This window comes from Dasypus novemcinctus, chromosome X (genome assembly GCF_030445035.2).
Source record: "Dasypus novemcinctus isolate mDasNov1 chromosome X, mDasNov1.1.hap2, whole genome shotgun sequence".
In the NCBI taxonomy this organism is placed as follows: domain Eukaryota; kingdom Metazoa; phylum Chordata; class Mammalia; order Cingulata; family Dasypodidae; genus Dasypus; species Dasypus novemcinctus.
In genome coordinates this window covers 142,563,859-142,635,947 of record NC_080704.1, presented here as the reverse complement: position 1 = coordinate 142,635,947, position 72,089 = coordinate 142,563,859, and the positions used below count along the sequence as shown (strand labels likewise).

At 37.2% G+C, this 72,089-nt stretch overlaps 1 non-coding gene across 1 annotated transcript; it reads right to left on the bottom strand.

Annotated features, from left to right (window-relative positions):
• Positions 1-26,723: 26,723 nt before the first annotated feature.
• LOC111766353 (U6 spliceosomal RNA) lies at positions 26,724-26,830 on the bottom strand. Its single transcript, XR_002798427.1, has one exon. It is a non-coding gene; the product is annotated as a U6 spliceosomal RNA (small nuclear RNA).
• Positions 26,831-72,089: the final 45,259 nt, after the last annotated feature.

Below are 72,089 nucleotides of genomic sequence, written 5' to 3'. Positions count from 1 at the left end.
TGTAAGTGGCATGTGGGATACTGTATTAGTTAGCCAAAGGGGTGTTGATGCAAAGTACCATAAAGTGGTTTTTATAAAGGGTATTTTTTTGGGTTAGGAACTTAGAGATACCAGGCCATAAAGCATAAGTTACTTCCCTTACCAAAGTCTATTTTCACATGTTGAAGCAAGATGGCTGCCAACATCTGCAAGGTTTGAGGCTTCCTGGGTTTCTCTCTTCCCAGGGCTTGCTTCTTTCCAGGCTTAGTGTTCCTCTCTTCCTGGGGCTCCAGCTAAAGGCTTCAGGATCAAACTCCAACATCAAAACCAAACATGGGCGAATGGGGACCTCATATTTTTTTTAATGTAATATCTTTAAAAAAAATGAATAAATTGAGTAGAACTTGGGAGAAAAAAAAAACTCAAACATGAAAAAAACCTACAACTCTGTCATTTGCCATGCCTTTTATCTGTGAGTCACCACCCACCAGGGCACAAGAGGTTTATGTGATTACTTAATCAAATAAAGCTCTGAATTCAATATAATCTAATATGCCCAGAGGAAAGATCAGTTTAAAACATAATCCAATATTTCTCTTTGGAATTCATCAATAATATCAAACTGCTACAAATACTATATGGAAAACAATCCAAAGCCAACAGTTTTTTTTGAACAAGTCTATTGAAGTCCACTACTTATAAATAATTCTGTTTAATTATTATATGCTAAGCATTGTAGTAGGCACTGCAAGGGATATAAGTGAAGAATAACATGGTCTGTCATTGGTAAAAGGAAACTCTTTGGAAAAAAGCTTACACCTATATGCTATGTATTTTTTTTTAATTTTTAAAATATTTTATTTAATTCTGTTTTTGAAAGATTCATAGATCATAAAAAATGTTACATTAAATAATATAAGAGTTTCCCTTATACCATACACCCTATCTTCCCACCTCTCCCACATCAACAACCTCTTTAATTATTGTGGCACATTCATTGCATTTGGTGAATTCAGTTTGGAGCACTGCTACACCACATGGATTATAGTTTATATTGTAGTTTACACTCTCCCCCAATCCATTCAGTGGGTAACGGCAGGATATATAATGTCCTGCATCTGTCCCTGCAATAAAATTCAGGACAACTTCAAGTCCCAAAAATGCCCCCACATCACATCTCTTCTCTCTTTCTGCCCTCAGCAACTCCTATGGCTACTATCTCCACATCAATGATACAATTTCTTCCATTTCTAGAGTCATAATAGTTCTATAGTAGAATGTCAGTAAGTTCACAGTAATTTGTATTTTATTCCTCAGTCCTGTGAACCCTAGGAAGATGATGACCATGACACCTTTAAATACAAAGGGGGCTTAGATACCACATACCTAATGGATGTGATTCTCCTGCTTGCAGTATTAGACACTCAGTTTTCTGGTGTGATGATTGGCTGACTTCGCCTCCCTGTTAACTGACTTGGGTAAGTCCAATGAACCAGAGTGTAGGTTTTACAATTCTGCTGAGGCTCAGAGCCCAGCTTGCAGATGTCCAGTCTAAAGATTCAAGACTCCTGAGTGTGCACCAACAACAGTGCCAATGACAGTTTCAGTAAAAATGACAGAAGAGGCCAATGTAGAAAGGTCATATCTGAACCACAAAACACTCAGGAGCAAAAATTCCAAAGCAAGACCAACTGGCAAGGCACTGAATTCTAGATCCATCTGCCATGACCATAGAACCTATGTGACTCTATAGCCCTCATAAGCACTTGTACCTTAAGTTGTATCTACTTTGGCTGTCTCTGCGATCCTGCTGAGATGTGTATAAGCGGAACTCCACTGCTGACCTCCCAATTCATTTTGAAGTCTCATTGCCATATAAACTTATTTGTCTTTACCCTTTTACCTTTTTATTCAAAGTCTTTTTCTATTTGCATCACCAGCTGGTGATTGGTAGTAATCCATTGATGCCTGGAAGGCTTATCCTCGGGAGTTATGTCCCACACAGGGTGGAAGGTAATGCATTTACATCTGAGTTTGACTTAGAGAGTGGCCACATTTGAGCAACATGGAGGCCCTCAGGAGGTAACAGTTAAGCACCCTGCAGCTCTAGGCCTAAATGAAACTTCAGGGACACAGGCTCATATGCATAGTCATCAGTATCAAGGGCCCATCATTGGACCATGCTTCACTGGTTTTTGCCCTTGCACTTGGGGGATTGTTGCTGTCCTATTGGGGAATGTGACAGAGCTCTGTCAGCTAGGAACTTAGCACTCCCTCAGTTGTCATGTGTAACTCTCCCTAGTATGACAATACATATCAAATATCTGAACATTTTTATATACCCTATATACCCTATATACGTGCCCTGGAGATTCCCTCCCAACTGCATGTTCCCCATCAATGACCACAACCGTGCTCCTTTCCCCTGCCATAGTAGAACCCCTCTGTGATCGCAAAAGCTTTGTGAAGAATACTGCCAGAAGTGACCCTGACTGGAATGAGGAAAGTGAAATTGAGGACTCTGATGTTTCTCACAAATCTGCAGGAATCTCCATTAAAACACTAACTGAAAAAGCTAAAAACCTTTTAAATCACAGAAATGTTAACAAACTAGTTTGTGGTATTAAATGCGACAGAGGATTTCATCAAAAAAGAAGAAATACAAGAAATAAAGTGTGCAGATGTGTATAAAAATGATTGGAACATATCATCCTTAGAGGAGGAAACATATTTAAGAAAAAAATGGGAAGAAACAGAAGTTATATCCACTGGTGAAGATTGAATCAAAATCTATGCATGTTCCAATTGCCTAGGGTGCATCTAATCCTAGAGGGCCAAAAAGAGAAGCAATTCAAGAAAATGAATCAAGCACAAGGAAAAGCAGGTTATTAACTGTGACTGATTGGAGTACTCTTCAGTTACCTACTAATTCAAAATGCCATAAGGTTCTTCCAGAACTCTGCAGTATTTCAGTATCACAGAAATTTAGCCACCTGACTACACGATTCTAATGCTCATGCCTTATAATATTTCTCAAAATAACAAGAAAAATATTTTTAAAAAAGATTCTCATTAATGGCTTTTAATGCAGTATTGAAAAAACAGGTTGTCAACAGTATTTTATAAAAATTTCTAATCATAAAATAAATTTCTAGATATTTCATTCCTTAAATTTTTAAAATGGATTTTCTACTCAGATTTCCTATTGTTAGTGTATAGAAACATTAGGAATTTTTTGTGTTGATCTTGTATCCCCAAACCTTGCTTAACTTATTAGCTGCAGAATGTTTAGTTTATTTGGGACTTTTAAAAAAAAAGGATCATGTCATCTGCAAATAGTGATATTTTTACTTTCTTTCCTATTTGGATGCTTTTATTTTGTTTTCTTGCCTAACTACCTTGGCTAGAATTTCTAGCACAATGTTGAATACCAAGAATGATACTGAAGATCCTTGTCTTGTTCCAGATCATAGAGTGAAAGCTTTCAGTCTTTCACTCATGAGTAAAATGTTAGCTGTTGGTTTTTGATGTATGTCCCTTATTATGCTTGGAAATTATCTTCCATTTTTTATTTTTCTAAATGTTTTTATTAAGAAAAGATGTTGGAGTTTGTCAAATGCCTTTTCTCCATCAATCAAAATTATCATGTGATTTTACACTTCAGTTTGCTAGGGTGCATATTACATTAATTGAATGTCATGTTTTGAACTATCCTTAAATACCTGGAATAAAACACACGTGATCTGGGTGTATAATTATTTTATTGCAATGTGCATTATATGTGTTAGTATTTTTGAGAAGTTTTTACATTTTTGTCAAAAGTGGAATTGGTCTGTAATTTACTGTTCTTGTTCTATTCTTATCTGGCTCTAGTATAAGGTGATATTCATCTCACAGTATAAGGTATTTCCCCCTCCTCTTTGATTTTTTGGAAGAGCTTGACCAGCAATTGTATTATGTTAGAACTATATTTTATGTGACCTCAACACACGTGAGTTCAGGAATACTCAATTGGCAGTTAGAAACAATAAAGGCAGAAAGAGAGAGAGAGAGAGAGTTAAAATCCTATGATAAATTTTGCTTAATTATTGTTTTTAGACTGTTTATATGCCTTACTTTTAAGAAGACATGATAGGTATGTTCACATAGGAAATACTTATTAAATAATGGAGTCTGCTCTGGTGTGTTCCCTATATAGAAAAGGGAGTGCAACAGCATAGGGCTGAATGGGCAGACCTCACTCAAAATAGGACTCTAGGTAATTGCACCAACCCTCTTAAACAAACCAGGCAATTTCCCAGCCATCCATTGGCTGCTGGTAATTGTGATCTTCTGCGGGAGAGGAGGAAAAACTTGGGACAGGACAGGCTGCTGTAGAGAGAGAAAAAGAGAGAGAGAAAGAAAGAGAGAACTAAAACTTTTAAAAAATTATTTCTAGGATTGTGTTTCCTTATATTTACTTGAGTGTTTATTTGACTTATTTCCAAAAAAAAAATGTGTCAGAGGTATGAACTTACTAGAAAAACTTAGAAAATAATGCAGTTCACTATTTTCTGTGCTTATAAACTTATTTGAAGGGTCTTGGAATGAGCTGTTTGCATAAAATGAGTTACTGTATTTCTTGTTAGAAAGATTGGTAAAATTCCTTTACCAATTTGTGAAGCTGTCTGATCCTGGGCCTTACATTTTTAGGAATTTTCTGATGATTGTTTCAATCTCTTTGTTACTGAATTTTATTTAGGTTCTTGGCTATGCTGCAGAAATGAATTTCAAAAGCATGCCAGGTGAGTTAGGCCAGTAATTTATTCAGGCATGGAGGGAAGAGAAATGGGAGAAAATAACAGATCAGGGGTTCCAGGTAGAGAGGGAGGGGTTGAAAAGTGATAAAGAGGGCTGATTTACAGGCTTCAATTCTCCCCTTATAGGTTATAAATGCCCAGGTTTTACATGCATGGACATTTGGCAGGGGGAAAATGGCAAGAGTGACACGCAGAAGGCAGGTACAGGTACAGAGACAAGATAGTGGGAGAGCAAACGTATGCTGAGGCCTGTGCTTGGCTTTTAAACTTTTAATTATTCCAAACCTTTGCTAATGGCAGGGAAGGGTTCCAGCTGTTTGCTCTTTTAATTGATTATCCCACCCATCAATCCTTTATGAGAGCCCAATTATAAAGTCCTTGGGGAATATCCAGGGCTTCTCCTTGCTTCCAGAAGAAGTCTTTGTTCTGAATAGTAGAATCTTGAGGGTGGAGTTCTTCCAGCAGTCATCGTGAGGGTTATTGATGTTCACATGGACTCTCTACCAGGTTGCAGATCTATGTATTGTTTCCCTATCTTGCTAGACTGCTTCTTTCCCTCTTCAGAGAGTTTACACCATTAATCTTAAAGGAGTGGTACAAGGAGATAATCTTTCTTCTGTAGCTACTTCCTGTTGGTTAAGGGCAGTAGGCCCTACCTAAAAAGGTATAAAACCCTCCTGCTATTCTATTTTGGTGGGCAGAAGATGGATCTGGCATACTGGATGAAGTCCCCGTATGGCTAACTTGATGTTGATTCTGGAGGTAATAAACTTATTTAGAATATTGAGACTATATGGTCCCACTAAGAGGAAACAAGACCACAGAAATAGAAAAGGCCAGGTGCTTGTAATGGTTGCATTTTCCCAAAGTTGGTGTGAAACTGTATTCCCTCGAGTTATTTTATGCTATCGGTTAACTCTAAAGAGAAATCATAATAGACAATGGGGTTAGGTATAAATTTCCAAATTCAGTTCTTATGGAAGGAGAGAAGAATGGGCAGAGGAATTTCCTTTTTCAGTTACACTAAAGGTGATGCAGAGGCAAGGTTTCTTAAAGGGCTGTTTGGTTTTCTCTCCCCCTTGCACTAGGCATTTGGGCTAGAGTTAGAGGGAAGAGCTTTGACATAGACACTACTTAGTTTTGTATCTTGAAGAGATATTTCAGGCCAACCAATGACAGGCATTCATATATCCCATCAGGAGCTTCTAGTGAGCTGGCACTTTCTTCAGTAGCTGACTTCACTCAGGATTAGTGCACCAAGCTGTAAATTCCTTTAAATTTAAATAGCTGTGGGAGTGATCAGAACTACAGAATAAAGTTTCTTATATTTTGGCTCTAATTAAGCAACTCCTTGTAATTTCTTTGACTGTCTTTACCACACTTTGTCTTTTGGAAACTCATATGGCTAAGCTGGTTAGGGCATTTTTTCCCAAATGAGTGGTTTGTTGAAGCCCATGAAGGACTTTCTACTGCACTGCTCCTGGCAGGTAGACTGGAGTATCCATAAAAGCCACCCATCATTCTCCAGGGTGAACTCCAGGCTAGTGCCTTGCTTGGTTCATCCTGGGTATACTGTGGAACTTTAATTACTGGTACATATGTGGGAATATGGGGTAGGAAGGAAACCTGGGGTTGTGCTGTTGCTTTAGTAGTTGTATTAGCTTGAACATTTTTCTTTGCTATAGCAGTGTCTGTTTTCTGATGCCCTGGACAATGCATAACTGTTTTTTCTTAAGGTAGGAGCAGTTTCTAGGAAATCAAGTATTTCTTACCTGTGCTTAATAGATGACCCACTGTTAGTAAGCAAGCCTTATTCTAGCCATACAGCAGAGTAAGCATGAAGGACAAGGAAAACATATTTAGAGTCTGTGTCAATATTAGCCTGTTTCCCAGATGCCAGAATTAAACTTCAGCTAAGGGCAATCAGCTCGGCCTTCTGCGCTGAAGTTCCAGGGGGATGAGCTTTGGCCTCTATGGTTTCAAATTGAGAAATCACTGCATAGCCTGGCTTTTTAATTCCTTCCTCAATAAAACTGATTTTATCTGTGAACAATTAAATGTTTGGTTTCACAAGAGGCTCCTCTTTTAAATATGGCCTGCTTGAGTAGTTTTTGTTGAGTTTAAAGGCAGAAGTGGAGAAGGAGCCAGTTAGAATCTGACTTTGGGCCATCTACTCTATGGTGGCTGGGTTGAGAGTCTGAAACACCCTTAACTGCACCCTTATCTAGTAATTGAGCTTAGTATTAATTAACTGGATACCTGTAAGCCACTGGTGGCCCCTGGTTTCAAGCACATCCTTCACCTGGTGAGGGGTGAAGACTGGAATAGGTTGCCCCCAAGTTAATTTGATGGAATTCTCAATTAAAAGAGCCGTTGTCCCCGCTGCTCTCATGCAAGATGACCATTCTTTTATCTTATAGACATGTTTAAACAATACTCAGAAAATGAAGTTTACCAGGACTTTTAACATGTTCAGTGTCCTTCTGTATATAGTTTAGAATAGAAAAGATAGCACCATAATTATTAGTCATATATCTAAAATAGGATATAGGTAGAATACTTAATACTAATTAATGTATGACCCAATGCATAAGTTTCTCTTTGAGCTACAATTAATAGATTCAAGTTCCAGGTTTGCAATACCATACATGTTTTATCTCCATGGGAGCAGGCCATAATTCCAATTATGATGTTTTACTTAGAGTACTCTGGTGATAATTGCTCCACTTGATATTTTCTTTACAGAAGCTGCAGCACTGTTGACCTTAGAGAGAAGCTAGGAAGGTAGGTTCCATTATCCCACCAGCCTGGTGCATAGAACCCTTTGACACTGTGAAACAGTACAAATCTGGAGGTGATGTCCATTGTACATCTGGCTATATTGAGCCACTGTTAGCTGCTGCAGGAGTTTTAAACTGCAGCATACTCTCCATCAACTTCAGAAGTACAACCAGAGATGTAGTAGGCACTTTTATTGTTTTAGGGGTCATTGACCAGCATAGTAAATAACTCATATAGAGAGGGAACCTACAGTGTATTGAAGGCCTGGTTTGAATGCACAAGATAGTTTGACAATGCTAAAGTCTATTTCTTGATATTTATACACCTTTTAAACACTTCCAATGCAATGTGTTATGTATCAAATAACTTTTTAGGACTTTGCTTCTTACTTTTACACTTATAACATGAAGATGTTAATTAGCAGGTGTTTCCCTTTACACTAGAGGAAAATATAGTTTTTCCAATTTTAAAATGAAAACTGAAAATTCCCAATGGAATTAACATAACTTTTTATTACTACCACTTGAATATGCACATTGAGGTGACCTCCTGCCAAGTTTTTAGTTAATAATGACTTCTTAGAGCTTGCCATATAAAAGATACATTTCCAAACTGTTTATAATTAACCACAGCCACATAGACTAGTTACTTTACATTAAGATAAGCTATTGCAGTTAGCAACCAAAGAAATTTACTTTATTTAAGAGAGGGCAGAGCTACCTTTCCTTTTTAGCTTAATTTCATTAAACATGAATTTACAAGAACAGATTCTTAATTCTTTCTGCTTAGAAGAATTCTAATTTGTTACTTCTAGCCCATCCCTTAGAGCTTTTGCAAAGAGAAGGCCCTGGGGGCTGGGCAGATTAAAGAGGGAAAACTTTTTTCCTTTTTTCAATAGTTGTTTTAATTAGATTTCTATATGACTTTTCTGACATTCTTGGACTAATTTGGGCTCTAGGAATATTCATTGAATATATAACTGCATGGTTAATTTTTAAATTTTTGAATAGATCCCTTTTAAGAATTATTTGTTAATTTGATATTATCGTCATGATGTGTGAAGATATGCACTGAGCAAATAGGCAGATATTAAGAGTTTGACATGGAAACATAACTTAGTTACTTAAAACTTTCATTCTTTTACAAAATAAGTTCAACTGTAAAAAAAATAAAAATAAAAAAAAACATTTGAAAGATCTCCCTGAAGGCTTTTTTCTAATTTGCACTATGACCATATAATTTTGCACAAGAATTTTGTTTCTTAATTAATGGCTTATAACCAAATTTTCCCAATGATTTAATACAATTTTCCTTTGCTTCAGAACTTTATATTTTACTATGATTTTAGCAGACTTTGGATGAGCAAGACTGATTATTTGTATATTGACTGAACCTATCAAATCCTCAGGGAAACTGGTTTTTCTCATGATTTGCCACTTTCAGGAACGCCAACAGTCAAGGCAGGAGGCCTCCTTCACTTTCCAGTCCTCAGAGATAACAGTATTCTGCAGCTTTTGGACTGAAAGAGTGGATCTTCAACCACAAGGGTCAAGAATTCCACCAGGGAGCAATGTAGACAACACTTGGAGCCATGAGAGAAAGAAAGGTCACTAATACCAGGAGACAGGGATGTCTCAAGTTTGCTTTCCCCTGAGCCATAGGGGCAGAAGCTGTTATGAAATAACCATAAGCAATGGCAGGGGTGATGCTAAGCTTGAAGTGACCATAAACAAAGATAAGATCAGTTTAGAACTTACACTTACAATAATAGGTTTAGCCTAAATCCACCCAAATAGAATTTCAGGTATTATCCTTCTGCTGTTTATAATATAAAGGCATCTATAAATGATCTTAACTCTTAATTACAGTTTCTAATATGTTTTTAACTTAAGGTGAGCTGGGTACTTCTATTAACTAAACCACAAGAATTTTATTAGTAAGAACTTTGAGAAATGTCTCAGCTTTTTCAGCAATTAAATAAAATCCACTTGCGATTTATGCATTAAATACACTAGTAAGGCATTATTCACATTCAAATACTCATTTTAGGTTACTTTTCACCACTATCCAATTTGTACAGGTGAGTCCCAAATCTGATTTCAGAGGTACATGCAAACTAACAAAATTAAACAGATTTTGAAGTTGAACACAAAATTAAGCAAGATTAAAGCAGGGAAATTTTGTACCTTTAGCAATTCTAGGAACTCTTTGACTTTATTTGATGGCACATGAGGTTTCTTTATTTTTATCACTATTCCCAACTTTTATAGACTTGACTGAGTTTAAGCTAAGAAATTTGAGATTTATTTTCTCATTTCTTTAAGGAGACATGACATGAGTTTTCTGGGTCTCATATTTTTCTGTTTTCTTTTCTTATACTGGTTTAACTGGAATTCAGGGTCCTATTCAGGGGCTGGTCTTGACGATACTGTGACCATCATGGGAATTTCAATTTTCAGAGCTAAACTGGCCCACAAGCATTCTTATGGGTGATCCGGGTCTTGGGGGTATCTGATTCTGGATATCAGATCAATGAGCCCAAGATGAATTGATGAGAGACTGAGCAGTGGCCCCAAATCAAAGTACCCAAAACATCTATCTGAGGGGATATTAGGCTGCTCTCTGAACAGCTGGGCCCAAGGAATGGGAGCCATTCATTTTCCTGCTTTGGTTATCAGCACACCTATATTTCAGGGTTTGAGACTGACTGCATTCTGCATTGAAGCTGCCAAGCCAAATAGTGCTGTTTCCTCCTATCCTTCCAGAAGTCCTAGATGCAGTCTTAATTCTATGAATTTACTGTCTGATATTTTTCTAATTAAACCAGCCACCAAAAGGCCATTAGGTGAAGAGTGGTTAATTGCCTTAGCTAACAGGTTTTGTAGCCTTGAGGCAATAATTTTGGCTAGACAAAGGCAATTTCCCAGCTTCACAGACTAATTTTTAAAATATTCCAAAGCATTCTAACACAAACCTGCAAAGAGAAATTCAGTAGCAAGAAGTAGAAAGGTAAAATATGAGTAAAGGTAAAGTATGCAAGGGAATCATGCCCTGTGACTACCTTGGGGAAGGGAACTCCCACTGTATCTATCTTGACTCTCCCACAGTCTTCCAACTTCATTCCCCAGGCAGCTGGGTGTGGCCAGATAGGAATGCTGCTTGCAAATGCATGAACCCCTGGGAGTGGCAAGCCCTCAGCTCTCTACCATTGCCATGCACCCCCTAGGGGGGGAGTGGGGGAGATGGCAACAGCAGCGAGGCCCAAGGACAAAAACTTCAGCTGCTAAAATGGCTTGAAAAAGAAGCTTTACAAGGCTCAGTGCTCTGTCTGGTATCCTCTGTCTTGACAGGGCCATGATTTAAGCCACTGCCCTCGGACCCAGTTGACCCACCTGGGTCAGATTTCATAAGCCTGAATGCCCAGCATGGACATGGAGAATAACCGAATCCTGGCCCATTCCTTCCTCGATTATGTACTTTGGGGTCTTGTACGTGAACCCATTTAAAGTGGAGAAACAAAGGAAAGCATTAAACAAGCAGTTGGCACTAGTTTCACTCACGAATAAAGTTCTGAACTGGCTCACCAAATATATTACCAGATTTTAGTTAGGTTCTTGACTATTCTTCAGAAATGAATTTCAAGAGCACACCAGGTGACTTAGGCCTGTACTTTATTCAGGCAGGGAGGAAAGAGAAAAGGGAGAAAATAACATATCAGCGGGCCCAAGTAGAGAGGAAGGGGTTGAAAAGTGAAGAGGGTTATAAATGACCAGGTTTAACTTGCTTGGCCACGTGGCAAAGAGAAAATGGTGAAAGCAGTGCACAGAGGGCAGGAATGGGTCGAGAGATAAGAGAGTGCAAGAGTGAGCATGTGCTCAGTCCTGTGTCTGGCTTTTAAACTATTAATTATTCCACCCCTTTGTTAATGGCAGGGGAGAGGATCCAGCCGTTCTCTGTTTTAATTGATTACTCCATCCATCAAATTCCTTATGAGTACCCAAAGATAAATTTCTTGGGGAATATCTGGGGCTTCTCCTGGCTTCCAGAAGAAGTTTTTATTCTGAATAGTAGAATCATGAGGGTGAGAGTCTTGCAACAGCCATCTTGGGGGTTATTAATGTCTACATGGACTCTCTGCCAGTTTCCAGATCCAAGTATTGATTCCCTATCTTATTAGCATGCTTCATCTTTGCTTGTATTTTTGTTGTTTTGTTGAGTTTTTCCATTTCTTCTACAGTCAGTGTAAGATGTACTTGAGTTTCTAGGAATTTCTCATTTCATCCAACTTATCTAATTTTTGGCATACTGTTGTTCATGTAAGCGATTATGATATTCTTTATTTCTGTGATGTCCATAGTAATGTCACACTGCTCATTTCTGAATTTATTTAATTGAATATTTTCTCTTTTTCTCTTTGACATTCTAGCTAGGAGTTGGTCTATTTTTTAATACTTAGTAGTAAGGATTTTTAAATTTTTTGTTTATTATCTCTGTTAAAGATACATAAATCACACAAAGAGTTACATTCAAAAATATAAGAGGTTCACATATACCCTATTCCCCACACCCCCCACACTTCCCACATCAACAACTTCTTTCATTGGCATGATACATTCATTGTATTTGATTAATACATTTTGAAGCACTGCTACACAGCATGGATTATAGTTTATATTGTAGTTTACACTTTCTCCCAGTCCATTCAATGGGTTATGGCCAAATATATAATGTCCTGCATCTGTCTCTGAAAAATCATTGAGGACAAATCCTAGTCCCAATAATGCCCCAATATCACTCCTCCTTTTCCCTCTCCCTGCCTTCAGCAATTCCCATGGCCAAGCCTCCACATCAATGATACAGTTTCTTCCATTGCTAGAATCACAATTATTCTATAATAGAATAAATGTAAATCCACTCTAATCCAAGATATATTCCTCCTTCCTGAGGATCCTAGGATGTTGTTCAATACTCCACTTCTAAATTGAAAGGGTTTGGACCGCACATGACTGATAGATTGGATTATCCTGCTTGCATTTGTAGGCTCTCTTGGTTCCTTGGTAAGGTGCTTGACCATTCTCACCTCCTTGTTAGAGAACCTGAGTAAGTCCAACAAACTGGAGAGTAGGTGTTGCAACTCTGCTTAGGCTCAGCACCCAGTTGGCACAAGGACAGTCCACACATTCAAGTCCCCTGAGCACAAACCACCCCAGCACCAACCACAGGATCAGTAAAAGTGACAGAAGAGGCATTTGTAGAGAGGTCACATATAAGTCCAACTCCAATACACTCACCACAATTTCTAGGGTAGGACCCCCTGCCAAGGCACTGGACTCAAGAGATATCTGCCATGACCGTAGGGCCTGGGTGTCTCTGTAGCCCTCAGAAGCACCACTACCTAAGATTTTATATACGTTGGCTGTCTCTGAGTTCCTGCTGAGATGTATATAAGCATAAACCTTCTAATGAGCTATCGACTCCTTTTGACATCTCTTAGCCATATAAACGTATTTGTCTTTACCATTTCCCTCTTTTATTCAAGGTCTTTTTCTATGCCAGCTTTGCTAAATACATAATTCTTGGCTGGAAATTATTTTTTTTTTCTTTTAGTACCTTTTCTATATCATACCACTGCCTTCTTTCCTCCAAGGTTTCAAATGAGAAATCAGCACTTAATCTTTTTGAGCTTTCCTTGCATGTGATGTTTCTCTTTTCTCTTTCTGCCTGCAGTATTTTCTCTCTGTTTTGAGCATTGGATAATTTGGCATGACTGTGTCTTGGCATATGCCTGTTGGCATTTATACAGTTTGGGCTCTACTGTGCTTTCTGGACATGTACTTCTATCTCTCTCAATAAGTTAGAGAAGTTTTCAGCCATTACTACCTCCAACACCCCTTCTGTCACCTTTCCCTTCTCTTCTACTTCCCGGATGCCTATTGCATATATTTGTGCACTTTATGTTGTCAGTCACATCCCTAAGTCCTTGCTGGATGTTTTGTATTTTTTATCTACCAGTTCCACTATCTGTTTGATTTCAGATGGACTGTCTTCCACATCACCAATGCTTTCCTCTGCATGTTCAAATCTGCTCTTATTTGCTGAGAGTATATTTTTGATTTCTTGTATTGTGCCATTCCTCACCATCATATCTGATTTTTGCATATGTTTACACTTTCTTCTGTATGCTCTCCAACTCTTTTCTTAATATCCTTAATCTCTTTCTTCTCTTGTTTATGTTGGTCCATGATATTTGTTTAGAGAGCTTTGATTGGCTGTTTGATGTTCTGTTCCTCTTCCTGGTTTTTAGTTTGTTCATTTGACTTTGCCTGTTTATAGGTATGGTTTTAATTTTTTGTTGATATATGGTCATTTAATCTTGATTGTTTTTTTCAGTTGATTACTTTCTTCCTCTTATCTCTGCTTTTATTTAGTTGCTGTTTGTGTGTGTGTGTTAAGTTTTCTCTTTGAAACTCTGTTATTTGTATTCTATTTCCTTGTTGCTGTGTAAGTTCCCTTGAAGGAAAATGATTAGGGCCAGTGAAAGCAAAAGAGGTAAAAAAAGACAAAGTACAATAGTAATATTGGTGGTAAAATTTAGCAGTGCAATCATATAAGACCTAGGAAAATTAATATTAAACTCATGTAATCAGTGTAGAGTTATAGGATTAAAAAAGTGGAGTACCTACAATAAAATGGGAAACTGAATATTCAACATAATTTAGTATGAGTGAAAAGGCCAGTGTGATGAGAGTGGGAATGAGAAAAGAAAGGACAAAAACATAAAGAGTTAATAAAAGATAGAATACAGAATAGAATTGTTAGAAAGAAAAAGCCAGAAAATTGGGGGCCTAACCCGAGAGAGGTGGGATGTAAGAGAAACAACAGAAGGCGGAAGATAGAAAGATATAGGAGGGTAAAGAGATCATTGTTAGACAACAATTAACATTGGTAGAACACTCAGAAAAGATGAAATAGAGAAAGGGGAAACACAGCAAACAAGAAAAAAGCTGGCTGAACCTAATTTAGAAAAGGGAGGAGGGCAGGCGATAAAGAGGAAGGAAAAATAAGAAAAAATAAATAAAACAGACAAACCCATAAGCAAGGAATCAACCAAACACAAAGAGTAAACAGACTTCCCTCTTAAGCACCTGTGGAGCTTGTCAGACTACCAGTGTTTCTCAATCAATTACCCTGAAGCTTTCTCATTGAAGATTTTGAAGTGGGTTTTACTGAATAAACTTACTTAAATTATATAACAAAAGTAAACTTTTTTTTTTTAGGAAAAGCAAGAGACTCAAGGAAAGCTAATAAAAGGATAATGTCTATGTTTCCCTGTCCTAAAGTATTAGCTAGATGTTTAATATCCCTATGGGTCACTTCTCTAAAAGAAGATGGGAATCAAACTAGTGACCTTGTGTATTCAAGGCTGAAACTCTTCCACTGAGCCAAACATCCATGCTGGGTTGACCAGTTCTTCAATCCTGGGGCAGAATTGTCTCTTTGCAATTGGATAATTTCCCAATTAGGAATCTGTCATTCCCCCCAACTTTTTTTTCTAACTGCTTTCTTTCCCAGGGCAGCAGGAAGAAGTAACCTGTGTGACAGTTTCCTTTTGAAATTTAAATAGGACCCTGCTGGCTTAACTCACCACAGAAAAAAAATAACTCAGCTTCTGTGAGAGAAAGCACCCACACCTTGCTGGGAACCCTAAATTTGCTCTTGGAAGCTTGTTAAGCACTTCCTACTCTCCCCCTCCCTTTGCTGAGTTACAGAGTCTTAATTAGTTGCCTGATTCCACCTTCTCACAGACAAATTTTCCCTATCCCAGGGAGGTTAGGTAAATTGGGTTGCCTCAACAGATTTGCCTCTCCCCTCTTCCTGCTTTCTCCTCAAGCCTACTAGTTTGCCCCTCAAAGCCCAAAAATAAGCATTCAAACTATAGAAACCACACTCAGGGAATCCCTCTCAACCCTTCACCAGAACCCTTTCACTCTCACAGTTTATCTCTTCCAGCTGATTGAATGTCATGTGTCAGGAAATGCTGCAGCTTCCTGCCCTGAGGTAGGGACTTAACCATCCCACAGCTCCAACCTCAAGCACAAGAAACACATGGTTTTACTTTGAGTAATCACGTTTTTTTTGTCACACTCTCTCCAGATTGATGACCTGGAATTTCCTGCTTTGTGGGTCCCCAAAACAGCTCACTCAGGAAAGATTTTGCCCCCACTAAGCTTTTTTATTGTAGGAAAGATTATGTGGGTGCATTTGAACTGATGCCATTTTGCCCCTTCTCCTGGGTTTGCAAATTTTATTGAACTTCTCTTTCCTTCATGTCCAGATATATAAAATTTATTTTGTAATTTATTCTATGACATACTGTCTTGGTTTTCCAAAGGACTGCCAAAGGAAAGTGCCAGAAATGGGTTCACTTTTGTGATAGGATTTTATTTAGGGTAACAGCATACAAATCCAAAGGTTTGCAATGACCAAATGAAAGGACCATCAGAGATGCTTTCTCTTCTAATTCAGCCACTGGTGATCCTGGTATCTTGCCACATGGCAGATGACAGCCATCTCAACCAAGATCACTGCCTTTGACTCCAGAATTTACTGTCTCCCAGAGCTCAGCTGTGGGCAAACAACCAAAGTGCTGGTCTCTTTCCATGCATCCTTTTTCAGTCTCGGCTACTCTGCATTCTTCATGAGTGTAGTTCTGGGCTATCAAGAATGTGTCTAGTCTTTTCTGCCTTGAATTGCTCCATTGGCCCAGTCTTTTGGGGCTTCATCCTTAAGGTTTGTATATTATTGGATCCTCTCTTATGTAGTATTGTCAAAAATGGAGGCTTTTTTTCTCTTTGTATCTTGAGTTAGAAACTCAAGTGGAGTTACAACCCAATTGATATAGTCCAATCCAAAGGGTTCCACACTCACTGCAATGGATTAATTAAGGGAAAAAATCTTTTGGTATTCATAAAGGAAATTCAGACTGTCACACCTACTGATTAACTGTGTTGTTTAAATTCCATATATTTTTTTTTATTTCTCTGACTATTTTTGATGTCCATATTCATTCCCTTATTATTAGAAGGAATTCATATTATTTCAATCTTTTAAAATTTATTGAGAGTTGTTTTGTGACCCAGTATGTGGTGTGCCCTGGAACATAACCTATGTACACTTGAAATGAAATTAGGTTCCACAGTTTTGGTTTGCAATAATCTGTATATGTCTTTTAGCGCTATTTCATTTGTCACATAATTCAAGTTCTCTCTTTCCTTATGGTTCATTTACTTAGATGTTCTATAACATGAGAGCAAGGTATTGAAGTCTCCAACTCTTATTGTAGACACATTATTTCTAAATTCAGATTTGCCAGTATTTGCCAAATATATTTTTGGGCATGATTGTTAGGTGCATACATATTTATTAGTGTTATATTTTCCAGGTGGATTCCCATTTCTATTAATGTATAGTGTCCTTCTTTGTTGTCTATAATAGTTTAATGTTTAATTTTTATTTTATATTCTTACATTAAAATAGTTAGTCCTGCCCTTTTTTGGCTACTATTTGCATGGTGTATCTTTTTTGAACTTCTAACCTAAAACCTATTTGTGTCTTTCTGTCTAAGTTGAGTCTCTTATAAACAACATATATTTGAATCATACCTTTTTTATCCATTATACAAATCTGTGTCTTTTGTTTGGGGAGACTAATCCATTAATATTCAATGTTATTAATGCAAAGGATGTACTTAATTCAACTATTTCATTCTTTGATTTTTATACTTCACAAAATTTTTGTCTCTCTTTTTGCCCACGTACTTGCCATTATTATAATCTTCATTTCCTCACTACAATTTAGGCCTCTTTCTCCTGTCTTTTCCTTTCATTCTGCAGATCTCCCTATATTAATTCTTATAGAGCAGGTGCCTTGTTGCCAAACTCTCTGTTTCTGTTTATCCATGATTATTTTAAACTCTCCCTCAAGTCTGAAGTACAGTTTGGCTGGATAAAGATTTTTATTGTAAAGTTTTCTCTTTCAGTACCTAAAATATATCATAACACTGCCTTCTCACCTCCATGAGTTCTGATGAGAAATCAGTACTTAATCTTAATGCGGATCTCTTGTATGTGACAAATGGTTTTTCTATTGCTGCTGTCAGAATTAACTTTTTATCTGCTTAATTTGATATTCTGATTAGTATGTGTCTTAAAGTAGGCCCATTAGAATTATACTGTTTAGAAGATATTGCATATCTTATAACTGTATATTTATGCTTTTTGAAATAGTTGGGAAATTTTCAACCATTATTTCCTCAAATACTCTTTTTTAAAATTTATTTTATTTATTTTTATAATAAATTATCTTTTTAGATACATAAATCACAAAAAATGTTTCATTACAAAATATAAGAGGTTCCCACATACCCTACTTCCCATACCCCCAGTCCTCCCACATCAATAATCTTTTTCATCATTGTGGCCCATTCATTACATTTGGTGAATACATTTTGGAGCACTGCTGCACCACATGGATTATAGTTTACATTGTAGTTTACAATATTCCCAGTACATTCAATGGGATATGGCGGGATATATAATGTCCAACATCTGTCCCTGCAATAACATTTAAGACAACTCCAAGTCCTGAAAATGCCCCCATTTCTCATCTCTACTTCCCTCTCCCCACCCTCAGCAATGAACTTGGCAACATTCTCTGGATCAATGCTACAGTTTCTTCCATTACTTGTCACAACAGTTATAGTAGAATGTCAGTAAGGTCACTCTAATCCATATTTTATTCCTCCATCCTCTAGACCCTGGGTTGGTGATATCTGCTCCATCTCTATATCAAGAGGGGGCTTAGATCCCACATAGTTGATGGATGTGGTTCTCCTGCTTGGAGTGGTAGGCACTCTCGTTTTTCTGGTGTGGTGGATGACCATCTAATCTTCCTGATTCTTTCTGCTCTCTTCCCTTCTCTTGTCCTTTTGGGAAACCCGTGGTATGTATGTTTTTGTGCTACATGCTGTCAGTCAAATCCTTGAGAACATGCTCAATTGTCTCAATTATTTTCTCTCTGTTCTGTATGTAAGATATCAGATGTCCTGTCTCCTAGCTGATTCATTTTTCTGCCAGTTTGATACTGCTCTTGTGTGCCTCTAGTATATTTTTACCCTTATTTTGTGGCTAATCCCATCTTTTCTCTTTTGTTTCTTTTTATACTTTATCATAATTCTTTATGTTGGCAGTATATCTTCTTAATAGGCATTATCTCTTTAAACATATTTTCCTTCACATATTTCAATTGACTTAGCAGATATGTTTGAAAATTTTGTTTAGTTATTCTCAATTTCATGTTTCCTTTGAAGTTTGGATTTGTTCTTTCTCTGAGCTATGTCATCCTTTTTCTTAGTATGGCTGGTAAGTTTTTCATATGTTAATTATATAGATAAGTTTCTTCCTCTCCTTTATGGTTTTATTGTTGATTGGCTTTGTGTAAAGCCTCTACTTTTATGTTATTTCCACCTCATTTTTGTCCTTTATAGTAATCCATGTTTAACTGTCCAGAATTCTCAGCTTTTATTTGAATGATTCCCTTTTTATATGGTAAAAATTTTAAGATTGTAATGTTTGTGTAATTGTTGCACCTAAAGGAGGATTATTTTCCTCTGTTCTTTATGCAGGAAACTTGATCTTCTCTGTTTGTTATTCTTTTGTCTTTATGTATTTTACACTCCTGTCACTGTCTCTAGAAGCTTCTGCTTGGAAAGCAAATTAAGGGAACATGGTCACCCCAGAGAGGTTTCCTAAGTCAGTATGTCCCAGCCATAACAGGGACAGCATCCCCAAAATGTCACATTTACCATCACCAAAGTGCCCTCTGGATGATAACAGGGAAGATGCTTAAATTCTCTTCGATGCATTCCCAAAGCTTTGCCCCGCTGGCCTTCCCAGAAAATTATGTCCTTCAGCTAATTTTCTCACACTGCCCTCATGAAGCACTTCATCTATAAGTTTCCACTGCTTCTGTCCACGTCTTTGGTGGGGGTATAACATTGCTGCTGCCAATTTTTTCTGGGATGGGTAAACAATAGCTCAGAAACAGGTCCCAGGGCTCCATATTTTCTAATCAAAAATGATGACTACTGATAACATGTGTCCACCTCTTTCTTAGGGAAGATAATTTTTTGTCCTTTTCTGTTCACAACAAATTAGCCAGGCACTGGATCATCAAAGAAGAACAATGAGAGATTGGGGGATGCGCATTAGTATCCACCATATGAAGATTGCAACTTACTGTTCTTAACCATAGGTTATCAGCCTCTTCCTGCCACCCTCCCTTGGATGCAGTATATTTTTCCTTTGGAATCTGTACTCAAAACTCTTGTTTCAGACAATTCCTTCCTGTTTAATAGCTTCTTGGTTGAAACGATTGAATCCTGAATTTTCTTTCTGTTCTATCTTCCTTGTAAGTCATATGATTCTAAAATTAAAAAAAAAAAACAATAGAAAGTAACAAGTATTTTCAAGAATGTGGAAAACCAGAATATTTTTATATTGTTAGTGGGAATGTAAAATGATGGGGCCACTGTGGAAAATAGTCTTCTGATTCCTCAGAATGTGGAGATTATTTAAGATAAAATGATCATATGTCCTGGTATATATATGCGAAAACAACCAAAGAAATTACATGCATGCACTCAAGCAGATATGTGTACAATGTTCATAGCAGCATTATTCAGAATAATCCAAAAGAATGAATCCAATTGTCCATCAACAGGAAAACATTATTATTTTAGTTTGCTAAGGCTGCAGAAGGCAATATACCAGGAATGGGTTAGCTTTCACTATGGAGATTTACTAGCTAACACTCTTACAGTTCTGAGACTATGATAATGTTCACATCAAGGCATCAATAAATAATGCTTTCTTCCCCAAAACTGGCTAACAGAGATCCTGGAATCTTCTGTCACCTAGAAAGGCAGATTTCAGTATTTGTGGCTCCATCCCTTCTATTCTGGGTTTCATTTCTTTCTGGTTCTACCTTCCATGCCTTTCTCTTTTCACTGTCTGAATTACACTATATTATAAAGGACTGTATTAAGAAGATTAGGACTGACCCTGGGCCACATCTTAACTGAAGTAATCTAATCAAAAGACCTTACTTACAGTATATTTACATCCACAGGAATGGATTTGATTTAGTAACATCTCCCTGGGTGTTATGTAACTTCAAACAATTCCAAATATTATACAGACCTAAAAAGACTGAAGTTCTGTTACATCCCAAAGATATCATCTTGAGACCAATAATCCAGAAAGGAAAGGATAAGTACTGTATAGTCTCACTTATATTAAATACCTAAAATAATGAACTGTCATAGAGTCAGAACCTAGGTACCGGTTACTAGGGGTTGAGGATAGTGGAGTTATTAATTATTGGGTGTAGGGTCTTTGCTTGGGGTGATCAAAAGTTTGGAAAAGGATAGCAGAAATAGTATTACAACACTGTGGTTTTAATTAATACCATTGAATTGTACACTTGAAAGTAGTTAAAATGGTAAATTCAAATGGAATATATAATGCCACAATAAAATTAAAAAATAAAAAACAACTATTGGCAAGGAGATGAAGATAATGTATAATTGTGCATTGTTGATAGGAAAGTAAAATGGTGCAGCCACTGTGGAAAGCAGTATGGCAATTCCTGAACTGTTAAACATGGAATTATCATATCACCATCAAGTCAACTTTCAGTTATATACACAAAATTATTGAATACATGAAACTGAACACATGTTTATAGAAATATAATCATAGCAGAATTATTCACAAGACCCAAAAAAACATAAACAATCAAATATCTATCAAAAGATGACTGGTATAACCACTGGTGGTACAGACATAAAATGGAATATTCTGCAGTCATGAAAATGAATGCATTTCTATTGCATGCTAGAATATTAATGGACTTTGAAAACATTATTCTGAGTGAAAAAAAGCAAAGGATATAATGACAAATACTGAATGGTTTCATTTATATAAAATACTCTAGAAAAAGAAAATTCATAGAGTTAGACAGTAGGTTAGGGGTTACATGGGGAAGGGAAATAGGAAAGTTGCTTCTTGTTAGATATAGAATGTTTGCAAACTTTTGAAACTTATATATATATATATATATATATATATGTTATATATATATAACAGAATAATTCACAGTGCATCACATATTGTAGGTATTTTAGTTTGATAAAATCTGCTGAGAACGTGAGGGAGCTGCTTTGGGGATCTGTGGACCAGCAGAGTGATGCACATCAGCCAGGAGGGAGAGGGACAAGGAGACAAAAAGGACAAATTAAAACATTTAATTACTCAGTCCTGTGGCTGGGAATGGCACATATACCCCACTCTCAAGACAAGTAGCCTTGGCAAAACCCCTGGCTTACTGCATTCAACAGAATGGAGAAAGATCATGCTCCTCCTAGGGCGGAAAAGGGGACTGTCAGAGGTTGGAGAGTGGATTCTCTTCAGTGAGTTTGTCCACAAGGGCCGTATTTGAATCTCAAAAAGGATGCCAGTCTGCATTGAAGCAGCCCTAGGAAGACTGAAGGGAGGATTAAATCAGGCAGCCTGTAACACCCAACTGCCTTGGGAGAAATAAGAACTAGTTCAACTAGAGGGTAGGCAGAGACAGGATCCTAAACTAGCCTGGGAGATAAGGAAGTAGGAAGAGATACAGGCAAACTGTTATAAACCCAAGTTACCTGCGGGAAAGAGGCCAGTGTGAGCCAGATAATCTTTCAGAAGCCTACCTATCCTGCGGAGTGGCTGTTGCTCAGTGCAAGGTCTGCCTCAGCCACACTAGGGGCCTTATTCCTAAGAGATGGAATCCACAGAGTAACCCAGTGGGTTGTCAAGAAACAAGCTGGCACTATATTACAGGGAACTTACATACTGAATATTTTGTTGTTTGTTTTAAAATTTTTGATCTCTGATTTTTCTTTTTTATTTATTTTATTTTCTTATGCTTTATGTTATTCATGAAACCATGTACCTTACCTGTGGATTGCAGGTTGTAGAGTGATTGATTAATGAGCTCCAGTTGCAAGAGATGGTTCCTAGGAGTCTGCAGCACTTGATATTGTTTATTAATTCAAAAAATTGATATTGGATTATGTCTGTGAACTTCATTGGGCATATTAGCTTGTATTGGATTCAGAGGTTTCACTTTTACTTGGTTAAATGATTAAGGCTTTGATTGAGCCACTTCATGAGGACATTGAGTCCCCACCATATTGGTGGTGGGGGACTCACAGAGAAAATGACAAGGCATAGGCGTTAGTGGGAGTTTTGAGCTGGAGTCTGAGAAGTAAACACATGGAGGAGCAAACAGGAATAGAGAAAACTCCAAAGATAAGGCAGAGACCCAGGGAAGAGAAATGAGCTTTTTCCCTTGTAGTCTATAGCTGACCTTGTGGAATGAAGCAAGATTGATATCAGAGAGAATTGAGGCTGGGAAGGGAGACCAATCCTAAAGGGCTTGAAGACCTACAGCTGATATTGAAAGAAGCTGGGACCACAGAGCCTTATGAGGAGGAAGAAGGCTGAACATCAGTAACCATCTTGCTCCAACATATGCAATAAAATTTGGTGAGAGAAGTAACATGTTTTATGCCCTGGTAATTGTAAGATTGTACCCCAAATAAAAACCTTTTATAAAAACCAAACAATTTCTGATGTTTTGCATCAGGACCCCTTTGGCTGACTAATGTGGAATTTCATAATAAAGTATTGGGAAGTGCTTTTGTAATTTCCAAAATGATGGAATTGTTTTATAAATGGATAAGGGGTATCCTTTAAAGGAATTGTGAAATGCTTGGTGGAAAAGACCTACAGCACTTTGAAGAAACTGTTGATAGTAGTATAGACTCTAAAGGGACTTTTTATGATGGCTCTGAAGTGAGTGATGAAAATATTATTGGAAACTAGAGGAAAAGTAATCTGTGTTTTAAAGTTGCAGAGAACTTAGCAAAATTTACTACAGGTGCTATATAGAAGGGAGTATTTGAAAAAGATGAGCCTCATTACTTAATAGAAGAACTTTCCAAAGTAAAATTGGAAAATATTGCTTGGGTTCTCCTTACAGCATATAGCAAAATGCTAGATGATTAAGATGTGCTAAGGACTAAATTAGGCAAAAATACAACAAAAAGGGTGTCCAGAAATTCCAAGGCTCTAAAATGAAGCTTCCAGACAATAGTTCCCCATTTGAAGACTTAACAAAACTTGGAGTTTGTAAATCAAGATTGAAGTTGCAGTATCTAAGACAGACTTGTGGAAAGTCTTTCGGATGACTTGAACCCCTGCTTCCTGTATGCCAAACCAACTAAATTTTTGAGAGAGCTGTATGAATAAAATCACTTTCAGCCTGGAATAAAAGGGACATGGATGGGAGAGATGGAAGAGGAAAAGACTTCAAGAGGAAGATCATGGAAGATGAGATCTAGAATTAACATATTGCCTTGGGCAAATGGATGAACCTCACCCATAAGTACAGAGAAAGTGAGTTTACCCCAGCAGCTAAAGAGGGTAGATGGTCCCGCTGGATGTTCAGGGAGACTTATGCTGTCCTAGGCCACATAGAGAGTGGAACACATTCCCCAGGTATTAGGAAGATTGAAAATAAAGCTCCATAGTTCTGAGAAGGTTGCAACTGTCCCCCATGTATTAGGGAAGGCCAGGTTACCAATTCGTTCTTCTGAGATATTTAGGCCTGTATGCCAAATGTTAGGGAAGATGTTGTCTTCATTTCTCTGTACTAGGTGGGTGAAGACTCTAACCAAAAGTTTGGGTAAAGTATGGCAACCACCCCAATGGTCTTGGAGGGTGAGGTCTGGAGCTTGGTTCCCACCCAAATGATGTTGGTGGAACCAAAAAAATGGCCATTGGGCAAGCCTGTGGAAAAGGTGGATGCTCATGAGGCTCCAAGGAGAAAAAACCATCATCTTAAGAATGACTCTCAGACTTTGAAATCAAATAGATGATGTCCTTCATGTTTACTGAAGTGTAGAGAACCCGTGACTCATGTTTCCCTCCCAATTTCTCCTAATGATAATGTAAATGTTTATCCTAGGTCTGTCCATTTTAGCATTGATAGCAGATAAATTGTTTGGTAAGTTTCAGAGGTTTACACTCACATGCGACTTTGTCACAAGACAAAATGTATTTCTCTAAACTGATCACGATGTGATTCTATACTCAGGAATGCTATTGATTTAGATTTTTTTAATATTGTGATGTATTTTTAGATTTCCAAGTGTGGGGTGTAGAAGTTTGATATTGTTTTTGAAATCCAAAAATAGATATAAATATCAAAAAATAGATATAATTATCATGATTTGAACTGCTTTTGGCATCCTAGATTGTATTGCATAGAGAGGATTCATTTTTATTTGATTAAATAAGGAGTAAGGCTTTGATTGGGCCACATTAGTTGTTTTCTTGTTTTTTTCTTGTTGTTTTTTGTTGTTGTTTTTTTCCTCCTTTTCATTTCTTTATTTTTTCCTTACTTCATTTTTTTCCCTCTTCAAGTGCTTTTCTTTGAATCTAACATTTCTTGTTTGGTCTTTTTGTTTCTTGTCTTTTTTCTTTCTTCGTTTCTTCTCAAATTTTTTTTTAATTAAATTTATTTATTTTTACGAATTACATTCAAAAAATACGAGGTCCCAATCAACCCCACCGCCCCCACCCCCCACTCCCCCCCACAGCAACACTCTCTCCCATCATCGTGAGACATCCATTGCACCCAGTAAGTACATCTCTGAACATCACTGCACCCCGTAGTCAATGGTCCACATCATAGACCACACTCTCCCCCGTTCCATCCAGTGGGCCCTGGGGGGTCTACAATGTCCTGTAATTGTCCGTGAAGCACCACACAGGACAACTCCATGTCCCAAAAACGCCTCCACATCTCATCTCTTCCTCCCATTCCCCAAACCCAGCAGCCACCATGGCTACCCTTCCCACACCCATTCCACATTTTCTCTGTGGACATTGGATTGGTTGTGTCCATTGCACATCTATGTCAAGTGGGGGCTTAGATTCCACATGGATACTGGATGCACTCCTCCTGCTTTCAGTTGTAGACACTCTAGGCTCCATGGTGTGGTGGTTGACCTTCTTCAAATCCATGTTAGCTGAGTGGGGTCAGTCCAATAAATCAAAGTGTAGGAGCTGAAGTTTGTTGAGGCTCTGGGCCTGGGTGTCTTATTATGAGTCCAGAGATTCAAATCCCCTAAATATATCTTAAACCCCAGCACCAACTACAATTCCAATAAAGTAGCATGCAAGTCTTGTGGGAAGAGATCCCCTCCGAGTTCAATTCCATCATGCAGAAACACCAGCTCCAAAGAAGGGCCATCTGCCATGGCAGTGAACCCCATCTGCCATGACCATAGAACCCGTGGGTCTCTTTATCCCTCAGAAGAACCAATACCTGGGGTTGTATCTACTTTATCTGTCTCTTAGACTCTGCTCAGTTGTGCATAAGGGCATTCCTTCTGACAACCTCCAGACTCTTTTTTTCTTCTCAAATTTTTAGTCATCATTTAATTCTATTTTTTTCTCATTTCATTTCTTATATTCTGCCTTTTACTGTTATACACTTTTATTTTTTTTAATCATTTTCACTTTTAATATTTATTTATTTACGTTTTTTTTTGGCTTTCAATAACAAAAGTTTATTTCTCACTCACATAGCATGTGCACTGCAGTTCTGTGTTTCTAGTCCAAGTGACGTTTCATTCCAGAAAACAAAATGAAAAAGTTACCCTCATATGGAACTTGGCCATTTTTTTAACAAAGGGAAAAAATCATGAAGACTATTAAAATATCATGATGCTTCCAGTTTTTCAAATTTTAACAGCTTTTTTAGATATTTCACATACCATGTAGTTCACCGATTTAAATGTACAATTCAATGTTATTTTAGTATATTCTAGATGTACAACCATCACCATAATCTAATTTTAGACCTTAAAAGAAACACCATATCAATTAGCAGTGATTCCCCATTCTCTCCACCCCAACCCGAGATCTAGACAGCTACTAATCTATGTTATATCTCAAGAGATCTCTCTAATATATATATACATCTGTATATAAAAATATGGAACACTTCACGAATTTGCATGTCATCCTTGCGCAGGGGCCATGCTAATCTTCTCTGCATCGTTCCAATTTTAGTATATGTGCTGCCGAAGCGAGCACTTTCCTGGCTCATTTATTGTTCCTTTTCTATATCTTTTATTTTTATCTTACACATTTTCTCTTCTCTCTTTCCATTAATATGGCCATAATATTTTTAAAGGGAATATAGACAACTAAAAAGATATAGATTAAATGGAACCAAGTATAAAAAAGGAACAGTGAAGTGGATTTTGTTCTACTGATAGGGCATCCTCCTACCTCATAGGAGGTCCAGGGTTCAAACCCAGGGCCTACTGACCCATGTGGTGAAGCTTGCCCATGCACAGTACTGTGCCACACAGGGGTGTCCCTGCATAGGGGAGCCCCACATGCAAGGAGTGAACCTTTTAAGGAGAGCTGCCCTGCACGAAAAAGGTGCAGACTGCTCAGAAGTGGTGACCCACACATGGAGAGTTGCCACAGCAAGGTGACACACTAAAAAGAGACACAGATTTCCAGTACTGCTGAAAATGAATACAAGTGAACACAGAATAACACAGCAAAAGGACACAGAAAGCAGAAAACTGGGGGGGAGAGAAATAAAATAATAAACCCTTAAAAATAAGGAACACCACAAAATAAACCAAAATAAAGCACTGGAGAAGAAAGAGAAGCTAACCATCTGAATGACCTCATCAACATAAACAGATGCCTAGACAATAACAACAAATTACATTTTAGCCTATAGACTTTTATACATCTTTGGTTTACTTTAACATGTCTTATATCCATCATTGCATGCCCTTGTAGACCACTTCCATTGCCCCATGGTTACACTGATTCCACCTATTCAAAACTTCTTTCCCCCTCCCCTCAAGGCCCACAGTGACAATCAATCTTTGTTACTGGAAGGACCATATTCAGAGATACTTGCAACAATGTTGAGGGCTTGACATAAGACAACTAAAATTTTAGAAAATTGTATAGTCTAAAATATAAACCATAATTTAAACCCAAATATAAACACATTTCAAAGCTATTGTTTCATTATCTGTACATCAGCTACAGCAAAAAAACATGAACATGTAAAAAGATCATTGCTGGGGAAGCGACAAAGGTTTTGATGTTGGATATGTGGGAGTAACATATATTGTATATGTGAATTACTGTAATCAAAAACTTTTGTGAAGACAAACTTAATAAGTAGGGAAAAAAGGATGTAGACACCGAGGAATAAATGGAAGAAATTGCCTTGCCACTGTACATGCAGGACAACACATACAGCACTGTTCAAAGGCAAAATGTCAAAACAAAGCTTTTTCATCTTTTCATTTTTTGATTCTCCAATTAATTTTTCCTTTATTTAATTTTTCTAAATTAATATATATATTCTATATGTAACTTTTAAAATCCATCACTATATTCCATTTTATTCTTAATGGAACCTGGAAATATGTTAGGCTTCATTTTTAAAGATTTGGACCACAGGGAGGTTCAAGTATGGCAGGGGAGGAACAATGGTATGGGGTGTTTTTGGTGGGGGGCACATGGTTGGGAAGGAGTTCTCCAGGACATGTATACAGGATACATAAAAATATTCTGATATTTTCATCGTGGTTTCAGTTAAAAATGACAACTGAGGGAGTACTGAGTTCCTAGCCAGCGGAGCTCTATCACATTCCACAATGGAACAGCAACAATACCCCTACTGCAATGGCAAAGAACAATAAAGATTGAGGGTCCAACAATGAGCCCTTGATACTGAGAGCTACAGTTATGAGTCTGTGAGCCTGAACTAAGAACTAGGCCTAGAGCTGCAGAATGCCTAAGAGTTACCACCTAAGAGACTCCATGTAGCTCAAATGTGGCCAGTCTCTAAGCCAAACTCAGCATGTAAATGCATTACCTCCCCTCCCCCAATGTGGGACATGACACCTGGAGATGAGCCTCCTTGGCACCGAGGGATTACTACCAAGCACCAGTTGATGATGAAGCTAGAAAGCAACCTTGAATAAAAGGGTCAACTCAGACCAGCAGAATATCTCAACCTACATATAATATCAGGAGTTAAAAACTGCTTTATGACTTTGGATTAAAGGGGAAAATGGCAAGAACAAATTAGTTTATATGGCTTTGAGTCTCCAAAAAAGAGTTGGGAGGTCATCAGAGGGATCATGCTTACACATACCTCAGCAGGGTCTCAGAGACAATCAAAGTAGATACAACCTCAGGTACTGGTTCTCCTGAGGGCTACGGATACCCACAGGTCCTACAATCATGGCAGATGGCTCTGGAGTTCAGTGCCATGTCATTTGGCCTTACGTTGCAGTTTGTGTTCCTGAGTGTGATGTAGTTGAACTCAGATATGACCTTTCTAAACATGCCTCATCTGTTACTTTTAGCAGACCTGTGGTTGGAACTGGGATTGGTGTATACTCAGGAAATTTGAATCTCTGGTCTGTCAATGTCACAGCCAGGCCCTGAACCTCAGCAGACTTGCAACTCCTACCATCTGGTTTATTGGGCTTCCCCTGGCCAGCTAACAGGGAGTTGAAGAAGGTTGGTCAGCACACCAAGGAGCTGGGAGTGCCTGCAGCTTCAGGTCACAGAATTTATCCATCATCCATGTGGATTCTAAACCCCATCTTGATATAGAAGGGGAGTGGCATATACAACCCAGAGTCTACAGGCTGGATGAGTGGAGCATGGATTAGAGTGGACATACTTATGTTCTGCTATGTAACTATTGTGAATAATAATGGAATAAACTGTGGCATTGATGTGGGTGTGGTGGCCATGGTAACTGCTGAGGGTATGGAAAGGGAAGAAGAGATGTGATGTGGGGGCATTTTCAGGACTTGGAGTTGTCTTGTGTGGTACTGCAGGGACAGATGCTGGACATTGTATGTCCTACCATGGCTCACTGGGTGGACTGGGGGAGAGAGTAAACTACAATGTAAACCACTGTCCATGTGCAGTGGTGCTCCAAAATGAATTCACCAAATGCAATGAACGTGTCACAATGATGAAAGAGGTTTTTGATATGAGAGGAGTGGAGTGAGGGGGTTGGGGGTATATGGGGACCTCATATTTTTTTTAATGTAACATTTTAAAAAAAAGAATAAATATAAAAAAAAAAAACAAATTACAAGCCACACTAAGAAATGGGAAAACATGGCCCAGTCTAATGAACAAACAAACAAAAAATGAGGAGACAGAAAACATGGAAGACACTATCACACTCTTGGTTGTCTAGAATGATCCAAAAACCATGGGGAGTTGGTATCCTTTAGTTTCTTTTCTATTTTCCTATAAATGATAATTGAGAAACAGTAGCTTGAAATTATCTGTCTTAGGTAACAACCACAACCTAAAACCAGCAGATTGAAAAGAAGCATATTCTTTTCATTTATTCACGTTTAATGTCCCATGCAAATCAGAATATTTTCATAACACAAATATTTGCAGGGATTTGCTCAGTCATATGTATAAATTAATTTTCATTTAAATTATATGTAATGACATGCATGTTTTGTTCATTGTTTCAAAGCAATTGCAACAGACCAAATAAGGAATACATTATCATGTGATTTTTCTAAATATTTAAATTGCAAAATTGCAGATGATAAAACTAGTGAATAGTATTAAATATTTGTAAAAGAAATTATCCAGATCGACCATTAAGCCATTAAGAAACTATGTAAATATGAAAGTGAAGGAATATGCAGTCAAATTTTTCCCATAAAGCAACAAATTAAACTGTCAATAATTGTTCATGTAACATTTAACTGTACAAAATTTCTGAAATTAGTTTAAATTTATCACATGTATTCTAGGGTATTGATCTGTACTCATGACAACATGAGCTATAAAAAATGTAAGATAAGATCAAGTTGAAGCAATCTATTTTAAATTTAACTTAGAATTGAGTGATTCATTAATTGTACTTTAAAAGTTAGAGTAAACTCTTCTGTGTAGTATCCTTTATGACATCCAGCAAAGTAGTTTTAACATGAATGCAACCACTTTTTCATAGCACCGTCTAAGAAGGAGAATTGAGAGCCTTGAGAAAACATAAAAACAAATAAAACAAATGCCAATTCTATTTTTAGCTGGGTATTTTTTCTTTTATTCACATTAAAAATGTTGGCCTAATATTGCATTCAGACCTTTGTGTTCTCTTTGAGTTATGGCAACAATCAAACTACCAATAATTCATTTCTGTCTTATGAGATGCTGACAGAATTTAAAGGAGAGTTTAATGCCAAACCTGTCAGCCAATATTTCTCCTGCTCTACCAAATATGTTGGCATAATCGACTTATGGGTTCATCAGTTGAATCTATTCTGTCAATGAAAATTTGTAATGAAGGTACAAGAACTATATTCTCCAATTTAGAGGCCATCGTTCATATGTATTTCAAAGTTCTCCCTCAACTAGGTATAGATCAGAAGTAGAGAATGAGTCAGAGAGATAGAGAGAGAACACATTCTCAAAAATGTAAGTTGCATTTAAGTGTATTAAGAGTTATATTTATTTTATAAGGAAAGCAGAGGAGATCCAAGATGGCAGAGTAGTGAACATCAGGCTGTATGCCTCCTCAAGAAGCTGTGGGAAGGCAGACAGGCTTGTTGAGCATATGGAAATTAATGGAGATGTGGGGACAATCAGAGAAAGCAGCTGGACACAGAGAGAGAGGAGGGAAGCAAGATGATCAGGTGGATATGATTGCCAGCCAGACATAGAGTGACTGAGGAGTTGTGGGGTGACCTGGCCAGCAATGAGATGTTCACCTGGACACCAGGTGAGCCATGGGTTGTGGGGTGACCAGGGCAGTGTAGGGGTGTTTAGATGGGCACCGGGTTAGTTGCAGGCTTTGGGGAGATCAGGCCAACATGGAAGCATCCAGCAGGGCACTGGGGAATAGGGGAACTGCACAACAGTCTAGCTGGTGACATTCTCCAGAAAGACACAAGATAAGGTGGGCTGTGGGGCAATCATGGCAAGGTAGAGGTGCCGAGGCATGCACTAGGGAAATGGCAGGCCTCAGGGTGATCAGGTTGATTTGAGAGTTCTCAGCTGGCACTGTGGGAGAGGGAACCTGCTGGGAGATGCAGCTGGTGAAGGGGTCCATAGCCAGAAAGCAGGTGAAATAGGAAAATCAGATAATTTTAGTGGTGCCCATATGGGCACTGGAAGAAGAGCTGGCCATGGAGCCATAGGGCAATGAAATGTGACCTAGCAGGAGCAAGAGGCTTGAAAGGAAGGCCCTTTATTTTTTTTTTCACACTTCCCTTCTCATATGGGAACCCATGAAGTGGTGGGACATAAGATTAATAATTGGTGAAAATATGTAGATAAAGAGGAGGGTGCTAGACTTTTATGTTCTGTTTTTCTAACTTCTCTGCTCCTCTCTGGGAACCCATGGAGAGGTGGGCAACAGGCTTGATTTATGGACATAGACAGCTAATGAAGAAGAGCCTAAACTTCTTTTAAATTGCTTTTTATTTTCATTTTATTTGTTTTTTCATTATTTTTTCCATTTTCATTCTTTTATTTTTCCTCCATACTTCCTTTTATTCTTCCTTTTCCTCTTTTTTCTTCATTTGTTTTTTTTTCCTTACCTTGTCTTACACTTTTATTTTCTCTTTTTCTCTAATTTTTCTACACTTTTTCCTTTTATTTTCAGTCATTTAAATATTCTCCATTTATTTCATTTTTCCTTCATTTTTTTCTTTTTCCTTAAGTTATACACAGACAATTCCAAATATTTAGAATAAGTGGAACCAAGTGTCAAAGAAGACTCAAAACCAAGTCAGACAAAAATAAAACCCTAGGCAAAACAGAGAAATTACCAACAAAATAAACCTATCAAAATAAACAGTATTCTATATAGCAGCAAAAAATTATGTCATACTAAGAAACAGGATGATATGGTCCAGTCAATTTAACAAACTGAAAAGCAGGAATAGAACACATAATGTAGAATAACTACACAAAAATTTCAAAACAAATATTCTATATGAATTCAATGTACAAATAAAAGAATGAAATATCTAGGAATAAACTTAACTGAAGATGCATAGGACTTGTACACAGAAAATTACACAGCATTGCTAAAAAAAATTAGAGAAGCCCTAAATAAATGGAAGATTATTCCATGTACAAAGACTAAATATAATTCCTATATTAATTCTACACATAATGTTTTACTGATTCAGTGCAACACAAATCAAAATTCCAAAAGCATTTAATGGAAAAACGTATTATCAAATTTATTTGGTAGTGTAAGTGACCATGAATACCAAAAAACATCTTGCAAAAAAAAAAAAAAGGACTCATGCTACTTGACATTAAATTATACTAAAAGCTACAAATGTAATATCTGCATGCTATTGGCACATGGATTGACATAATGGCCAATGGAATTGAATCTAGAGCTTAGAAATAGAAGAAGATATCTATAGCCAATTTTTTTGGACAAGCCTACCAAGTTCACTAAACTGGGACAGAATAGCTTTTTCAACAAACTTGGCTGGGAGAACTAGATATCCTTATCCAAAAAAGGAAAGAGGTTTCCTATCTCATGCCCTATTCCAAAGTTAACTCAAGAACATTTAAATGTCTATATATAAGAGCCAGGATTGCAAAACTATTACATAATGAAGGGAAGCATCTATGTGATTTGTAGTAGGCAATATTTTCATAAAATTTACACCTTAAGTTCAAGCAATGAAAGGAAAATCAGATAAAGGAGACTTCCTCAAAATTTAAAATGGTTGTGTTGCAAAATAGTTTGTCAAAAATTTGAAAAATGCATCCTACTCAAAGGAAGAAAATGCATCCTACTCAAATATAATGATTTGATATCCAGCACATGTAAAGATTACTACAATTCAATTATAAGAAAACAGACAATCCATTTAAAAATAGACAAGAGATTTGAATACTTTTCCAAAGAAGAAAGATGGATAACTAACAAGTACATGAAAATATGCTCAACATCACTAGATATGAGGGAAACGAAACTCAATATTACAATGAGATATCATTTAACAAACAATAGATTGGTTTCTATTACAAAAATTAAAACTGCAAGTGTTAGGGAAGATGTGGAGAAATAAGAACCCTCATTCATTGCAGTTGGTAAAATAGAATGGCCCAACCATTGTGAAGGGCAATTTGGTGGTTCCTTGGGAACCTAAGTATAGAATTAACATATTATCCTGCAAGCACGCTACTAGGTATATATTCAACAGAATAGAATTCAGGGACATAAACAGATAGATGTACATCAATGTACATAGTAGCATTATTCACAATTACCAAAAGATGGAAAGCAACCCAGGTGTACATTAACAGATTAATGGATAAACAAAGGTGGTCCATTCATACAATGATATATGATTCAGATGTACAAAGGAATGAAGTACAGATACATTCAACAACATGGGTGAACCTCAAGGATCTATTTTTGAGTGAAATAAGCCAGACAAAAATGACATATATTGCATGATCTCACTGATAGGAACTAAAGATAGTGAGCAGGATTATGGTGGTAGAATCTGGAAGTTAGGTAACTTGGAGAAAAGAGGATCAGAGATTGGTGAGAGATTGCTTAATCTGTGCAGAATTTACAATTGATTGTAATGGTTTGAGAATGGATGGAGGTAATGGTGGTGCAGTGTTATGATATAAATAACAACACTGAAAGTTAAGTGTAAAACTGGTAGAAAGGGGAAATTTTGGATTATCCTTGATGCTGGAGGAATATCTAGAATATAACCTGGGTGACTGTAAACTCTTTGAACTCTAGAGTGAATGAGTATTGTCGTTAAGAATATAAATATAAGAATGTTCTTTCTGGGTTTAGAACAAAATTATGTCACTAGTACAGGGTGCTGATGGTGGAATGATATATGGGGAAATGCATCTAAAACATACTTCAATACGATATAATTCTATTCGTGCTGTCAGAGGCATGTTTTCTAAATAGATAGAGACCCACAGAGTAGCTAAAAATATATTAAACTTCCTTCCTGAGAAATCCCTGGTAATTTCTCAAACAAAATGACAAAAATCTCTGGAATGTATAAGCATGCCTACGTAATGAAAACAGGCCTTTATTCCAAGTCCTCAGGCTTAATGCTTGTACTTATGTACTCTCTTCCAGAAAAAAATCAAACAGCCTAATTATAATTAATGCCCAATATCTCCCTCCAAAAAACCTCTTGGTTACTCAAATGTGGCCTCTCTCTAAACCAAACTCAGCAAAAACAATCAAAGAAAGAATGCACTACTTCTGCCCCCCCCCACACACACACACACATAGATTTGGGACATGACTCCCAGGGATGAATCCCCCTGGCACTGAAGGATTAATACCAAGTGCTTACCAGTGAGGCATTTGGAAAAGGACCTTGACCAAAAGAGGAATACATTACATAAAAAAATAATTTTATGGCTAAGTAATTTTAAAGTGAGTTGGGAATTCATTTTGGAGGTTACACTTATGCAGGTCTCAGGCAGATTTCATAAACTGCTGTAGTAATCAAGCACTCAAGAATTTCCCTGAGCTTTCTAGGGACATACAAGCAAAGAAGCAAGGCACATAGCCTCATGAAAGCAGCATCCATTTGGGTGTTTCCATATGGGAATATATGATGTTCTTTTACCCCAGTATAAAATGATTACAGTCATTTATCATTTCCCTACCCAGGATTCTTCTACTCCTTTTATTTGAACTTATAATTTTCATTATTCCCGTTAAATATAACTCTTGGAGACTTAAACTTTTGGATTGTTCATATGTGGTTGAGTCCTGAATCCCAGCAGAGTTGCAGCCAACTCATATTCTCCAGGTTTTAGGACTTGCCCTGGACAGCCAAAAAAACATTTATAATAGGCAAGTCCCACTGCAAAAGACAAGGCGTTTCTCCAAGTTCAGGCCAAACAATTCCTTCCATCTGGCTCATATGTAAGTCCCCTCTCATCCAGAAGCAGTGAGAATGGATGTCATGCCTAATCCCTCAAGAGTACAAATTGATAAAAGAGAAGATAGAATTTGACATGGACAAAAATAGATTTATTTTTATTGTAGCTTTTAGATAGTGTTAATAGAAGAACGTGTAACATTGATGTAAGAGTGGATGCCAGGGTTTTAGCTGGAAGGGGTGGGATGAATAGGTGGACTATAGGGCATATTTGGGCAGTGAAATTGTTTTATATGATACACACATGATGGACACATGACATTATATAACTGTCAAAGCCTATAAAACTGCATAGCATAAATCGTAAACTGTAATGCAAACTATAGACTTTGGTTAGCAATGCTTCAATATTAGTTTATCAATTGTAACACATATACTACACAAAAAATAAAGATGCTAAAATAGGGGAAACTATGTTTGTTAATAGGAGGGTTATATAAGAATTAACTATAATTTTGGTGAAATTTTTCTGTAATTCCAAAATTTCTCAAATTATAAAGTGTATACTTAAAAAAGAAAAGCAGATCATAATTCATATCTATAAAAGGATACACTCAGAAAAAACTCTCCAGAATTCTAAGCCCATGAAATTGGTTTTGAGGTGGTATTTTAGCCATTAAAAATAGTGAAAGAGAAAATTTGCTATATTTCAGGAAACATCCATCCTTATTTCATGTTTATTCTAATTTCTTATCTAGAATTTTACAAAAGTTATTCATTGAATATTTAATTTTGGCATAGAGCAACACATATTGAGTACTCCTAACAAAATGTTTAACTTGAATTTAATTGAAACTTTTTAAAAAAATTTGGTGAATCTAGATGATATATGTTTTCTATTTTTAAAAATGATTTAGCTTACCTAAATATTACAATGAAATTTTAGACCAAATTTTCAGTTAACAGGAAATGCATTGGATAGAGGAGCAAAGTCATTGCACCACAAAAATAAAAGCAAACCCTGAATGTAGTACAGTATATAGAACACCCCTGGTTTCCTTAAATGTTCAATATTGTGAAATACTTTGGAGAACGTATTTGACATCATAAGTGAATATAGAGACAAAATGACCAAATGAAATGTATGAATTTGAATTGGATAATCATTCCCAAAATCAGTAATAAAAATGCTTCATGGCCAAATGGAGGATATTTGAAAATGAATTAGATAGGAGATAATAATAGGGAACAATTGGTGATTTTATTATGGGCAATAATGAAATTGTGGTTATGAAGGAAATGAGGGTGAAAGTAATTATGGGAGAATTATTAAGAAAGATGCAGCTTATATTCAAATGTTTCACTTGGGTATATATATACAAATAGAAAGATAAATTGAGAAATTATGGCAAATTTTTATAATTGTTGAATCATATGGTAAGTATAAGGATTTTCACAGGAATATGGGAAATAAATAACTATTTTTTCATGAAAAAGAACAATGCACATGTAGACACATATGCACATGTATGTGTACATTTACATACGTTCATATATATTTCCCTTCACCTTTTTCAGTAGAGAGGTAGTGTTACAGAAAATTCATGAATTGAATACATAGATGCTTTATATTAACCTTTTATTAGCCTTTTGCATTAGTGTGGTGCATTTGTTACTATTCATGAAAGCATATTTTAATAATTGGACTATTATTTACAGTCCATCACTTACAATAGAGTTCACTTTTTGTGCTATCCTGTCTTATGTTTTTATAAAAAAATATTTTAGTAACATATATCCAACCTACCTTTTCCCATTTTACCTACATTTATACATATATATGTATATATATATATATTTTTACAGTGCTGTTAATTATATTCACTGTGTCGCACTACCATTATCACCATGCATTAGCCAAACTTTAAAATTAGCCCATATAAAACTCTGTAAAATTTAAGCACTAATTACCAGTTCTCTACCCCCATCCAAAGCCCCTGGTAACCTATATTCTAGATTATGAATCTGTGATATTGCATATACATACATTTCATATTAGTGAGATGACATAATATGTGCCCTTTTGTATCTAACGTATTTCCTTCAACCTGATGGATTTAAGACCTATCCATATTGTCACATGATCCCAGAATTTCAGTCTTTTTATTCTTTGACTCATCTTTTGTTTATGGGTGTGCCATTTACCATCTATTTTTGATATATTTTTGGGTTTCCTGTTTCTCTGCATGTTATTGTCTTATTAACATTGTAGTCAAAGAAGATGCTTTATATAATGTTAATGTTTTTATGCTTATTTACTTTTGTTTTCAGACCTAGCAAGTGGTCTATCCTGGAGAACAACCCATAGTACTTGAGAAGATTGTGTATCCTGCTGTTTGTTGGTGAAATATTCTGTATATGTCTGCTAGGTAAAGTTCATATATTACTTAATTATTCTGTTTCCTTATTGGTCTTCTGTCTAGATGTTCTATTTATTGATGAAATTCGTGAAGTCTCCAAATCTTATTGTAAAATGTCTATTATGGTCTTCAGTTTTAAGTGTTTGCCTCATGGATATTGTGGCACCATGGATAGGTACATGAATATATTTATTGTTATTTCTTCTTGGTGGATTAACCCATTCAATAATATATACTCTCTGTAACAGCTTTTGACTTAAAGTCTGTTTTGTCTGATATTAATAAAACTAGCCCAGCTGTCTTTTACTTTTAATCTATTAGTTTATTTCTAATGTGTGTCTCTTTTAAATAAACTATAGTTGGGTTGTGCTTTATTATACAATCCATAAATCTGTGTCTTTGAGGTGTTTAATCAATTAACATCCAGTGTGTTGTTGTAAATGCAGGACTTCAAACTTCTTGTCCTTTGGTTTTTATATTTCATAAATGTTTTCTGTGTTCCTTTATTGCAGCTTTCTTTTCTGTATCCTTGATCTTTTTGATGTATCTGACTCATCCCCAATCCCCTTTAACTTCATATATATATATATAATTTTTCATTGTACTTACCCTGGGGTTTGTATTACCAAATAATTTGATATGAGACCAAATTAATAACAATTAACTAATTTGGCCAACTAATTAACCAACTAATTTTATATGAGAGCAAATTAACTTCACTATGTTCTATCTCTGCTCCAATATTTATCTTTCTCACTTCTTAATATTTTTTTTTGTCCCACAATACCTCTTTATATGTCTTGTGTCCATTATCAGGAAATACAACTGTTTCTTATTCAATTGTATTCTAACTTGTATAGAAGTTAAAGAATAAAATTATGTATTGTTGCTACAATACTAGTGGGTTTTGCATTAACCTATTTAAATATCTTTATTGTCTCCCTTTCCTTTATTTTTTCACACTTTGTCTTTTTTTAAAGATACATAGACCACAAAAAATGTTACATTATAAAATTCAAGAGATGTCAATATACCCCACACCCCAAATTTCCACTCCTCTCACATCAACAACCTCTTTCATCATAGTGGCACATTCATTGAATTTGGTGAATACATTTTGGATCACTGCTGCACTGCATGGATTATCATGTACATTATACTTTATACTCTACCCCAGTCCATTCAGTGGGTTATGGTAAGATAAACACTTTCCAGCATCTGTGCCTGCAATATCATTTAGGACAGCTCCAAGTCCCAAAAATGCCCCCACAACACAACTCTTCTTCCCTCTTCCTGCCTTCAGCAACTACTGTGACCACTGTCTCCACGTCAATGATATACTTTCTTCCATTGCTAGAGTCACAATAGTTCTATAGCAGAATAAGAGATTTATTGTGAAGTGATGAATATTTGCTAATATTGACTCTGGTGATGGTGGCATGTATGTGTGGAACATAATAAAATTATTTCATTATATTATTAAAAAAATAAATGTCTTCACTGAAGAACTTCACATCTTAATACTACTCTAACACACTCTTCTATTTTTTTTCTTTCAACCTAAAAAAAATCTCCCTTTATCAATTCTTGAGGGCAGGTCTTTTGGTTTGAACTCTCTCAGTTTTTGTTTATTGTGAATATTTTAAACTCTCCTTTTTTTTGAAGTATAGTTTGAAGAGATCAAATTTCTGGGCTGAATATTTTCTCTTTAGGAAACCTATATATCATACCACTGCCTTCTCTTCTCCAATTTTACTGTTGAGAAATTGGCAAAAAGTCTTATTGAGGAGACCTTGAATCTGACAAATTTGTGCTTCTCTTGCTCTTTTCATATTTCTCTTTACATTTGGCATTTTACTTTCTGGTTATTATGTATCTCATAATAGGTCTATGAGGATTCATTTTCTTTGGAGTAAGTTGTACTTTTGGACATATTTATTAATGCCTTATATAAGAGTTGGGGAATTTTTGGACATTATTTCCAAAAATTTTCTTTCTGCCCCTTTTCCCTTCTCTTCTCCCTCTGAGACACCTGTGATACATATATTTGTATAATTCATGCTGTCTCTCAAATCACTTAGATACTGCTAATTTGTTTCCATTCTTTATTCTTCCATCTGATTTTTTTTCTTTTTTATTGTGTTTTTTGAAGAGACATAGATCATGGAAAAAGTTACATTAAAAAATATAAAATGTTCCCACATACCCCAAACCCCAAACCCCCACTCCTCCCACATCAACAACCACTTTAATCATAGTGGTACATTCATTGCATTTGGTGAATACATTTTCAGTGTACTGATTCATGGCATGAATTATAGTATACATGGTAGTTTACACTCTCCTCCAGTATATTCAGTGGGTTATGGCAGGATTTGTAATGTCCAACATCTGTCCCTACAATATCATTTAGGACAACTCCAAGCACTGAAAATGCCCCCACATCACAGCTCTTCTTCCCTATTCCTGCCCTCAGCAACTACCATGGCCACTTTCTCCAGATAAATGCTATAATTTCTTGCATTACTAGTCACAATAGTTCTATAGTAGAATAAAAAGGAAGTCGACTCTAATCCATATTTTATTCCTCCATCCTTTGGACATGGAATGGTGGTGTCAACTCCACCTCTATATTGAGAGGAGGCTTAGACCCACATGTTTGATGGATGCAATTCTCCTGCCTGGAGATGTAGCTATATTGGTTCACTAGTGTGGTGGTTGACCATCTTCACCTCCCTGTTAGCTGACCTGGGTAAATCCAAAGACCCAGAGAGTAGCAGTTGCAACTCTGCTGAGGATCAGGGCCCAGCTGGCACATGGTCAGTCTAGATCAAGTCTTTTTTTTTTTTTTAAAGATTTATTTATTTATTTAATTCCCCCCCCTCCCCGGTTGTCTGTTCTTGGTGTCTATTTGCTGAATCTTGTTTCTTTGTCCGCTTCTGTTGTCGTCAGCGGAACGGGAAGTGTGGGTGGCGTCATTCCTGGGCAGGCTGCTCTTTCTTTTCACGCTGGGCGGCTTTCCTCACGGGCGCATTCCTTGTGCGTGGGCTCCCCCACGTGGGGGACACCCTTGCGTGGCACGGCACTCCTTGCGCTCATCAGCACTGCGCATGGCCAGCTCCACACGGGTGAAGGAGGTCCGGGGTTTGAACCGCGGACCTCCCATATGGTAGAGGGATGCCCTAACCACTGGGCCAAAGTCCGTTTCCCTAGATCAAGTCTTTTGAGTATACACCAACTCCTGGTATACCCAGGTGACTACCTGATTTTGACTTTTCTGTCTTCTAGTACAGTGATTCTTTCCACTGTCTGTTTAAATATCCTATTTTATGAATTTGGTGTATTTTGAGTCACCCTTATTATGGTTTCTATCCAGATGATCAACACATTCTTTTATCAACTTTCTACTTCTTTTGCTCACACATCTTCCTAATATTCTTTTTTTTAAGATTTATTTATTTATTTCTCTCCCTTTCCCTCCCACCCTGGTTGTCTGTTCTGTGTCTATTTGCTGCATCTTCTCTTCCTAATATTATTTACCTCTATATCCACCTTTAGTTCATTTCTTTCCATAATTTTCTCTTCTCCTTAAATTGATTTAGGAGATATTTTTTTATTTTGCTTGATTATTTTTTTTTCCAAATTCTGTATCTACTCTGCAGTTTTAATTTCTTCCCTTGACTAAATCATAAATTCTTACTTCTGAGTAGGGTTTGTAAATTTTGGCTGATGTCTGAGCACCTGATTATTTTATTGTGTTAACTCTGAATATCTGATTCTCTCTCTTTCTTAGGGTTTTATTGCTGGATGGCTATGTGAGAATGCCCTTTTTTTGATGTTTGGTTCCACTTTTACTGGGCCACTCAAGTAGCCCATGCTTAAATCTTCAGAGTATCTCAGGTCTTAAACTCCTGATTCTTGTTGAACATGTTGTGCAACTGTTAAGACTGCCTTTTATGTGAAATTGTTTTACATACAGGAGAAAACTTCCTTTACACTGTTCCTTCTTTAGGATTCCTGATTTGTTCTTTGTGATTTTTTGAATAATTTTCTCCCAAACTTGAATGATTTGTTAAAATTCCCTCTTTCATTCATTGTCCCCTATTTATTACAGTTCTGGGATCCAGTGTGTTTGCAGATGTTCAGTTCCTCCTCTCATTTTTCAATGAAGTTTTTCTGCTTCCAAATTCTTACTTATTAGTGTATCCCACACTGAGACTTTAGAAGGGGCCAATCCAAATGGTCTGTTTATTTGTTTCTTTGTTTGTTGAAGTGACCCAACAAAGACTTGGCTGAGTGTGTTTACCTCTTGCCAATTGTGCTACCATATTCTCTTTTCTTTCCTGGGGGCCTTTTTGAATGAACACATTAGTTAGCAACTTGTGTTACACCTGGGTCTTCACGAATTTTGGTCTTTCTGCCTGGATATGCATGGGGCTCTTACTCACTTATTTACGTGGATTTCTGGTGTTCACCTACAGAAGAAAAACTCAGACTGTGCTGCTTTTGTGTGACTCAGGCAGTGAGGAACTGAGTGAGGGGAAATATCATGGACTGGTGAGTCTGAGTTTTAGATCTCTTATCTTCTTTTTTCTTATTTTTGATTCTGCATAAATGTCATCTTTTCCATTCTCTACCATCCTCTAGTCCTTTTATTAGTTTACTTTTCCCTGAGAGCAACAAGGCTGAGGGCTTGACACACTAGCCTGCTGCCCCCCATTAGAAGACACCCATGTTCTCAAGAGACGCCCATCCCTTTGTTTGAGAACACTGGCTCTCCTCAGGATTGAGGTACAACAATTTCCTGCTCATTGTATGGGTCTCCAACCCTGATATAACATACTTTGACAAAATGAGCATTCACACACTGCTGAGAATACTGACCCAGGTGCATTCCATGTCAAATGACCCCATCCAACACTCTAAACCAGTAACCCTTCCTTATTATACTGTCTAAAGAGTTTTCTCGACATTATACTTTCAATCATGTACCCACCATGCTCACTTGCTCACCACAAACCTCTGCCAATTCCATGAACCATCCAATCCATCCTCCCAATCTTAGCTCCCATCAAGCTTACAGAGCCCAATCCAATAGAATCCCTATATCACATCACGTCCCTTCGCTGCACAACCACTTACCTCCAACTTATCAGAGATTTTTTGCCATTTTGTGCATTGGCTCACTACCTTCCTCTCCCCCTATTTCCTATAAATATATATTTCAGACTCTAAGTCTCTGAGAAGGCTTGATTTTCTTAATTTATATCAAGGATCTCATGTAGTTTTTGACCTTTCATGCCTGGCATGCTTTATTGAAAATAAGGTTCTCAAGATTCATCCATGTTATCACATTTGTTGTACTGTATTACTTCTTAGAGTTGAATAGCATTCCATTGTAAGTATATACAACATTTTTTTTAATCCATTCCTCTGTTGATGGTCATTTGGCTTGATTTTAACTCTTGGCAATGGTGAACAATGCTACTCTGAACATTTTTGTGCACATATTTGTTCATGTCTTTGTTATATAACCAGCAGGAGAACTGCTGGGTCATATGTCAAATATATAGCTAGTTTTTTATTGAATCATCAACCTGTCCTCCACAATGGATGGATCATTCTAAATTCCCATCAGCAGTCAATGAGAGTTCCTATTCCTCCACATCCTCTCCAACACTTGTAGTCCTCTGTTTTTTTTAATAGTCGTCAGTCTAATGAGTGTAAGATGGTATCTCATTGCAATTTTGATTTGCATTTCCTTAATAGCTAGTGATCTTGAGCATCTTCTCATGGGTTTTTTAGCCATTTCTGTTCATTCTTTGGAGAAGTAGATGTTCAAATCTCTTGCCCAGTTTTCAAATGGGTTGTTTGTCTTTACATTTTTGAGATGTAGGTTTTCTTTATATATACCGGATATTAGGCTTCTATCAGATATATGTTTGCCAAATATTTTCTCCCATTGGGTAGGTTGTCTTTTCTCTTTCTTGAGAAAATTCCTTGAGGTGCCAAAGGTTTTAATTTTGAGGCGGTCCCATTTATCTATTTTTCTTTTGCTGTTGATGGTTTGGGTGTGAAGTTCATGAAGCCATTTCCTGTTACAAGGTCCTGTAGATTCTTCCCTCTGTTGTTTTCCAAGGTCTTTATGGTCTGGGCTCTGATATTTAGATCTCTGTTCCCTCTTGAGTTGATTTTTGCATTAGGTATGAAATGGTGTATCTCTCTCATTCTTTTGAATATGGATATGCAGTTCTCCCAGCACCATTGGTTGCAGTGGCCATTCTTTCGCATTTGAGTGGGTTTGGTGGTCTTGTCGAATATCATATGAATATATATGTGATAATCTATATCAGAACTCCCACTTTTGTTCCATTGGTCAGTATGTCTACCCTTGTGCCAATATCATGCAATTTTGAAGACTATAGCTTTGTAGTATGTTTTAAAGCCAGGTAGTATGCTTCCTCCAATTTCATTTTTCATTTTTAATATGTCTTTGACTATTTGAGGCCTCTTCCCCTTCCAAATAAATTTCTTATTTACTTTTTCCAGTTCAGTAGAAAATACTGTGTTCATTTTTATTGGGATAGCATTAAATCTATAGGTTAGTTTTGATAGGATAGACATCTTAATGGATATTTAGTCTTCCTATCGATGAACAAGGAATATTATTTCAGTTATTTAAGGATACTTTGATTTCCTTTAGCTGTGTTGTTTAGTTTTCTATTTATAAGTCATTTACATCTTTAATTAAATTTATTCTTGGGCATTTGTTTTGTTGTTTTTTAAAATTATTTACTATTGTAAATGGGATTTTTTCTCAATTTGCTATTCAGATTTCTCATAATTTTTGTACAGAAATGCTACTGATCTTTGCACATTGCCCTTATAACCAGAGAATTTACTGAAATCATAATTTCTAGAAGCTTTATTCTAGATTTCTCAGAATTATGTTATCTGTTAATAGTGAAATTTTTATTTCTGCCTTTGCAGTTTGGATGCTATTTATATCTTTTCCTTGCCTCCGTGCTTTAGCAAGTACTTCTAACACAATATTAAATAGAAAGTATAATATTATTCATCCTTGTTTTGTTCCTGAACTTAGAGGGAAGGATTTTATGATTTCTCCATTGCATTTTTTGGTGTGGTAATCCTGCCCAGCTTCATTTTTTTAACTCATCTTTTGTTTTATTTGAGAAGTTGTGAGTTTACAAAACAATCACACATACAATTTCCCATACATTTTCCCATCGCCAACAACTTACATTGTTGTGATACATTTGTTGCAAACAATGATAGAGCATTGTCACAATATTGTTGCTATCTATACCCCAAAACTTATGTTTGGTGTAATATTACCACAAACAATCCTATTACAAACATCAGGTATTAACATTGTATATTTGTCATAGTTCATGTGAGAAAGTCCTCATATTTGTACTGGTAACCACAATCATTCACCATGGAATTTGCTGTTTTATATGGTCCCCTACCTTGTACAGTCCAGCCAAAGTGTACACTCAGTAGCTTTCACTTTCATCACAGAGATGGGCTGTCATCAGATCAGTCCTTTTCTGAATGTTTTCAGTACTCCAAAAGGAAAAAATCTTATACTCCCAAATGCATCCCTATTATTGACCATTAACATTGATACAGTACCTTCTTTGTAATTCCTATAAAATTATTAAAATATTACTGTTACTATAGACTCTATGTAACAGTTGTATTTTTCCATCTATCTCCATACACTATTTTTTTCAGGACATTTTTTATTATCTTTTTTAATGATACATATATCACAAAAATATTCCATTAGAAAATGTAAGAGGTTCCCATATAACCAACTCCCTACACATTCCCCACTCCTCCCACATCAGCAACTTCTTTCATTATTGTGTGACTTCGCCATTGTATATGATGTTAATTGTGGGTTTTTCATATATATATATATTATCATGTTCAGAAAGTTTCCTTTTATTCCTTTCTTTTCAGTGTTTTTAACAGGAAAGGTGCTATTTGGTTGAATGATTTCTGCATCTCAAGATATAATCATGTGATTTTCTCGTTTGATCTTTCTATTGGTATATTACATTTATTTTCTCATGTTGAAACATCCTTGCATATCAGGAATGAAACCCCCTTGGCAATGGTGTATAATTCATTTGATGTGTTTGTTAATATTGTCAGCAAGAATTTTGTTGAGTATAAGGTTCATTATAGGGATTGGTTTTTAATTTTCCTTTATTGTGATGCCTTTGTCTTTGGTATTAGGACAATATTGGCATCATAAAATGAGTTAAGCAATTTTTCTTCTACTTAAAGAATTGAAAGATTTTAAGCAAGATTGGTATTAGTTATTTCTGGAATATTTGGTAGAATTCACTTATGATGCCATGTGGTCTGGGACTTTTATTGGGATTATTTCTTATTACTTATTACTTGTGATTTTTCTGTTGAGATCATCAATTTCTTCTTTCATCAATGTAGGTTCCTTATGTCTATCTAGGAATTTTTCCATTTCCTCTAAATTGTCCTTCCTGTTGACATGAAGTTTTCAAAATATCCTTTTATGATGGTCTATTTCAGTGGGGTTAATGGTGGTATCCCCATCAACATTACTGATTTTGTTTATTTCCAGCTTCTCATTTTTTTTGTAAGTCTAGCCAAGGTTTTGTCAATTTTATTGTTCTTCTCAAAGAACTAGCTTTTTATTTTGTTTATTTTTTCAAGTGTTTTCTTATTTGCTATTTAATTTAGGTCTGCTCTGAACTTTGTTATTTCTTTCCACTTACATTGTGATTAGTTTGGTGTTTTTAACTAATTCCTCCAAGTGTGTAGTTAAGTCTTGCATTATAGCTCTTTCTTTTTTTTGAATTATAAATTTATGGCTTTGAATTTTCCTCTCAGTATAGTTTGTGTTGCATTTTATAGGTTTTCATACATTGTGTTGCCATTTTCATTAGTTTCAATGTAGTTACTTATGTCTTTTGTGATTTCCTCCTTGACCTAGTGTATGTCTATGTGTGTGTTGATTAAGTTCCATATCTTTGTGCTTAATCTTGTTCTCTGGCTCTTGTAGATTTCCAACTTCATTTGGTTGTGTTAAGAGAAATTATTTTGTTTGATTTCAAACATTCTGAATTTATTGAGACTTTCTCTGTGGCCTAGCATGTTGTCTATATTGGAAAATGATCCATGTGCCCTGGCGAAAAAGGTATATCCTGCTGTATTTGGGTGTAGTGTTCTGTAAATGTCTATTAGATACAGATCCACAAATATATTATTCAAAGTCTCTGTTTATTTATAGATTCACTGTTGAGATGTTCTGTCTAATGATGACGATGGTGTACTAAAATCCCCCACAATAATTGTAGAAGCATCTATTTCTCCCTTAGATTTTTAAGTGTTTGCCTCAATATTTTGAGGTGCCCTGGTTGTGTATGTGAGTTCTTCCTTCTTGAAAGATTACGCGTTTTACTAATATATAGTGTCTATCTTTGTCTCTCAAAATAGTTTTCCATTTAAAGTCTCTTTTGCCTGATATAGTATGGCTACTCTTGCCCATTTTTGGTAAACATTTGCTTGTATCATTATTTTCCAGCAATTCACATGCAATCTCATTGAAACCTTGGTTTGAAAGTGGGTTTCTTGTAGACAGCATATAGATGGGTCATATTTCCTTATCTAGTCTGTCAATCTGTGTCTCTTATCTGGTGAACTTAATCTATTAACATTCAGTGTTACTACTTTCCAGGAATTACTTATATTAGCCATATTGTCTTTGGGTTTATGTATGCCATATGATGTTTTTATTGCTCTTTATGTCTTTTTAGCTGTTCTTACACCCTCCTGCAACTCTCTCTCCTGGTTTTTTCTTTCAACCTGCAGAAAGCCCTTTATTATGTATTGAAGGGCAGGTATCTTATTGGCATACTCTCTTAATTTCTGGTTATCTGTGGATATTTTGAAACCTCCAACATTTCTCAATGCCAGTTTTGCTGGATAGAGAATTCTTGGCTGGAAATACTTTTTCATGTAGTACCTTGACTATGTCATACCACTGCCTTTTGCCTTCATGGTTTCATATAAGAAATCAGCACTTAATTGTATTGAGTTTCCCTTGTATGTGATGGTTCTCCTCTCTTGTTGTCTTTAGTATTTTCTTTTTGTCTTGAGCACTGTCATATTTGGCAAGTATTTGTATTGGAGTAAGCCTGTTAGGATTTAAACAATTTGGGGTGCACTATACTTCCTGGACATGAACATTCATCTCCCTCATAAGGTTTGGGATGTTTTCAGCCATTATTTCCTCCTGCACCCCTTCTGTAATATTTCCCTTCTTTTCTCCATCTGGAATGCATATGTTTGTGCATTTTGAATTGTCATTCAAATCCCTAAGTCCCTGCTTGATTTTATCTACCTTATTATCTATCAGTTCTGATATCATTGATTTCTGATGTACTATCTTCCACATCATTAATTCTTTCCTCTGTCTGTTCATACCTGCTATTACTTGCTGAGAGTGTATTTTTCATTTCTTGGATTGTGCCATTCATCATCATCATATCCTTTATCTTTTTACATATGTTTACAATTTCTTCAGTATACTCTATAAGTGTTTTCTTAATATATTTTGCCTTCCTTCATGTCATTAAATTTTTCTATGATATTTCTACGGACAACTTTGATTAGTTCAATGTTCTGCTTCTCTTCCTGGTTTTTAGATTGTTCATTGGCCTGGGTTATGACTTACCGTCTTATGGTTTATAATTTTTGTAGCTGTCTTGTCATCTTTTCATGTTGATGGTTTTATTCAGTTGATTAACTTCTACCTCTAGTCTAGGGTTTTATTTAGTTGTTGTTTTTGTATGTGTGTTGTTTTCTCTTTGACACTGTTCTTCTTATTCTATTTCATGGTTGTAATCTAAGTTCGCTTGAAGGGAAAAGATTATGGCCAGGAAAGCAAAAGAGATAAGGAAAGAAAAAGGATAATAGCAATCTTGATAGTAAAAGTTAACAGAGGAAACATGTAAGTACAGGAAAATGAATATTTAACTCATTTTAGCCATGTGGAATAACAGGAATTTCAAGTGAAGTACCTATAATGAAATGGAAAACTAAGTATGGATAAGTATATACTATGAAATAATAGGCCTTCATAATGAGAAGATAGGGAAAGAGAAAAGAAAGGACAAAAAGAGAAAGATTTAATAAAAGAAGACAGAATAAAAAGGTTAAAAATAAAAAAGTCTGAAAAATTGGGGGCTAAACAAAGAGTGTTGGAATATAATATGAAAAACAGAAAGTGGAAGATAGAAAGATTCAGGAAGGAAAAGCAATAGAATTGGCACATGTATTAGCCAAAAAGGTGCTGATGCAAAATATCAGAAATTGGTTGGTTTTTATTTAAAGGAATTTATTTGGGATAGGAGATTACAGATACCAGGCCATTAAGCAAAAGTTACTTCCTTCACCAAAGATTATTTTCACATGTTAGAGCAAGATTGCTGCTGATATCTGCAAGGGTTCAGGTTTCCTGGGTTCCTCCCTTCCAGGGTCTTGCTTCTGTCCATGTTCAGCATTCCTCTTTTCCTGGAGTTCCAGCTTAAAGCTTCAGCATCAAACTCCCGCATAAAAATTCCAACATCATAAAAGAGCCTAACTCTGTCCTTTGCTATGCCTTTTATCTGTGAGGTCTCATCCACCAAAGTGTGGGGACTCAGTGCCCTACTGAGGTTTACATAACTGCTTAATCAAGTAATCTAATGTGCCAGGAGGAAAAGAACAGTTTCCAAATATAATCCAATATTTCTTTTTGGAATACATCAATGATCTCAAACAGCTGAATTCCAAAAAGACATGACAATATTTTTAAAAACACCTTAAATCATTTTCAATGCAAGTACTAATTCATATCACAATCCATTTAAAGAAATACAGTTTGTCTTGAGGCAAAGTCCTGCCTGCTATAGAACTCTGAAACTTACAAGACTATTTATTTGTTTCCAATACACAAATGGACAGACATAGGATAAACATTTTCATTGCAATAAGAACTTGGTAGAAAAACATGAGTCATGTGTCTTCTAGATTTCAGTAAGCCTGCAGGGCATCCTCCATTCAATTTCATTCTGATAGTAATTCTTAAGATGATGGTTTCTTCTCCTTGGGGGCATATGGGGACCCACACTTTCCACAGACTTGAACAATGACCATTTTCTTGGTTCCACCCTAATAAAGGATTTGGGTGTTGATTTGTTGATTAAGATGCAGACTTCTCCCTCCAAGAGTGTTGGGGTGATTGCCACACTTCATTCTAACTTTGAGTTAGAATCTTAACCCCCTTAGTATAGTGATGTGAAGATAACATTACCACTAAACTTTTGCATACAGTTTCAACCCTTTCAGAGCAATGGATTGACCACCTGGCCTTCCCTAACTTTTGGCATACAGGCTCAAAACTCTCAGAGCAACGAGTTGGCCATCTTGCATACCCTAAGCTTTGGGTGACAGGTCCATCCCTCTCCGAGGTGTGGGGTGGTAACCTTAACCACCTAAATCATTGGGGAATGTTCTTCACCTTCCCTTTACCCTGGGGCAGCAAAACTCTTCCAGGACATAAGACAGGAACACCCACCCTCTTCAACTGCCAAGGCAAACTCACCCTTTCTGTACACATGGGTGGCGTTCCTCTCTTGGCCCACGGTTAAGTCTTAATTCCAGATCTCAGTTTCTATGATTTTCCTCTTAAAGGTGTTTCTCCTTCAATTTATCCTTTCTATCTCTGTTGTTTTTTTTTTTTTCAGGCTAGCAGTGGTTTTGTTCATACACCTCTTTCAAAAAGTCTGTTGGTTTAGCCTGCATGATGCAGGTGTCCAAGCCATCAGGCTGTAAGATTTTCCACTAGTTTTTCACAAATAACTGTATCTTCCATCTTGATTTACCAGTTCCAGGTTTAGTTAAGTCCTCCAATGAGGCACTTTAACCTGGGAGCTTGATTTCCAGAGTCTTGGAATTTCCAGAATCAGTTTCTGTTTTCTTTGTGTCCGACAGTTCATTCCTCAGCATATCTCTCTCATCTAGCATTTTTTTCTGTAAGCTGCAAGCAGAAGCCAAGCTGCATTCTTCAGGTTTACTTTGAAAATTTCTTTAGCTAAACACCCAGGCTCACTATTTTCAAATTCTGCCTTCCATAAAACTCCAGCGTTTAATCTTGTTAACTTCTCTGCAACTTTAAAACACAGATCACCTTTCTTCCAGTTTCTAATAATAGTTTCATTATTTACATCTAAGGCATCATAAAAAGTCTCTTTAGCATCCATATTGCATTCTTTTCAACATTGTTTTCAAAATATTCTAGGTCTTTTCCATCAAGCATCGCACAATTCCTTCAAAAAATACCTCTTACCCATTTACACAACTTTTCCAGCATTTTGGTAATTGCAAGAGCACTTCCCCTCTCCTCGGTACCAAATTCTGTATTAGTCTGCCAAAGGGGTGCTGATGCAAATTTCCAGAAATTGCTTGGTTTTCATAAAAGGTATTTATTTGGGGTAGGAGCTTACAGATACCAGGCCATAAAGCATATTTTACTTCCCTCACTACAGACTTTTTTCACATGTTGGAGCAAGATGGCTGCTGACACCTACTAGGGTTCATGTTTCCTGTAGTTCCTCCCTTCCAGGTTCTTGATTCTTTCTAGAATTAAGGATCTTCTCTTCCTGGAGTTCCAGGTTAAGGCTTCAGCATCAAACTCCAATGTCAAAATTCCAACATCAAAAAAAAGGCATGTGTTTGCCATGCCTTTTATCTGTAAGACCTCACACAATAAAGGTGTGGGGACTCAACACCCTAATGGCACAAGAGTTTTACATAATTAATTAATCAAGTAAAACTCTGAATCCATTATAAGCTAATATGTACAGAGGAAAAGGTAAGTTTATAAACATAATCCAATATTTCTTTTATGAATTAATAAAGAATAACAAACTGCTAGAGTATCCCAAATCATTACAAACTTAAAAGAGGAAATTGAGGAAGAGGAAACACAACAAAGAAACATGCTGGCAGCACCTAATTTTAAAATGTGGGGTGATAAAGAAAAGATTAAAAAAAAAAAAACAGACAAAGCCTCCAGTAAGGAGTCAACAAACACTAAGGAAAAATAGGCTTCCCTCTTAAGCCCTTGTGGAGCTTCTCAGACTGCATGTGTTCATCAGTCAATTACAATGCAGTTTTCTTGCTGCAGATTTGGAAGTGGGTTTTTGCAAGTAAACTGTGTTAAATTATAAGACAAAAGTAACTTATTTTTAGGAAAAATAATAGTCCCAAGGGAAGCTAAGAGAACAATAATGTCTATGTTTTCCTTATTCTAAATTTTTGGCTAGAAGTTTAATATCTTGTTGGGGCACTGCTCTAAGCGGAGCCAGGAACTGAACTAGAGACGTTCTATATTCTCGGTGGAAATTTCTCCAGTGAGCTAAACTTTCTATTTGGACTCACTAGCTCTTCAGAAATCTATTATCCCTTTCACTTGGGTAGGACTGATTCCTTGCAATTGTATAAAGTACTAAACTACTAATTAGGAATCTGTCCTTCCCCCTTTTTATTCTACCTGCTTTCTCTCCCAGGGCAACAGGACACAATAGCTTGAGTGAAACTTCCTTTTTGAAATTCAAGTGAGATCCTGCTGACTTAACTCTCCACAGCAAAAAATTGAGTCTAGGTATCTTAGAGAGCACCCTCTCCTACAGCGAACCTTAAATATGAGCTTGGAAGCTTATTAAACACTTACTTCTCTTCTCCTCCCTTAGGGAGTTCCACGGGGCTTCTTAACTGCCTGACTACCCTTTCCCAGGCCAATTTTCCTTATCCTAGTGCAGTGAGGTAAATCAGTTTGCCTCAGAAGATTCACCTCTCTCTTCTTCTCAGTTTCTCCTCAAGACAGCTGGTATGCTTCTCAAAGTTCAAAAAAGAGAATCCAGACAATCAGACACACACAGGGTAAACCCCTCTCCATCCTTCACCAGAATCCTCCCACTCTCATTGTATATACATCTGGCTGGGTGACTGGTAAGAATCTGGGATTGCTGTGGCTTCTTGCCCAGAGGTTGGGGCTCAGCTCACTCATAGCTCTAGCTTCTAGCACCTGAAACTTAGTGTTTTACTTTAAACAATCAATCTTTTTGTCGTTCTTTCTCCAGATCAATACCCTGATGCTTTCCCTTTTGTGGGTTCCCAAAACAGCTCACTCAGAAACAATTCTGCCCCTACTCAGCCATTTTTATGAGAGATGATGTGCGTGCACTTAATCTGATGCCATCTTGCCCATCCATCTCCTAATAGCTCTGTTAAATCCAGTATTTTGGTCACATACTTTCTCACATATTGTTTTTCTGTGAAGGCTTTAAATTCAAACTCAATTTTTAAATACATTTTTTTCAGGATAAAGAGTTCTTGCCTTGCAATATTTCTCTTTCAGTGTGTTTCATATATAATCTTATTGCCTTCTCACCTCTATCGTTTCTGATGAGAATTTAGCACTTAATACTATTAAGCTTCCCTAGTTTGCATTGAATTTCTTTTCTCTTGCTGCCATCAGAACTTTCTCTGTTTTTCTAGCACTTGAGATTCTGAATAAGAGGAATCTTAGAGTCATTTGGATCTATTCTGTTTGGTGTGCATTGTCTTCCTTGGATATTCATATTTATGTATTTTGTAAGAATCAGGAAGTTTTCAGCAATTATTTCCTCAGATATTATTTCTGACCCTTTTCCATTCTCTTCTCATTCTGTGACACCAATAATATATACGTTTCTGCATTTTACACTGTCATTCAATTCATTGAGACTCTTTACATTTTTTTTCAATTATTTTTTCTTTCTGTTCTATCTTTTCTTGTTCAGATAATCTGTCTTTCAATTTGCTTATTCACTTCTCTGCCATTTTAAATCTGCTCTTATAAGCTCTAATGTATTTTTAAGGAAGCTTTACATTATATAAAATTTATATAAAAATATAGTGGACATTCATCCCACCCCCATCCCATCCCACACTTTCCCCTATTAACAACACATTTTATTATTGTGGCACATTAGTTACTTATCGATGAACACCTTTTGAAGCATTGATACAAAGCATGGACTATATTTTACATTATAGGTAAACATGGCCCAGCACAATTTTTTAGGTTTTGACACAATGTATAATGGTCTTTATCTGTCATTGCAGTTTCATACAGGACAAATCTGAAGTCCCAAAAATGCCCCATGTTACACTTATTCTTTCATGTCCTTCACCCCAGAACTTCCATTGACCACTGCCTTTATATTCATGATACAAATTATTCCCTTGTTAGAATAATACTAATGTTAGTCCAAAATTGCCTTCACCCATTTTCTTTGTTCATTCCTCAATCTTGAGAGTTTTGGTATTGTGATGTCTACTTTGCTTCATTGAAATCCCATGGGGTATATGGATGGAACTGTCTTGCTCACAATTGTAGATACTCTGATTTTTTTTTGGATGGGTGCTGCACATCATCAATACTTTTTATATAATTTATTTTATATATGCATATTTTTTAATGTGCTTAAGTTAATATAAATTTTACTTCAAACTTACAGGGAATTGCCATGTACACCACAACCCCTTCCACCCTTCTCCATTTTAACAACATCTTTCATTACTGTGGCACATTTATTACAATTGATGAACACATTAAAGCATTGCTGCTCACCATGGTCTATAGTTTACATTATGGTTTACATTTTGAAGTGTAAAATTTTATATATTTTGAGATAATGTATAATGACTGGTATCTGTCATCGTAATATCATGCTGTATGATTTCAGTATAATAGTTCTTCCATTATTAGAATTATATTAAGGCTACTTTTGTTCATAGGAGCATTCCTCCCTTGTGTTTGTTCATTCCCTTTTCTTGAGGATTTGGGAATGGTGATGCCCAACTCTGCTTCCAGTTGAGAGGGGACTTAGATCTCATTGGGGAGATGGGTGCAATGGTCTTGCAGGCCAATGAAGATACCCTTTTCTTACTCTGTTGGGTATTGTCTATGATCATCTTTTTGTTAGTTGTCCTGTGTGAGTCTGATGAACTGGAGAATTGTTATTGCCTGCAACTCTGTTGAGATTCAAAGCTCAACCAACATATGAACAGACCAAAGATTTAAGTCTCTGGGACATATTTAAAGGGTATGTTGGTTGGCGGCAGACTTGGCCCAGTGGTTATGGCATCCGTCTACCACATGGGAGGTCCACGGTTCAAACCCTGGACCTCCTTGAGCTGTGTGGAGCTGGCCCATGCGCAGTGCTGATGCACACAAGGAGTCCCCTGTTATACAGGGGTGTCTCCCGCGTAGGGAAGCCCCACGCGCAAGGAGTGCGCCCCATAAGGAGAGTTGCCCAGCGTGAAAGAAAGTGCAGCCTGCCCAGGAATGGTGCCGCATACACGGAGAACTGACACAATAAGATGATGCAACAACAACAAAAAAGAAACACAGATTCCTGTGCCGTTGACAACAACAGAAGTGGAAAAAAAAGACGCAGCAAATAGACACAGAGAACAGACAACCCAGGTGGGGGGCGGGGAGGAGAGAAATAAATAAATAAATATTTAAAAAAAATAAAGAGCATGTTGGTAATTATCAGTTAAAATAAAAGGGATAGAATAACCATGTGTAAGAAAATTTTAAATGAGTCTAACTCTGGTACAATGGGAAGATAGGTTATATTTCAATATAGGGCTCACGGATGCAATGCTGATTTCTTGGGGTATTCTGGCTTCCCTAGATGTCTCTAGAACACCCAGGAGACCCTTAATTGAGGTGTTGTTTACTGCGGCTTTCAGAGACATGCATAACTGTAATCTCTGGAATGACCTCCCAACTCCCTTTTAAATCTCTTAGCCATAAAACTCATTTCCGTTTAATGTCCACCTTTTTGTCTAGGTCTTTCTGCAAATGCATCACTATTTGGCTCTTGGTATTAATCCCGTGGTACCAGGGAGTATCATCCGTAGGGTCATGGCCTACCTAAGTGGAGAATTCAGTGAATTTATCTGCTGAGTTTTTCTTGGATAGAGGCCACATTTCAGCAACTAGGAGGTCTTCAGTAAATAACTCCTAGACAATATGTATTACTAGGCTTATTTTGATTTAACAAGAAAAATCTTCATAAATACAGGAATTATTATCAAGGGCATGGTGCATTGATCTGCCCTTCTTTGCTAGGCATTGCTTATGTACTCCAGAAATTCTCACTACTCTATTAGAAAATGAAGCAGGACTCACCAGTATGGAAATTCACATCATTCTTGGGATTGTTATGAAGATTTCCTCCCAACAAGACAAGACCCCATGACCACATAAACATATTCACACTCCAAAGAGGAATATCCAGCATGGAACCTCCCACACATAAGACCCCACTACCAACACCCTGGACCAGTGAACCCTCCCTACTGCAGCTGCAAAGCCCCTACAAACGAAAACCTCCCCCAAACAAAGCCAACATAAATAACAATATTAATATTAAATTAAATTAAAAAACAAATAAAATATTTTTTTAAAATTGCAATGTGACTTTCTTCTCCATAAGTCTGTTTTCATGTATACTGACAATTACTTCTGTATTTGTACTCAATGTCTTATTTTTCACCTTATTTTTTGAGAGGTTTTGGGTTACAGAAAAGTCATATAGAAAATACAGGCGATTCCCATACACCCAATTCCCTCCCCCCACATCTCCTCCCTTGCCGCAAACATCCTAAATGAGTATGATACATTTGTAACAATCAATGAAAAACTATGAAAGCATTTCTACTAACCACGGTCAGTGGTTTACATTATGGTTTAACTTTTGCACCCTATACTTTTATAGGTTTTGACAAATGTGCACTGGCCTGTATTCATTATTGCAATATCATGCAAGACAATGTCCCCAAAATGCACCATGTTACAGCCATTCTTCCCTCTCCCTCCCCTCAGAACCCCTCTTAGCCACTGTCTTTATATTAATGATACAACTTCTTCCATTGTTAGAATTCAAAAAAATCTACATTGGTCCATAGTTACTTTCCACTTTATCATTTTTCATCTCATAATATTGAGGATTTGGGGATGGTAATGCCCATTCTGTTTCTGATTAAGAGTGGGGCATAGAAACCATAGGGAAGATGGAGGGAACTGGCTTGCTTGCTGTTATAACTACTCTGTTTTTTGGGATGGACCTTGTCCATCATTATCTTTTTGTTAGTTGTTCTAGGTCAGAACAATGACCTAGGAGAAGGTGTTGCAACTTTGCTGATATTCAGGGTTCAATAGGCATATGAACGATTGAAGACTTAAGTCTCTGGGCCATATACTTAATAAGTATAGTGCTAATTATAGGTTCAAATAAAAGGGGCAAGGAGGAGGCAAGATGGCGGCTGAGTGAACTTCCCGGTTACTAGCTCCTGGAGGGAATCGGCTGGGAGGCGTCGGAGACTCCTTGGGACCGGGCTGTTTCGGGATTTTTCCTGGTCCCAAGGTGTTTGGACATCGATTTGGAGGGAAGGAAAAAGAGAGGATCCATCCGTGAAATATACACGGAGATCCCAGCTACATGTGGAGGATTCCCTGCTTGGGTAGGCAGAGCAGAGGCAGCTAGCACCGAGCCGAGGCAGCTAGCACCGCGCCGAGCCCCGGCGGGCGGCGGCCAGAGTAGCCTAGCTGGGCCGCGGTGGGCAGCGGGTGGGGGATCCGAGCCACGCCGCGGTGGGCGGCGGGCAGGAGACCCGAGCCGCGCTGCACTGCGGCGGGCGGCGGGCAAGGGAGCCGAGCCCAGCCTCGGTGGGCGGCGGGCGGGAGAGCCGAGCCGCGCTGTGCCGCGGCGGGCGGCGGACAAGGGAGCCGAGCCTAGCCGAGCTGCGGCGGAGGCGGGCGGCGGGCAGGAGAGCCGAGCCGCGCTGTGCCGCGGCGGGCGGCGGGCAGGGAAGCCGAGCCGGGCCGAGCCCGGCTGAGCCACGGAGGGCGAGTGGGCCGAGCCCAGCCGAGCTCAGTCGAGCCCAGCTGCGCCGCGGAGGGCGGCGAGCGGGAGAGCCGAGTCGCGCTGCGCCGCGGAGGGTGGCGGGCAGGGAAGCCGAGCCCAGCGGGGCCCAGCCGAGCCCAGCCGAGCCGCGGCGGGCGAGGGAGCCAAGCCCAGACGAGCTCGGCCGAGCCCAGCCGCGCCGCGCCGGTCGGGAGAGCCAAGCCGCGCCGCGCCGCGGTGGGCGGCGGGCGGGAAAGCCGAGCCCAGCCGAGCCCAGCCGAGCCACGACGGGCGGGGGACTCGAGCCCAGCCAAGTCTAGCCAAGCCCAGGCAAGCCCGGCCGAGCCGCGGAGGGCAGGGGACCGGAGCCCAGCCGAGCCCAGCCGAGCCTGGCGGCAGGGTTTCTGTTCTTTGTTTTTTGGGTTTTTTTTTGTTTGTTTGTTTTTTTAATTTTTTATTTTATTTTATTATTGTTGTTGTTGTTGTTGTTTTTAATCCTCTCTTTCCTGCCCCCAATATTCTTCTTATACTATTTTATCTTAACAATACAATAGGTCCTACAGGAAATATCTCACATTTGCTGGGTTTCCTCACCCTCCACTGCCTCATTTTTCTGTGAATAGATTTAGCCTATCTACACTATCCCCTTTCCCCTACAACTTGATATCCTCCACCATCTGCTATCTCTCCTATATTCCATCTCCCTTTCTTTGATCCGCAAAGTGTCTAACTCTTAATTTCTAATACCTTTGTTTAGTTTTCCATCTGGTATTCGTCCCTGAAACTATTACCTTTCTTTTCTCTTTCCCTCTCTCACGGAAACAATAGCCTCTTAGTACGTACCACATTCCTCCCATATTCAGTCGTCTACCTCATTATAGGTACTTTCCTACTACTATAACTCTACACAATTTACATGATCTAACCTCCATCCTCCCAGAACTCATATTGTTGCTTTGTTAACATATATCACCAATACTACTTCACACTTTTTTCTCCCTTACACAATTGCCTTTCCCCGGCACTAATACTTTCCTTTAAAGTGAGCTTAACTAGCAATAAGAAATTGGAATAAGAAGAACAAAGTGACAAAGAGAAGATATAACACTTACGCAAAAACAACAGCTAATTAATCTCCAAGACTAGACAAAGAAGCTAAGGAACTGATTAAACCCGTCAAGAAAAAATGTTGACAAGACAGCAACAAAAATCTACAAACCAAACCAGTAATCAGGAAAACATGGCTGAATCCAATCAGGAAGTGGGGCAGGACTTCGCACAAGCAATGAAAGATCTCAGATCATTTATCACCGACAAATTTGATGAAGTAATGAAAGAGGTTAACAGCATGAAGACAACACTTGGAGGGGAAATTGCAGACATGCGCAAAAAAATAACAGATATGATGGAAATGAACACCACAATTCAAGAAATCAAAAATACACTTGCAGCAAATATCAGCAGACTAGAAGAGGCAGAGCAGAGAATTAGTGATGTGGAAGACAGTGCATTGGAAATCAAACAGATAGTAGAAGTGGTCAATAAAAAGGTAGAAAAAATCCAGATAGGACTTAGGGACCTGAATGATAACGCAAAACGCTCAAACATACGTATTATAGGCATTCCAGAAGGAGAAGAGAAGGGAAATGGGTCAGAAGGACTGTTGCAGGAAATAATGAATGAAAACTTCCCAAATCTACTGAAAGAGACAGATGTACATATCCAAGAAGCACAGTGCACTCCACTGGTCATAAACCCCAACAGGCCCACCCCAAGACATATACTTGTCAAATTATCCAATGCTCAAGACAAAGAAAAAATTCTAAAAGCAGCAAGAGAAAAGAAAACCATCACATACAAGGGAAACTCCATAAGATTAAGTGCTGATTTCTCATCTGAAACGATGGAGGCAAGAAGGCAGTGGTAGGATATAGTCAAGGTACTAAAGGAAAAAAAATTCCAACCAAGAATACTCTATCCAGCTAAACTAGCATTCAAAAATGATGGAGAGTTCAAAATATTCACAGATAAACAGAAACTGAAAGAGTATATCAACAAGAAACCTCCCCTTCAAGAAATTCTTAAGGGAGTTCTGCAGGAAGAAAGGAAAAAACAGGACAGTCAGAGATGGAGGAGAATGTAAAAGCAACAAGAAAGACAAAAATAGAAGTTAAAATAAAATAATACAAACAAAATATAACAAACACAAATCCAACCAAAATATAGCTACCATAAATAACTCTCTAAACGTAATAACACTGAATGTCAACGGACTAAACTCACCTATCAAAAGATTCAGACTGGGACACTGGATAAGGAAATACGACCCATCTATATGCTGTCTACAAGAGACACATCTTAGACCCAGAGACTCATGGAGGTTGAAAGTGAATGGCTGGAAAACAATCATACAAGCAAACAACAACCAAAAAAAGGCAGGAGTAGCTATATTAATATCAGACAAAATAGACTTTAAATGCAAAACAATTGTGAGAGACAAAGAAGGATACTATATTTTAGTGAAAGAGACAATCTGTCAAGAAGATCGAACAATCATAAATATTTATGCTCCTAACAAGGGCGCCTCTAAATATGTGAGGCAAACGCTGGAAAAACTAAGTGAAAGAATAGATGCATCTACAATTATAGAGGGGGATTTTAATACACCACTATCAACTCTGGACAGAACATCTCAAAAGAGAATCACTAAAGAAACAAAACATTTGAACAGTATATTAGAAGAGCTGGATCTAATAGACATATATAGATCGCTACACCCAAACACAGCAGGATATACATTTTTCTCAAGCGCATATGGAACATTCTCCAAGATTGACCATATGCTAGGCCACAAAGAAAGGCTTAATGAATTCAGAAAGAACGAAATCATACAAAACAATATCTCTGACCACAGTGGAGTGAAGCTGGAAATTTGCAAGGAACAGAGACCCAGACTCCACACGACAATTTGGAAATAAAACAGCACACTCTTAGAAAAACAGTGGGTCAAAGAGGAAATCTCAAAAGAAATCAATGACTACCTTGAAACAAATGATAATGATAACACAACATAACAAAATTTATGGGATGCAGCAAAAGCGGTACTGAGAGGGAAATTTATAGCCATAAATTCATATATCAAAAAAGAAGAAAGAGCAAAAATTGGAGAACTAACTGCACTTTTGACGGAATTAGAAAAACAACAACAAAGTAACCCAACAGGAAGAAGAAGGAAGGAAATAACAAAGATAAGAGCAGAACTAAATGAAATAGAAAATAAGAAAGCACTTGAAAAAATAAACAAGACCAAGAGCTGGTTTTTTGAGAAGATCAACAAAATTGACAAACCTTTAGCGAGACTAACAAAGAAAAAAAGAGAAAAGATGCAAATACACAAAATAAGAAATGAGAAAGGTGATATCACCACTGACCCCACAGAAATAAAGACTATGATAAGAGGATACTTTGAAAAACTATATTCCAACAAAAATGACAATTTAGAGGAAATGGACAAATTCCTAGAAACACATAAGCAGCCCATACTGACGAAAGAAGAAATTGATGATCTTAACAAAACAATCACAAGCAAAGAGATAGAATCAGTCATTAAAAATCTCCCAACTAAGAAGAGCCCAGGGCCAGATGGCTTCACAGGTGAATTCTACAAAACATTCCGGAAAGAACTAACACCAATCCTGTTGAAACTATTCCAAGAAATCGAAACAGAAGGAACACTGCCTAATTCCTTCTATGATGCCAACATTACCCTAGTACCAAAGCCAAACAAAGACACCACAAGAAAGGAAAATTACAGACCAATTTCTCTAATGAACCTAGACGCAAAAATACTTAACAAAATACTTGCTAATCGTATTCAACAACACATTAAACAAATTATACACCATGACCAAGTGGGATTTATTCCAGGTATGCAAGGATGGTTCAACATAAGAAAATCAATCAATGTAATACACCATATAAACCGATTGAGAGAAAAAAACCACATGATTATATCTATAGATGCAGAAAAGGCATTTGACAAAATACAGCACCCCTTCCTGATAAAAACACTCCAAAAGATCGGAATACAAGGAAACTTTTTGAACATGATAAAGAGTATATATGAAAAACTGAAAGCCAACATTGTTTATAATGGCGAAATCCTGAAATCCTTCCCTCTAAACTCAGGAAAAAGACAAGGATGCCCATTGTCTCCGCTCCTATTTAACATTGTCTTGGAAGTACTTGCTCGAGCACTGAGACAAGAACCAGATATAAAAGGCATTCAAATTGGAAGGGAAGAAGTCAAAATTTCATTATTTGCAGATGACATGATCCTATATATAGAAAACCCTGAGAGATCTACAACAAAGCTCCTAGAACACATAAATGAGTTTAGCAAAGTCGCAGGTTATAAGATCAATGCGCAAAAATCAGTAGCATTTCTATACACCAATAATGAGCAAGATCAGGAGGAAATCAAGAAACAAATACCATTCACAATAGTAAATAAAAAAATCAAATACTTAGGAATAAATTTAACTAAAGAGGTAAAAAACTTATACATCGAGAACTATACAAGATTGTTCAAGGAAATCAAAGAAGACCTAAATAAATGGAAGAATATTCCCTGTTCATGGATAGGAAGACTGAATATTATTAAGATGTCTATCCTACCAAAACTGATCTACACATTCAATGCAATCCCAATAAAAATCAACACAGCCTTCTTTAAGGAACTAGAAAAACTAACTAAGAAATTTATTTGGAATAGAAAGAGGCCCCGAATAGCCAAAGACATATTGAAAAAGAAAAACGAAATAGGAGGAATCACACTTCCTGAGTTCAAAACATACTACAAAGCTACAGTAGTGAAAACAGCATGGTACTGGCATAAGGAGAGACACGCAGACCAATGGAATCAAATTGAAAGTTCAGATATAGAACCTCATGTATATAGCCATATAATATTCGATAAAGCCACCAAACCCTCTCAACTGGGAGAGAATGGCCTATTCAACAAATGGTGCCTGGAGAACTGGATAGCCATATGTAGAAGAATGAAAGAGGATTACCATCTCACACCTTATACAAAGATCAACTCAAGATGGATCAAAGACCTAAATATAAGAGCCAAGACCATAAAGACCTTAGAAAGCAGTGTAGGGAAACATCTACAGGACCTTGTAATAGGAAATGGCTTCATGAATATCACACCAAAAGCACGAGCAGCAAAAGAACAAATAGATAAATGGGACTACCTCAAAATTAAAGCCTTCTGCACCTCAAAGGAGTTTGTCAAGAAAGTAAAAAGGGAACCCACACAATGGGAGAAAATATTTGGCAACCATATATCTGATAAGAGACTTATAACTTGCATATATAAAGAACTCATATATCTTGAAAACAAAAAGATAAACAACCCATTTAAAAAATGGGAAAAAGACTTAAACAGACACTTCTCCAAAGAAGAAATACAAATGGCTAGAAAGCACATGAAAAAATGCTCCAAATCTCTAACAATCAGGGAAATGCAAATCAAAACTACAATGAGATACCATCTTACTCCCATAAGATTGGCAGCCATGAAAAAAACAGTAGAATACAAATGCTGGAGAGGATGTGAAGAAAGGGGAACACTCATCCATTGCTGGTGGGAATGCAGAAGGATCCAACCATTCTGGAGGACAGTTTGGCGGTTTCTCAAAAAATTATCCATAGATTTGCCATATGACCCAGCAATACCACTGCTGGGTATATACCCATCAGATCTGAAAACAAGGTCACAAACCGATATATGTACACCAATGTTCATAGCAGCATTGTTCACTATCGCCAAAAGTTGGCATCAATCCAAATGTCCATCAACAGATGAGTGGATCAATAAAATGTGGTATATACACACAATGGAATACTACTCAGCTGTAAGAACCAATACACTACAATCGCACGTGATAACATGGATGAACCTTGAGAATCTTATGTTGAGTGAAGCAACTCAGGCATTGAAGGACAAATACTATATGACCTCAATGATATGAAATAAGTTAACTGCCTCAGAGAGCTAGAGTCTGGAAAAGTGGCTTACAGGAAATCGGGGGGTGGAGGAAGGATGTGAGTTAATGTCTGCAGGGGTGGAATCTGTGATGAGCTGGCGGTAAGTATGAGCACAAAGAAGGGACAAAATGGGGGCAAGGAGTTACCTTCGGGTGGGGTTTTCTGGGTTTGAGGGGGCTGGGGATGGGAAGAGGGGTAATATTGTCCAAGAAATAGGTGGGAGGGAGGGGCAACTTACGAATATGGGAGAGTGTCAGAAGTTCATTGAGAACTAAATGTTGAGTAAAACGTATCAAAGTATAAGTAGGAGGGTTACCTGGTTAGGACGCTCAGGGGGTATGGTCTGATGCGTGACGGACTCCGGAGGGAATAGCTGAAGGCTCATTTTGCCAAGGTGGGTTCTACCATTGGGTGGGGTGGACCCATATCCTGGGGAAGACTAATGCCGTTGAATAGAGAGAACTGTATCTCTCGTGAGAAAGGACGGCTCCCAGGGTATTAGATTGGCAGGCGTTGTGGGCCCTAAGGGGAGGGGAAAATGGATGTGGAAAGGATGGAACAAAGGTAAATAAGGGGGAAAAAGAGGAGTTATGTGAGAGTACACGAGGATGAATATAAAACAGTTAATATTACAAAAAAAACATATAGGGGACGACAGACTAATAATGAAAACCATAAGACAAAACATAGGATAACTAAAAAATTTAGAAAACTCTACAGCCTAAAATATGGACCACATAGTAAGCACAAATGTCACCTTGTTTGAAAACTATAGTGTTGGAATCTGTACATCAGTTTCAGGAAATATGATATGAATAAGTTAAAAGATTATTGCTGTGCAAGGGAAAACGTTTTATGGTGGATCTGGGGAAATACTGTATATTGTATATATGAATTTCGGTGATCTAAGACTCTTCTGAAGCTGACATTATGTTGAGATTCACTTTACGGGAAGTTTTGGATCACAGAGTGGTTCAACAATGGCAGCGGAGGAATACTGATATGGGATGTTATTGACAGGATATATATGGTTGACAGGGAGTTATACAGGGCATATGCCCAGGGTATATGGTAATGTCTATATATACTCATAGTGGAAACAATTAAAAACAACAGCTGGGGGGGTACTGGGCTCCTGGCCGGGGGGTCACTGTTGTGGGCCCTGGGAGAGCAGCGGCAATCCTCCAGGTGCAACGGCAAGAACCAGGAAGGAAGGAGGGCCCAACAGTGGGCTCGTGATACTAATGGTTACACTTTTGAGCCTATACACCTGCAATAAGAACAAGGCCTAGAGTAGCATTGTGCCTGGGGGTTTCCTCCTGACAGCCTGAATGTTACTCAAATGTGGCCACTCTCACAGCCAAACTCAGCGTGTAGATGCGATGCATTCCCCCCAGCATAGGACATGACACCCGGGGATGAGCCTCCCTGGCACCGAGGGATCACTACCAAATACCAGCTGAAGAAGCAACTAGAAAATGACCTTGAATTAAAGATTCAATGCGGAACAGCAGAATATACCTGTCTACATATAATGACATGACTTCGGGAAGCTGTTTGACCTAATGTAAAGGGGAAATGGAAAGGAGAAATGAGATTATAAGGCTGTGAGTCTCTAAAAAAGAGTCTGGAGGTTGTCAGAAGGAATACCCCTATGTACAACTGAACAGAGTCTAAGAGACAGATAAGGTAGATACAACCCCAGGTATTGGTTCTTTTGAGGGATAAAGAGACCCACGGGTTCTATGGTCATGGCAGAAGGGGTTCACTGCCATGACAGATAGCCCTTCTTTGGAGCTGGTGTTTCTGCGTGATGGAATTGGACTCAGAGGGGATCTCTTTTCACAAGACTTGCATGCTACTTTATTGGAATTGTATTCGGTGCTGGGTTTAAGATATATGTAGGGGATTCGAATCTCTGGACTGATAATATGACACCCGGGCCCAGAGCCTCAACAGACTTCAGCTCCTACACCTTGATTTATTGGACTTACTCCACTCAGCTAACATGGAGTTGAAGAAGGTCAACCACCACAACATGGAGCCTAGAGTGTCTACAACTGGAAGTGGGAGGAGTGCATCCAGTACCCATATGGAATCTAAGCCCTCACTTGACATAGATGTGCAATGGACACAACCAATCCAATGTCCACAGAGAAAATGTGGAATGGGTGTGGGAACGGTAGACATGGTGTGGCTGCTGGGTGTGGGGAATGGGAGGAAGAGATGAAATGTGGAGGCGTTTTCGGGACGTGGAGTTGTCCTGGATAGTGCTTCACGGACAATTACGGGACATTATAGATCCCCCCAGGGCCCACTGGATGGAACGTGAGAGAGTCTGGGCTATGATGTGGACCATTGACTATGGGGTGCAGTGATTCTCAGAGATGAACTTACTGGGTGCAATGGATGTGTCATGATGATGGGAGAGAGTGTTGCTGTGGGGGGAGTGGGGGGCGGGGGCGGTGGGGTTGAATGGGACCTCATATTTTTCATAATGTAATTAAAAAAAAAAAAATAATTAAAAAATAAATTTAAAACACACACAAAAAAAAGGGGCAGAAGAACTATATGTAGGGAAATTATAAATGGTCTAACTTTGTTGCATTGCTGTGCATGTATTCCTAAGTAAGTCTCACTTAAAGAGTGTCCAGTTTCCAAGATTATCTGCCCTTCCTATAGCCCTCAGAATCCCCACTGTTTGAAACAAGGTTTACTGCATTATTCAATGACATCCTGCTGGAATGTGCATAAGCATAACTTCTGGAAAGACATCCCAACTCAGTTTGAAATCTTTTAGACATAAAACACATTTGAATTTATATTCCCCCATTTTGGTCAAAGTATTTTTACAAAATGCAAAACTAATTGGTGCTTGGTAATAATCCCCTTTGTCAGGGAGACTCATCCCTGGGAGTCATGTCACATGCTTGGTGGGGAGTGAATTAGTGTATTTGTATGTTGAGTTTGGCTTAGAGAGAGGTTAAATTTGAGCAACAAGGAGGCTTTCAGGAGGTAACGCTTAGGAAATATGTAATATTATACTAATTATCAGTTTCAAAACACTATGTCTACAATTATCAATATCAAACTCTTGATGTTAACACTTAGGAAATATGTAATATTATACTGATTATCAGTTTCACAACACTATGTGTACAATTATCAATATCAAACTCTTGGGATAAATGTCTGTCCTTCTTCACTAGACACTGCCCATGTACTGGAGGAATTTTGCTGCTCTAATAGGGACTGTAACAGGACTTCACAGGATGGCAATTCAATATTATTTTGGTAACTGTATGGGTTTCCACCAACAAAGAGAATGCCCCATGACAATTTAAACAAATTCATATGCCATAGAGGCATGTCACAGGTGCACCTATCCCCACGCTTTCCTCTATCACAGACTGTCTGCATAAGTGATCCTCTCCTGCCGCAGTTGTGAACCTTTTGGGATCCAGGGCCTCCCCAAAAACAAAATCATAAAAATAACAAGACAATAAAATATTAATAATATAAAATTAATAATGATAAAATAATAATACAGAAAAATAAGTAAAATAAATAATAAAAATAATAGTAAATTAAAATAAAAATAGGAAATTAAAATAACAAAATAGTGTGCATTTCATCATTGTAATATTTGTTTTATTTCATGAACCATGACCAATTTTTCAATATGTTCTCATAGTTTTTTTTTTTTCATTTTCTTCAAAGAAGATTTATGTTACAGAAATATAAAATAGAAAATGTGGTGATTTCCATGTAGCCAACCACCTCTTCTTACTCTTCCCTATTAATAACATTTTTCACGTATATATTATATTTGATACAGGTGATGTACAAATATTGAAGCATTGCAACTAACCATGGTCAATGGTTTTCAGTATGATTTACATTTTGTAACTTACACTTTTATAGGTTTTGACAAAATTTTTAAATGACCTGTATCCATCATTGCAAGATCATGAAGAAAAATTCCAATGCTGTAATGTGCCCTATGTTCCTTCTATTCTATTCTTCCCTACCCCTCACCTCAGAACCCATTTTAACCACTCAGTTTCAATTTTTGAAGAATAAGGTTCATAGTTACATGCAAAAGTATTGAAAGCTTGACATAGGCCTTTTTCTTTTATTTGGCACTGACAATATTCTCAACAGCTTCTTGCCTCTCTATTTGTGATCATAGCAGTACTCCTAGGATCAGAGTATGATATTTTCTTATTGATTGTGTTGTTTGCCACCACACTGATTATAACACACTATGACTAAATGAGCACTTTAATATTCTATAGAAGCATGACCCATGCATGCTCTATCCCCAATATCCCCCATCCCCAATACCCTGAACCAGTAATCTTCCCCTGCCATATTTGTCAGAAGAACATTCCCACATTGTAGTTTTATCCACAGATGTACAAATTCCCAGAGCTCACCTGGTCCTTCGTCCAGCACTCCCCACAATTCCATGGATTGTCTAACACAACTCCTCACTCAATCCCCCTCACATTCCAGCAAAATGGAACATGACAACCACTTTATCTCCCATCCACTGGCCAACCACTCACTTCCTTATTGTAGATTTTGCCCTTATTGAGCATTGGCTGACCACCCTCTGCTTCCTTCTGTATCCTGATAACCTATCTTCCAGATTCTAGCTCTGTGATTCTGCTCAATTTGTTTTAATCATATCAGTGAGGTCATGTAATACCTGCCCTTTTGTGACTGGCTTATTCATTCAACATAACATCTACAAGATTCATGCATGTTTTCCTGTGTGTTAACATTGCATTCCTTCTATCAGTTTAGTAGTATTCCTTTGTAAGTATATACCACAATTTGCTTATCCACTTATCTATTTATCAACACTTGTGTGAATAATCCTACTATAAATATTGCTGTGCATATATCCATTCAGTTCAGTGCTTTTTAAATTTATATTGAATATATCTTTCATACATGAACATAAACAAACAATCAGTGTAGAGTAGATGTGAATTTTCCAAACAAACAAGTATAACATCGTCCCAGAGTCCCATACATCATTAGTTCACCATCAGAACCTTCCATTGTTATAAGACAATTGTTTCAAATTATGAAAAAATATCAATAATGTTTTTATATTAGCTATAGCTCATATCTTACATTTGGTGTATTTTATCCAAACGCCCCTCTTTATTATTTTTTAAAATATATTTTATTACAAATTTTGTGAACTTACGAACTACCATGCTCATGTGTAGAATTCCCATACAACTCACCTTCGTCAACACATCACACTGTGGTGAAATATTTGTTACAGGTTGTGAGATAATATCATCAGACTACTACTATGAACCATGGCCCATATAATACATTTGCCACACTTTTTTTCATATTCCCCCATTATCAACGCAGTACATCATTGGCATAGATGGATGACTAGTACAGTATTGCTGTTAACCACAATTCATAGATTGTGTATGAATCTCTCAGCGTCTGCCAATCCATAAAAGAGTTCCTTCAGATAGATTCTGCCCCTTCTTTCCTATTTTTGTAAAAGAGCTGAGCCCTGCCTAACTACTCAAAGTTATCTTCCCAGAGCAAACCACTTTGCTGAGATAATAACATCATTTGTAATTTAAGACTCAGCAACTCATTAGTACATATATTCATATACACATACATACAGATCACATAGAAGATACATGATGTTCTCATTTATCTTGGATTTCAAAGGAAAGGATTTAAAAAGAAAGACTCATTAACCTCTAAATAGCCACCAAAAATTACATGCTGACATCCATATAATGAAGCACAGATAATACAGTGACTGAAATATCTCTTACACAAAATGTACCATCTTGTTATGTACTCAATACTCCTTTCTTTTTCTCAGCAAAATACATTTAGGAAAGAGAAAGTGAAGCTAGAAACAGGCACATTGAAAAATGTATGAACTGTTATCTGAACAACTAAATAAAAGGCAACAGCACTATTGGAGTTTTCTACACTAATTTAAGAATCTCAGTCATCAGGAGTTATTTAGTGTTGAGGTAAGTGGCCCTACCCACTTTAGCAACGTCAGAGAGCATTATTTTTAATACATCACAATCTCGGCAATGAACAATGAAGGGTAAATCATGTTTAGGAAACTGTGTTTTAAACGGCAAAAAAAGAGAGAAACTAAACAATATAATACAACTATAACTATGTATCCATAAAACTATTCATAAGTTTTCAAATAAGTACATTTAATTTGCAGGAAATTTCACTTATGTGAAATTCCTAATTTCCTAAAACTGTCATATATTGTACACATATTTATGTGACTACTTTTCCCCTCCCATTCATACTCCCCCAAATATTGGTGCAGAAAAGCCACCATAATTTATTCAACCCACAAAATTGCCTTCTTGTGCTATACTTTTTCTTCATGAAATTGTGTCCCCTTTAGCAGGGTCCTATAAAGCCTAGTGCAATCTGCGCCACTGCACTAAAAAAGAAAATGGTGTTTCTTAAACCTCATATATTTGCTTTTAGTAAATAGAATAGACTTAACTGACATAACAGGCCACATGCTAAGCCCATCCACACTTTTGCTTAAAACACATGGGAATGCTTGATAAAAAACAACTGAATACTTTTGAAATATATAAATGAACTTGACATCAAATCTCAGAGTGCCAGAAAAGAAGAAACTAATCAAAATCAGAAAAGGCAGCAGAAGCCAAAGATAAAATTCAGATCAGAATCAGATATATGCAGTATTCAGTAATGCTGGGGGTCCTGATGATCTGACTCTCTCTCATGTGAAAGAATTTGGGCAATAGACCCCATCTTTATATAGAGTTGTTGCTAGGTTGGGGGTAGAAAAATAACTATCTTCCTTTAAGAAATAGGAACAACGTAACTATACCAAGCTTGGTTGTGTGGTCTAACATCCCACTCTCATAATGTGTCAAGACCTGAAAACTTGCAACGAACTTTTAAATTAGATTTTTAAGCATACAAACCTGAAGACAAACAGAAAGGCAAACATGGAGCAACTTGGCACCACATATGCATGGGGTAGAACACATGAAATGTTGATAAGAAACATATAGATAAATGTATTACATAACCCAACAATTCTGTTTCTAGATATAAATTCTTAATATGCATATACATATATATATATATATGGAAACTTATATTAGAAAGTTTCTTATAACTTTTTTGTATCAGGAAAATTTGTAAACATTATCAGTTTATCATTTGCAGAATAAATACATTGTAGTATGTTCCATCAATGGAACATAATTAAGAAATTTTTATATATACCTATTTTTCATATTTTTGTATATTTAAACTAAAATTTAATTATAATATCGAATAAACTATAATTATAAGTATCAATATTGATAAATCTTGAAAACAATATAAAGCAAAAAATTTGCAGGTACATGTATTGCAATATAATTTATGTTAATTTTGAAAAGTGAACAAAAGAGAAAGAATATATACTGTTTATGAATATTATGTATATATGTGTGTGTATGTGTATATATATGCACATACACACATATACACATACACATACAGATTAGAATGATATACACCAAGTCTTGGCATGGTTTACCAGAAAAGACTATGCAATACAAATAAATTGATGAATATCAACTTGACCTGTAATAGTCTACTGCTCTTGAAACAAAGTATCTGAAGCAAAATGACATGTTAGCACAAATTAATTTTGATTTGCAAGTAAATGGAATTTTATTATTTATTATTTGTACTTTTGCTTTAAAAAAATTTTAGAAATTAAAATTTAAAAATCTGTCATTCTTCTTCCAACCTCAGAATTTGTAATAAGGCAACCAAATTGAGCTCCACAACCCACTTAACTTAAATACTCACAAGTATATTTGGCTATTCTATACTT